The sequence below is a fragment of the Camarhynchus parvulus genome, chromosome 3 (genome assembly GCF_901933205.1).
Source record: "Camarhynchus parvulus chromosome 3, STF_HiC, whole genome shotgun sequence".
NCBI lineage: Eukaryota > Metazoa > Chordata > Aves > Passeriformes > Thraupidae > Camarhynchus > Camarhynchus parvulus.
Window position 1 is genome coordinate 40,196,138 of NC_044573.1, and position 72,089 is coordinate 40,268,226.

Consider the following 72,089-nt stretch of genomic DNA (forward strand, 5'->3'; position numbering starts at 1 on the left):
TGCTCTGCTCTGGAGATGGGAAAACACACCAGTGGAGTCATTAATGGGTTATCACTTTTGTTAGCAAGATAGGAAAAAAAAAATACTAGTTATGAGTGAAATTTGAGCTCTAGGGAAAGTCAAGAAGAGGTTGATGTTAGCTTCAGTGGCAACAAGATTTAACTCTGTGTCTTTATTGCCAAATTGAAAAGGCTTTTTTGGCAAATGTACTAAAAGCATTACAAACATAATTGAAGCACTTCAATCAAAATAATCTCTCATAGGGGTTTCAGACCACTTACTCACAAGTTTCTAAACTATTACTTTAATGGGTGAGAAACCTTAATATCTCTAGTAAAACCTCCATTAGGTGCCAGCCACAAACTGGCAAATCAGCGCCATGCTATTATTTTTCATCTGGAAATATTAGCTGAGGTTTTTATTAGTTCAGGAGGAGTGTCTGTATGTCCTGTTGCTTTACCCATTATAGGGTCCCTAAGAGACATATTTTCAGTGTCATTTAAAATGCAAATACAAACTGGACAAAGACAAGGCCCAGGGTAGTAGTATCCAAGCTGGGAATGTATGGCAAGCAAGTGTATGAGGAGGAGAGATTTTATGATTAAGAGGTGCAAAAGTACACAGGTAAAAGGAAATCAAATCATTATTGGACTGGAGTAGTCATTTAACCTTTGGCAGGCATTGCAGTTCCATGACGGACTTTTGACTATGAAACTCAAATGCAGGGCTGTGGTTAAGTAAATAAAGACCAAACTTCAGTGGCTGGCTTGATAAGACTGGCAGCTGGACCTTTCCTTTCCTTTAATGAGACCTGCTCCAGCCGTACTGCACCACGGTTCATTCATGCTGCCGCCATGTCCCATGTTGTCCGCCAAATGCTAGGACAGGAAGAAGAAGAAGCAAACATATTTATTCTTTGTCTCATAAAAAATTTACAGTGTTTGGTAAAGGTTAAAATCCCTAGCCATATTCTTGTTCAGTGTTTCTTGTAGCTTTGCTTTGTGCTAATAAATATTTTTGTCTATCTTGAAATCAACAAGTGGATTTAAGAGAAGGGAGGAGACAATGACCTAATGTGCCTCATAAGGGATGAACTTCTCATTTCCTTGAGGAAGGAGAAAACACAGTGAAAATATTAAAATGTCTTTCGTTAAAGTACAGAAACTAATCCATGCAGGAAGGAGTCTGCTGGGCCTCAGGAATATGAGTGAATCACAGTATTTAATATTTAGCCCTAACCTAATCACTTTCCTTATGCATGCTGTTAGTACAATGCTTTCTGAAGTGAGATAGTGGTAATCAAACCATTCAGCGTCCAAGCACAGAGTACCAGAATATTCCAGTCAGTAGCTGTCTAACAGCTGCTGTAACTACTCAAAGTCATGTTCTGCTCCTTGCTGGAGCTTAGGTATTACAGTCAGTAGTGGTTTAGTCTATATAACCAAGAAGGCTTTATTCTGATGCCCCCATGCAGGCTTCTGAGGGATATACTCATTGGAAATGTGGATCCAAGGGATCCACACAGGTCTGGCAAATATGATACAGGACCTGTGGAGGATTAATGCCTTCCTGGTGAATAGGTGGAGTGCCTTGGGGTATTAAATCCCCATGTACAAGCAGCTCTATGGATGTTGATGAAGTCTGGAAAGTTACTCTATTAACTATTGCCAAGTATATGCCATAGGGTGAAGTTAATTATTCAATATGAGTTTCATTAATTTTATTGACTGGCCTGTCAGTGAGTGCTCAGACTTTTGTTCATATACAGAACCCTGAATAAAGCTGGAGCTGAATCCCACTCTCACTGAGCATAGCCCAGCATGGTTTACTCAGGTCTTTCTTGACCTTAATCCTGCTGTATTGCAATGGAGACATGTATCTTCTTTCCTACTTAGAGCAAGAGCTCGGTTTTTCAGTTCTATGCTTTTAATCACTTAGGTTTTGACTATCTGAATAATTGTTTTCACCTTAGAATGCCTAAAATTAGAGCTAGCCTTAATTCCAAATGCCATATTCAACCTCTTTACTTGGGAATTTTCAGATCTCTAAACAGCCACATCTGCTTTGAGCCTGCATTCACAAATGGGTCCAGACTCCATGTCGGCATGCCACAGGCTGGATTCCTCTGGCCAGGACATGTACCCAGGCTGGATTCCTCTGGCCAGGACATGTACCCAGGCTGTGTGTGCAAGCTCAGCACTTCCCAGCTGAGAGACCGCTGGCTGCCATGACCAAAGCTCTGCTCCGTTCCCTCTCGCTGTCTGAGCTGTGTCCTGACATCTCCTTGTATGTAATTAACTGTCTCAGCTACAGTGCTATCCAGCTGCAGGATTTTTACCCCATGAGTCATTTACCCCCCTGCCAAAAAGGCTTTGTTTTTTCCTTCTTTGTTTGTTTTGCTTTGCTTTGTTTCTGTGTAAAAGACAGCCAAACACGTTAGCCTTTCTTTAGGGATTCCCATATTCTGGGCAGCTGTACCATAGGCAAATCTTTCTTACAAGGAATTCTCAGGACAAAGCAACCTCAACTACACACGTTTTTACTTACTATGGCTATGAAAGACCAACTTCCCAGCTTCTGGTAGTCCTAATAAAGCTGTTGATCATACAGCTCATTAAAAAATCTTGCACTCCTCTGCCATAGGCAATTTCTGTACCATTGTTTAAAAATCTCCCTAGCATAGACATTGATAATGCAAACAGTTGGAAATCAAAAGCATAGCGTTCAAACAGATGATTCTATTGGCAAAGGTGTGTTAGTAGTCTTGTTTTATTTAGATTTCAGGCTTTGGTTGCCTGGGAGGAACTAATTGTTTCTAAATCCCTGAAAGTGACATGTATGCATGAACAAAGCAGCCTAAGGTACTTCATTTTATTCTAGTTCTTTAAGTGCTGGTAAACACAAGTGAGCAGTCAGACAGGCAGTGACTCGAAGCTTGTGGTGAAAGCAGATCTGAACCATGAGGGATCCATGCCCATTGCCTCATCCATGGCATCTTTCACACAGTACAAAACCTGCAGACAAAATTTGTTGAAAATTTGTTGTCTGACTCCAAACTTGTGAAATGCACAGTTACCTGAAATATAATATATTTCAGGGCAATATATGTGTAGGTATTACACTTACTATAGAAAAACTCAGTAAAAACCTACCCAATACAAGTAACAATTAAAATCACTGGTGGCTTTAGCCATTGTCAGGGATTTGGACACATATTGCAATCCAAGACAAATAGGGAGCTCGGAAAAAGAACTTACAGTGGACATAACCAAATTTTTGCAGCATTGAGAGGACAGAACTTCTATTACAAATAACATTTTTTTAAACCTACAAACCCAAACATTTTAAAAAACCACACTGTGTGTCCTTGAATGCCTCTTGCATAGGAATTGGAAACAGCAAAAGGAACTACACAGCAAAATGTGGTGCAAGTCTGAATGTGGAAAATACTCTTGTGAATCAGAAGCGGGGTAGGTTCAGACACAGACTTCCTTAGTTCTTTCACATGGCTGGAAGTCATGAAACTGTTTTCATGGCCAGTCATTAAACCTTTCTCTATGGCTGAAATAATTAAAAGTTTTTAGCTCTGAGTACTTCACATACGTAAGGAAAGAAGATTTTTCAGAGTTAGTATTGGAGTCTTTTAACTGTTTTTAGGGGCTGATGCAGAGATTCTGAAACAACAGATACATTTCCACTTTAAAAGATTAAACACAGTCTATTCCTTAAAGCCAGATTTTTTTCCCCTACCAAACAAAAGATGACATGCAGGGAACACATAGGCTCAATTACACCTGGATTGTTTAACACAGCACATAAATGAGTGTATAGCTGGGCACTGTGGCACATTTTCTGTTTAAGCAGACTTGACTAGGAAAATATTTTAAAGTTTTCTCTGAATTCATCTTTTATTCTGGAGTAAAGCTATGCAAAATTGGCACCGTTCTACTCAAGGTACCTGGTCTTTCTCTGAATCAACATCTGATCTTCTAGATTCATTGCTTAAAAAATAGTTTCTCTTCTCTATTGCAGGCCACAGTGTACAATCTTTTCAGTAGGATTTGACATGAATTGTGATTCCAGAACCTTTATTGCTAACCCTGGAGCCAGAAAGAGCTCAGACAGACTTTTAGATTTTGAGATTAATTTTTCAGGATTTTTAGTCAATTAAGATACAACCTTCTAGCTGTAATTTGAACAGATTTTTCATGGACCTTCTTAAAGACAATAAATACATCTACAAATTAAAGACCCTCTTAGAGAGAATATTCAAACTATTCTAAATTCCTGCTTGGTAATAAAAATATTAAGCTTTCTGAAAGGACTCTTCTGGTCCTTTACCTTTAATATCCATGCAGAAATTTCGTCAGGACTTAAATTACAATATTTTTTTATCAAATGAATATGAAATAGGCTGAAACCTGCAATGCAGTTATCCTTCTCTTAATGACACTTGCTGTGTTAGGAAGCTACAGAACAGATTTTAATATTCATAGAATTATCTCACTAATGTTGGCAACAGTCCAGAGAGACAGAAAACAGCAAAATGCTCCTCTTTGGAATGTTGTTAGTGTCTGTACAAACCTGGTCATCCAGATTATAGTTTAGTAGAGCTGAAGTAGTAGATGTAAGTATTTCCAAAATGGCTAGTAAGTCTCTATTAAGACCTCTCCAGGCTTGTCTTTCAACCAGTTCTAATGTTCAAGTGCAAAATATTTTAAAGATATTCAAATGCTCTCAGTAAAATCTGATTTTTTTTTTTCCATTCCTTACAAGGCCTCATTTACATGGTTTCCCTGGCACAATTGATAATTCTCCATCTTAATGAAGTGCAGAAGTGCTTCTTATTGAGAAAATATTCTGGTGATAGATCTCTTCCTGATTCTTAGTCCTTTATTTGGAACAACAATAAAGAAAAGCTAGGTCACTTGATTTTTTTTCCTTGAGCATGTCACTTTTTAATATTCCTAAGGTGAAATCAGTCCTGCTAGAAAGGGATATACAGCAAGTCTCCACACTTCTTAGTTATGTTTGAGTACTACTTGTTTTTAGGAACATAAGTGACTCTCTAAGTTTTTGCACATGCCTAGTGCAGCCCACCAGAAGTAAGCAATGGTTGGGGATTGTAGATAATGATCCATGTCCTAATTCAGGCAAAATTTCCCAAAGTACATACTCAGGGATTTTTCCATCTCCTGAAATTCATGGTTCCTCCTTATGTCTGTCCCAAGTACATCACAGTATTTCACACTTCAGACAAGCCCTTTCTCCTTCCTCTCCCTTGCTTCCACCTGGCTTACAGATTGGCCTGACTCCATACAAATGCAATAGGGCATTCAGTGCTAGTAAAATTAATTTGGCTAATAACCTTGAAAACTGAAAGCCTACTTTAACATGAATAGAATTAAAATTTCCTCACAGCTGATCTGATCACAGAGATTGGCAGCACAGACTCTACAACCAAGGTAGAATATATCACTAGAGAATTTTCACTGGGTTGCCCACTTTGAAAATTACCTTTTGTGTGGTCCAGTAAAGGTGTCAATTCTGACCAGGTTTTAAAAAGTGAAAATGACCTAATGTTTTCATGGGCTTGACCTAAGCATAAACAGAAATATTTCTGACAAACAAAATTTAGGAGTACACCAAAAATGTATCATGGGGATGAGGTTCAGTGGAAAACCAGAGCATAAACATACACACTAGAGAAAGAAAAGAGTTAAAAAAACCCTGAATTTGTTGAATACTTACCAGCTGAGCCCTGCTACAGGAGTCGAGGCCAAATGCTTTTGGAGCAATAGGCTAAGGCTAAAATCCATTTTGTTGTTGCTACTGTTTTAGTCATGATTGGGAATTTTTTCTACCAAATCTCCGTATGCACATGAAAGAAGTCATTTGACTCCTTTATTAAATTGCATATTTATAGTGAAATTGATCTACAGACTCATAGAGACTCAGAGATGATGAATGATACATTTTTGTTTGCTTGTTTTTCACGTTTTTAAAAACTTGCCTGGATTGTTTTGGTGTTGCCTTGTATGACTGAGTGAGCTTGTATTTTCCCAAGTAGTTTATGAATTTTACTGTAAAAGAGAAAGACAATGTCACTGCAGTAACCAAGATGGGAGGACAAAAAAATGTAAAATCTTGTCTCCATACAATTCAAACTCTAGAGAGGAACATTTTTTTTAGTCATGTCAGCTCAAATTTCATGTCAGCTTGAATTTTTAACTCTATTCCAGTGATAACTTACTCGCTATTTGAAGTTTATTTAAGCTGTTGTTTTCAGCTTCACCATGCAGCTAAAGCAGAAGGATGTTGAGGGCACTGTTTTATTGCCTCTTCACTCTTCCACATTCCACTACCTTTAAGTATCAAACAGTTATACTATGTTGGTGTGAGGCATGTAAATGTTTTATCCAGTAGTAATTATGAGTAGCAATGGACTCATCTGGGCATTTCTGACCACCTGACTCAAAGCCTGAGGTGCCCAGGAGTTAGCTCACCTCATGAAACCAAAGCAAGACTTGAGTTCAACCCCAGTGGGCCTTCAGAGAAATAACACCTCTGTTCAGAAGGTAAAGGCAAACAAAAATGTGGAAGAAGGATCAACAGATCTGCCATTTTGGGGCGGGACAAATTGCTGCATTTGTTCCAAGGATGGGAGACAGGATGCTCTGATTTTTGGCTATCCTGTGGTCTGAAATCTCATTGGCAGCAGCAGGGCATAGGGAGAACCAGTTCATTGCTTCTGGAGCACATCTGCTGGTTTCACTTTATTCATAGGCACCAGGTTCACGCACTCCAGGATGACTCTGCAGCAAGAAGCACTACGGATAGTGAGAGAGATTAGGAGATTCCCATGAAAAGCATACGCAGCTGAGGTCACCTAAAGCACTAAAGTCAGTCTGAGTTCATTTGCAGGATTTTCACTTACACCTTGGAAACTTCTGCAGATACAGTCAGAAGGGAATAAAGTGATTTTATAAAACAATAGTCCCTCTCTTCTTCACTCACTGAAAGTGTACAGACAAGGATAACAATAGAACTAGGCATTCTTCTACTCTTGCCCTGTAGGGACTTGCACAGTAGAGAGAAAAACTGGACTGAGGTTTTATTCCAGCACTAATTTTCTGAGGCATCTTCAGGAGCTGATATGGTTCTGAAGAGATACTCTCTACCTAATTAACTTTTTCCTTCTGTTCCTTAACAAGCTTACCTATCTGGCCAGACAACATCCATTCACCATCATCACCCACCCTACTTTCACCTGATTCTGCCTTTGCTTTATCTAATTTTTTTTTTCCTTTTATGCCCACCATTGCTCTAGCTCACATTTGACATACTAAGATACAGTAAATAAACTCTAGTCCAATCCACTAGTGGATAAAAACTGGAATGACTAAACAAAAAATAATTTTGAAACAACAGATTTGTATATCATCGTGCGGGTTATGCATTTCTACCCTTTCTGGATCCTGCTATTTCCAATACAGGACCTTTCCAAAGATTCTCTCTTACTTTCTGCTGACAGAATGGGACTTAATGACCACTGGAACCTCCAAGGACCACTGCATAGCAAAAAAAAATAAGCAAAAAATACTGCACAAAAGAGAAGAATGTGTCTAACAGACAGAGGGATTTAGTTCTTCTATCACTATTGCATAAATTTAACCAGACTTGACCAAAATTTTTCATTTGAGTTTTCATTCCCAAGGAAGCTTTTGTAGATCATATTGACCCAGACAAAACAATTACAGAATTGTCTGAACTATAAATATTCCTATTTCTTTCTTTAACCTTGGCTTTAATTTCTTTTTCCTTGACTTAAGCAATACTATTTCATTCTGAAAGGCTCAAGGGAAGTGAATCAAAAAATTAGTAAATAAAACAAATATGAGATAGATAAATAACACAATGCTGCTATGGTTTATCTAACCCTCACTAGCCATGAGAAAAGAGTTCTGGCATCTCACAAAGGTTATAGCCCTCATATAGATTTCCAAAGATTATGACATTTGAGACTATAGACTTAAGATGAATTAGTAAATAGCATTGTACAATTCTCTCACAGTATGACGGTTTTGTGTGTTTATGAAGCAACTTGGGAGGTTAATGAGTAGAAGTGCATACTACAGATTCTCCACATATTTTACTCTGCTTGAGACATGAAGATAATGGAAAAAGCTCTTATCATGTCCTGATAAATAGTAGCAGAGTTTTAAAGGAAGAGACTGTATTTCTACAACATCCCTCAGAAATCCAGACATGCCACTCTTTTTTTACCCAGTGCTGAAAACTGGTTAAGTTATAAGATGTACCTTCAGATGGTAGCTATTCCTCCTCTTCTCACAAAGTTTATTGAAACACTTATGCAGTGCTTGCTCCAGCTGTCAGTTGTCAGGGTGTCTTGTTGCCAAAAACTCTCAATCTATCTAGCTATACAAATCTCATTGTTCTTGGAAGCAAGTCTGATTTCATGACCAAGCTCTCCAAGGACTGACTTCTGCACTAGTGCACAAGAGGATAGCTCAGGTCAAACACTGGAGTCAGCAAGGTAATTTTTCATAAACAAAGGAGACCTAGACTAAAGAGTGTGGTAAATCAGACTAAGGAACTCTGGCAAAGAGAAACATTTTCCTGTCTGCATAGTAGAGAGTGCAGATGAAACTGGGTTTGTGACCTCAAAAGTCACAAAAGAAAAATCTTTTTTTTCTACCATATATGTTGCTGATGTGTTATTACATGCCTTTTTAGAAACCAGATTAACCCATGCAGAATGTAAAACAAACTATACTAATTTCAATAGTTATATATCACAGTATAAGCTACAAAAAAAAAAAATCTGGATGAAATTTATCAGAACAAGCAATAGGTAGTGTCTGAAAGAAATAATCAAGCTGACATGTATGAGATGGAGAGCAACTACTAAAGAATGTGATGTCGGAGTGACAGTAACCAGCTGAATCTGTCAGCATTGTTATACAGATGCAAAAAACCACCAGTCAAACAAACCCAAACAAAGCATGTCTGCATATTTAAATAAGAATCCCGCATGCAAAATAAATGAAGTTGTTCTGCTTTCTGCTGCACTGTGCAGACACTGCTTAACAGAGGGCTATGTAAAGGGTAGGGCTCTGTATTTCAAGAAAGATGTAAACTAACTGGAGACAGCTGAAAAACTGATCACCTGTCTGGAAAATCTGAGTTAAAAGGAAAGATTAAAAAAAATGAGATTGACAGAAAACTGGGGAAGACATAAAAGTTCTAAATTGCTACTCAGAATTTATTTTAAAAAAGTCTTTTAGCTAATGATAAATATCTATGAAACAATCAAGGTTAGTTCTGTCTTGTGTTTGACAACACCTATTTTCCTACTCAAACATGGATTAGACATAACCACTTAATTCTTGTTCATTACTCAAGTATGATTTATGTGCCTATACAATAATGAAAAAATCTATTTAATGTTTCATCCTAATTGTAAATTCTTATGTCCCTTTGTTTGTTTTCCAATATCTGAACTTCAATCCATATTACATTCATTTCAATAAAATAAAATTGCACTAATTGTGTGTGACATTTTCTATGATAATATGGGCACAACCTGTCATGTCAAGTTCACAAATGCGCGAAACACCTGCAAAGTCATCCATCGACCTGAAAAAGAAAATCATATGTGGTCATGCATCCATGTCTTTTGCAAATATGTATAGTTAATTCTACTTTCCATTCAAGCTACTTCCATTTAAAAAAATAAAAATCAATGCCCTGTGTCTGCACTTTTGGTTTTGCATATCTAATAAAATATGTAAAATGTTTCCTGGTTACTATTATCCACTTATATGTAAACATCAAACAGCAGGTATTCAATGACACTTTTCACACAGGTTTCCCTATTACCAGATTCTTCAGTCCCTGAAACCCCAATCCCACCCCTGCCTCCAGATTATGAGCCTCTTTGGTTACAGCCTGAGGCCAGGCTATTTATCAGCTGGTGCTTGTATTAAGCACTTTTCTTGCCACATACAAACTATAAATGATGCTGAAACACCTTGTTAAACCTTACGTTTTATTGATAGGCAGAACCATCTCACTGAAATTAGGCACGGCAGAACTGTCCCAAGCCACAAGTTCATAGAATCATATATTTAATATGTATTGATTTAATGGTATAAATACATGTCTATAAAGTTAACTTTTTGCACTCCTCAGAACAGAGTGAAACCACTGATCTGCACCTGTACCTGGTTGCTGTGGAATCCTTAGTGCATACACAACATTTTCACAACCCTTTCAACAGATGTGATGTTGAATTCATCCATCCATCCAAACAGAACAGCAGGGCTGAGGTTTCATTTCTGAGAGTGTACCAGTAAGAGTAGAGGTGACTATCATGAAAATGGGGAAACAATTTTTATGACATTTAAAAAAATCCCAACAACTTATGTTTCTCCATTACAGAATTTCTTGAAATAAAAGGATGAAGCCTCTACCAGCACAGCCTGTGTCAATATCATAACTTGTCTGAGAAAGCCAAAGGTCAGCAAATCTGAAGCTGCATTGCAACACAGCGTGTCCTATTTAATTCCCTAATGAAGAAGCAGCAGAAATTCATGCAGTTGGATGGCTGTTGTCCTGCTGGAAAGCAAAGCTTCGTATTGAAAAAGCACAGCAGGGAAAATAGCTCTAAGGAGCAGATAAAAATTCTGGCTCCAGTTCCTATGTGGAATTACACATTTGATTTTCTGGTTTCTGAAAAAGTGAGCATGAATACAACTGTAACTCGTCTGTATGGGTGGCAGAAACCTTTCACACAGTCTTTGCATCTCTGAACCACCTGGTATGGCAGGCCTGCTCCTGTGCTTCACTAAAAGACCACCAAACCTGGTATGAATCACAAATAACCTCAAGTTTTGCAAAAGAGTCAACCCTGCCAAGTCTTTCAGACCAGAGAAGTTCAGAATACATTTGAGTGCATCTGAATAAAAATTATTCAGGGCCCTGTGTGGCCTGCCTCCTTCCTTCCCTCCCTCGTTTCTTCCTAGGGATTTAGCTGGAGGGAGGCTGGGCTGTTGTACCCTTTAAAATCACCACACTGTCAGAAAGACAGTAGTCAAAGATTTGGACCACAAGCATTAGGACTACAAGATAATAATGAATTTAGTAATATGGAACTTAGCTTTTAAAGAGGCTCGCTTTTCTGAATAAATCTAGCCTAACAGATTTTGAGGAGAGTAGCATTAAAAAAACCATATCCTTTCTATCTTCCAGTAAAAATGAAAATAATGTACTGTACACACAGTCATTTGTTATGGGATTTAAAATACTGATAGTAGTCCCATTATCGTAGTCCTGGCATCAGTAAACATTTGTTGAGTATTAGAAAGAATCCAAAACAGCTAATGCCAATATACATTCAGAAAGAACAACCACCTCAAAGAATTCTTGTAGGCAAAATTCCTTTTTTTTTTAACAAATTTCAGCGCTAGAATATCTGTAGCTGTAGCTGTTTTTTAGTCTGCTTTGTGAGTGAGAAGACATCCCATCCTTCCTGCAGAGCTTCGCTGTTTTTCAAGTCTTCATCATCCAAGACCTACAAGCATAAGCTTGTGCAGAATGGAGCTGTTTAATTGGGGCAATAGGTGGTCTAATGAAATATTACAGTACCATTTCTTCAAGGGCTCCTTTGGCTTCTTGCGTCATTTATCATTCTCAGGATCACAGTGTTTACTTTGGACCCTTTTTCTGGAATTGCTCCTTGGTGCCTGATTGATTTGATGAATCACTGGGCTGGCGCTGCCCCTTGACCCTGTTCAAGAACAGGAATGTTTCTCCAAGGCTGGCAGCCCGTGCTCACTCCAGGCGCTGCTCCATGTCTCCGAGCAGGAGCATCTCTTTCATGACACATAGTCTGCTGGAGGAGTCCTGTTGACATCACCAGAATTGGCTTCCCTTGCACTCAGGTTGTCGGAGATGTGATTCAAGGAGATGTGAAAGGCACAGGAGGATGGGGGAAAGAATGGTCTTCTTCCAGTCACAGGTCAGATGTATTTTTTTCTTCACCAGAGCCAGAAACAGATTGCTTCAAAGTGACACTAGCGATTTGAGGCTGTTGGCCTGAGTGCAGCTGGGACTCCAGCTGAGCTGCTGTTGTTTGTTTAGGAACAACAATTGTTCTCAGTCACAGCTTCAGAAAACAGCATGTGTTTGGAGAGGCAGGATGATGCTGCAGTTGCTGTGAAGTACCGAGCGTCCTCATGTCCCCACTCTGACTGCAGTGAGAGCTGAGAGCTCTCAGCACTTTGTTGGCAGTGATCATCACCTCATGATTAGGTCTACGGACAATTAAGGCTTTCAGATATTCCCACACAGAAGTGATGAAGAGTTGCAAACATGAGGTTCTGATTCTCACTACTGTTAAGAAGTGTGACTGCTGAAACATTAATTTCCACTTTGAATATTTGTCCATATGTGTGCTCCTCTACTGGTATGCACACACATATGGGGTTGCAATTTGACATCTATGGCCAGCAGGATCTGCTGGGGACATTCCTATGTCCACCTGCTGTGATGCCAAACTGTAAGGGGTAGTTCATGTATAATAGCCCAGTTTCTTCTCAGCATTCATCTTCTCCCAGGATAATCTTTGGTACTATAGTCAATAAATGCAGAAGTGTTAATTTAACAGTTTTAATTAGGTAGCTGTTCCCTGAAAGTTCTTTAATCAGATTTAGTTTGTAGACAGAAATCAAATGAGATTCCTTCTTTGGGATAAGCTGTTCCACACTGGGATTGCTGGATTGAAAATATGCCCATCTTTTAAGACAAAATTGCTTCTTGCTTAAAGAAAGTACCTTTTTACCAAGAAGGACCTCAGAAACTAAAGAGACCTAGTCAGCATCTGTAGCCATGTCTTTACCTAATTATCCATATGGAGACTGGAATAACTGCTAAGCTTTTTTTACAGAGAGCAGAGGCTTTTTAAAGTTCAATAATAGAAAAGAAATCAACATTATATACTTTGCTTCTTTACCTTATGTCCATGCTGGTTCAGAAAGGAACTCAGAGCACTGAGTAGAATCACAGCAACAAAGGACACCCAGATCTTAAAAGAACAAATCAGTCCTGCTCTCAAAGGGGGCAACCATTTCTCCAGTACACCCATAGGAGGAGACAACTGATATAGGTAAGTGGAAAAGCAACCAACTGTCCAAACAGAAAGTAGGTTGCACAGAATTTGGGCAGTACTGCACATGCGAGGTGACCACAAAATAAACTGAAAAAATTAAACTTCATACTGGATATTTATAAACTGGAGAGTGGTTTTGCAAGACAGGATGCAATCCTTCTGTTCTGCTTCTAATCAGATTTGGGGCATTTTTTAATAAGCACATTAAAAAACCAGGACACCTGAAAATACTACAGTGGAAAACAAGAAAGGTGTTTTTGGCCTACAGTGTGTTACTTATGAGAATAAATTGATACTGGAATGCATGGGAGGAAGTGATATATAAAAAAATAGGTATTCAAATATGTAAAAGGTTACCACAGAGTTTGGCACTGAAGTATTGTCTGTGTTCACTGTGGATAGGATAAGAAGTCATTGATTCAAAGAAAGACCAGCTAAAAATACTTCATGATTTAGGGAAGTTCTTCTGTCTGTAGCTGTGGTTTAACATAAAATCCAGGGCAGTTGTGAAATTCCTTCTCTGAAGAACAGACAAAGAAAATCACCTCTCAGGAATGGGTTAGATAGAGGCTGTCTTGTCGTGAGGAGGAAACATGGATCTGGATCATGGATCTTTCCTATTCTACAGCAATGATTTGATATAGAATAAAACTATTTTTCATTGAAATAAAAGCAGCAGACCCTTGAATGACATGATTTTTTTTCTCCTAAGTATTTTCCTACTTTCCCCCCTGAATGCATACTTTTTACTTTTATCTGCATTACCATAGACCATTTCAGTGTCCAATACCATGAAGGAAGATAATTAGTCTAAAAGATCTTACCTGCTAGAGGACAAACTAAACTCATTCCTCTCAGCTTTTCAAATCCTGCCTAAGACTTCTCATGAGATACTAATGAGAAAAAGATAAACCTGGCATTTGGGAAAATTGTGCTCTGTTCCTCCTTCACCTTCTGTGAAAATCTGGGGAAATCCCCTTGACCTGCCTATTACACAATTCTCCATCTGCCCTTCTCTTCTCTCATGACTTCCACACATGAACATGTGTGTTTGAACATGTGTACCTTTAGTCTATCTTAGGCACTTAACAGATTTTCCAGGACAGCAAAATGCACCTCAAACTGTGCTTGTGCAGTACCTAGCAAGTTACCTATGAGGCTTGACTAGTACTAATACTAGTACAGAGAAAGTGCAACTTGGTTTTGTTTATTTGCTTTAGTTCGACATGAATAGACCACTCATAAGGGTTCTGAAGTATTTCCAGGGACACATGCAACTCCGTGGGCACTGGAACTAATGACTGGCTTCCAATCACTCTTTTAGCTGAATTTTCATTCTTCAGGAGCTTTATAAGACATCAAAGAGAAAGAGATTAGAGATCTGCTAATTATGATGAAAGATTTCAGTCTTTTTGTAACTTACTAGTAAGAAAGAAAGAATCCACATGGAAGAGAAAACTTAATCAATCCTATTGGCGCGAAAATCATATGTACTTTATAACCTTCAAAATGCCTGTCAAATTCAGCTCTGTCAACACAATTTAAAAAACTTTCCAATGAGCTTAAAACTTCTGCTAGTAAGTAATTTACTAGCAGATGATAGACAGATGGAGAATGTGGTTGTGCCAGCTTAATTTCTTTGAGAAACTAGGATTTGTAAGAACTCTACTCCAGTTGCTAGTTAATTTTTCACAGTAAGATGGATACAAAGCATGTTCTGTATCCTTAATAGTTTACTTCTTTTGACTGTGTTTATTTTTTTCTGCTTTTAACTTTTCTTATTTCGACTGCTCTCAAAACAAATAATTTTCAGTCAGAGAAATAAAGAGATGGAAGCCTTTGCAAAGGTGCATCATCACAATTCTCTCCAAGTGTCTAATTTTGTGATGGAAAGGAGGTATCTTGGGACTACTCAGGCAGTTCTGTTAGTGCTTAAAGCCAGTTCCAGCTCTAGACATCTACTGGTCTAAGTAGGACTGTACTCACTTCCTACATCTGTGTGATAGAGGAGTCAGGATCCTGTCTTCCTTCCAGATCTGTGTAATTTGATAGTCTGCATGTGGTACTAAATACAGGTTAAATAGATGATAACTGTATGGTCTTGCACACATCACTGTCTTAAACTCAGATTTAAGTTCACCACTGATTACAGATTTTCCTGCTCAGTCTAATTTGCTGTCAAAGCTTTGCCATTAACAATGAAGCACCTGAATCCAGTGCTTCTAGCAGTCTGTGTAAGTGCTCCTTTATTTTTCCATCATTTTCTATAGGGTCACAGAGCGGCTGAAGTGGGAATGGACTGCTGGAAAATGTCTAGCCCAACCCCCCCGCTCTAAGCAGAGCCAGCTGGAACAGTTACTCAAAACTGATTTTTACTTTAGTGATGAGGTTTCTTATATCCAAGCAATGGCCTATATATCACATCAGCATTGCTAAATTTTTAGGAGATGGCTTGTATCTATTCCAATATTGTTAATAACTCTAAAATTAGCAATGTCAGGTGAATGCAGCTGTCAGGATCCAGAATCACAAGCATTTGGGTCCTTCTGTCTGATCAGAGATTTTTGCTTAAGCTCAGAAAAAAAGTCATTAATGAGTCATTCTATTCAAATACCTTAGTGCAGGGATGTGAGTCAAACACAAGGTCAGCTTGGATGAAGTCACTCCAGTGAACGCAGGCAGTGAATCCTCCTGAATCCACATAGTCAAAAAAACACCTGCTCTCATCTGCCTGGATAAAATTAAGTGCACCTTGAAAATAATGATTTTATTTATATCCCACTAGGAGTTTGTAAGATAAATTTTCTCACTTAAAGGCTGTACCAGAAAGATATGGAATAATTACGATTTTATATTCACTTTTGAGTAGATCACAATGGGAATGGTGTTTTCCCTTTGCATCCAAAAGAACAGTTTTTAAAGTCTTCTTTTAAGTCTCATTTTGGCTTGGACTTGAGCTTTTCAGCTTTACTTGTCCTATCTTATACATCTAAATTAAAAAACAAAGAAAATGTTCCAAGAAAAGACTGTTTTCCTACCCTAACTTAAAAGAATGTATAAAAAGTTAAGCCAGGTGTAGGTGTCTACTCAGATGGTTAAACGCCATTTCTGGTAGGGTTTGGTAGTTGGTTTTCTTGCCTTCTACCCTTTCCCTCCATCTCCCTCTGCCCCCCTCCCCCCGCCCCCCCATTTTTTTACCATAACATCTGTCTCACACATCTGGAAATAAATCTTTACTTACAGCTATATCTGCAAATGGGCTGTTGTGTTACACAGACCCAGACCAAATGGAAGGGCCAATCCTTTATGACCTGCATTCCTTTAGGAAACAGCAGTTGCCCTCAGCTCAACATTAACAATCTCCAATAATTTCTGTTTTCATCTCTAAGAACCCTCAGTATTTCCTAGCTAGGAACATGAATCAGTGGCCTTCATACTGTACTGAAAGTATTAAGAAAATAGAAAAAAATCTCCCAAGCAAAAGGAATATAAGTTAAGTGAAGATTGCCATCTCTGTAAACTCACTCTGAGGAAGATAACTTCTGTATTTTATGCATACATCAAACTCTTCATCCTGCTTTTGCACAAGGGAAGCAAGAATTTAGCTTTCTGGTTTTATAGTTATTTAATAAAAAATGCACAGCAACAAAGCCTAGCAGCTGGCTGCTGATGCACACAGCACAGCAGCTCCCCAGGTATCCTGCAAGGCATCTTAGGTGGTTCAGATACTGGCTGATAGTCTCTACAGACTAGACATACATTTCTGCAAGTACTGAGTATGACCTGGGCAGAGTATTTTTCTACCTCTGCCCACCTCTTTTGTGTGGTTTGTCAGTTGCTATAAAATTTCATGCAATTTTATTGCTGTAGATTTTCCTGTACTCATTCCTCTAAGCCACATCTGGAATGTTACGTGTCTGCATCTGACAGATTTCTGCTGGCTTTTCAATAGGTTTAGCAAAGTGATATTGGCATAAATACTATAAAAACGTGGAGGCCCCTTTGCAGTACAAATCACCACAATATGTCTCCATCTGCCACTAAGTCTGAAAGTTTAGTACTGGTATTTTTTGTCTATGACTATTTTAAGTCAGCAGCTATGCTGTTGTTAACAGGAATTGTGCTGTAAGTACATTTTCCATTGTGAATTGCATGCTAAGCCCTGTGCACGTGAGCATTTACTTTGAATATGTCTAAAAGCAGTTTTGTCTGTTTGTACAGACATTGTCACAAGTGCTTTTTGACTGACTCATGGGGTGAATAAAGTGAGTAAAGTTAGTATCCTTGACTCAGTAATCAACATAAAACCTATATTAATAGACTTTATTAACAGTTTCCCAAGGTTTTGTGCCTCACAGTGAAACCTCATAAATTCAGATGCACCCCCCTGCTCCTCACCGTGCATTATCTTAGTCTCACCACAAGGGTCAGACTTTTCCCTTCCTCCATGGCAGCATCTCTGGCACTCGTGAAGACCCTTAACACTTTCTAAATAAGCAAAAAAGCTCTCTCTGACAGTTAAACAATTCTCTTTAGTACACAAAATGTGTACAACACAAATGTGTAAACACTAATGTGTTTCATTTAGTAGGAAAATAAGGAGGATTTTAATTTTTTTTGTGATTTACTCCTTGAAGCAAAATATCATCAATAGAACAGGAATGAGAAAGAACTTTAGATAGATAAGGTTATATAGGTTGCATAACAGATACACTGGCGTTCACAGTTCTGTATTAGACAAGTTTTACAAAAAATCCCCTTGGCTTAATATACTTCAGGAAATTAAACTGAAAAAAATTTAGAAATCCCTAAAATCTCCCATCAGGAACTGCTATTTGATGCTGTTGGACCTGGTAAGTAGCAGTAGCAATTCCTACCATCAGCCTTTTTGTCTTAATTTGTCTTTATTTTCCTTCTCAGAACCTGATGATCTGTAATGCTGAGTGACTCCCACCACCTTGGCATTGCTATGCACTTCTGAGATTTGTGGCAGGTAAAAGGGGAGGATTTTCTACCTTTCCTATGGGTTGCCCTAAGAGAAATGGAACAACTTCTCATGGGGATGTTAGAGACATCCCTTCTAATAGGGATGTTAGAGACATAAATCTGTGTCACAGCCCCAGATGATGAGATAGAAAATTATGGTTATGGCAGGAAATTAAAATGCTCTGAGATTGTTTCCTGTTGAATTAATAACTTTTTCACAGTTTCTGTTTTATTTTACATTTCAAATGCAAAACATTTGCAACATAAGTGTCAAGCTTTTTGCTAAAAAATGATGTATGTATCTCAAAATTTTGAACATGTCAATGGAAAACTGGCAGTCATGATAAGGCAAATTGCCAACACTGGCTTATTCCACAAGGACACATCTATGCAGAATATTGAATGAACAGCAGAAGAGGTAAAGATACTTCAATTTAATACCTTATTAATCACAGTGAAATGTTTACAGTTTCTTGCAAAAATTAATCTTTATTCTTGAGAAATACCAGTTCTGTGTCTTGAATTGTTTACATGTCACACCCCAAAGGTTTTCCAAGGCATTCTCCAGTGTTAAAACCTTAATAGAATATTGCAGGAAGGGGCACAAAAATGTGCATTGATAATGTCTTTTCCATATCCATATGGAAATGCAGCATCAAAATTGGACAGAAAAGTGAACTTCCTCTTTATAAGAAGGCCATATGTGCCAACACACACATTAATTTCTTTTGAAACTATAGAAATTAATGCAACAGTTTTAGAAAAAATCTTTTATTTCTGAAAGTACTACATAAAACAGTGGCTGCAGTCTGTTTTGGGAATTGTGCATGACCTAAGAGGTTGATATGAAATAATAGCTGATATGAAATAGGTTGTGATTTACCAACTGCATTGGTAAATCACAATATTAAATGCTTTGTCTGGAGAAAGAACAGAGGGAAGAAAGTATGTATATAATTAAAGAGCTAAACAATGCACACTTTTTGGGAAATAGGACCCACTACATTATGAACTTGTCCTGGACAGGAATGACAATGCACAAGCAATGATCCTTCTAGTATTATAACACTACAGTGGTTTGCACTGGAGTTTGTCTAAGAACTCTTTCAAGTCCTTCCATGCTCTGGGACATACAGGAGCACTATGAAACCCCAGCTCGCAGAAGGAAAAAAAGCAGTGCTGGCGCAAATGTTCCAGAAATAAGCAAGTAAGACTGTTTAATTTTAGTCTGTATGCATCATTAAGAAAAGAAATAAATCTTAAGTGCAGTATTCAGGTGCTAAATCTCGAACTAGATTGTACACAGATGCATTGGCATAAGGCATGGGGAATGTATTTTTAGTACAGGCAACACAGAAGCCATGGAGCTGATCTGCAAACCTCAGTGGCTGAAGTAACTCTCCATGGCCTTGGCACAGATTCCCCCCTTCTCTGCAGAAGACTGTACCTGGGACAGCTGTAAGCAAGACTCTTACCTTGAGTATTTCTTTGGCAGTCATGGCAGGTTAAGTGGATTTGTGCCACGGATGCCAGGCTCTGATTTCAGTAACTCTGTCGTACTGTACCTTTTGCAGAAGGCTGTTGGTGCCTTCTGGAAGAGAACTGGAAGAGAACAGTTCTTCCCCTCCACAGAAGAGGCAAATGGTTCTGGTTAGAACATTCCTGCCCAGGGCATGTGATTTCAGTAAAAACCAGACTTCATATCTGTAGTTAAGAATGGTTGCTAATAACAAAAATCATCTCCTCATTTTTATGTTACTGTAGATGGAAACAGAAAAAAAAAACAACCCTAAGAACTGAAAAGATTACATGAAAGACCCTTCAATCAATGCAAAAAAGTGGATATTATCCACACATTTTCAAATATAATATAGTAAATATTTCACCCCCACTTTGAAAATATACCATAGATATTATTTGTCTTAATAATAAACTCAGATAATATATTGAATACCAGGGTAATTTTTTTTAATTAGGCATTAGCTCCAGAACATTTTTCTGTACTGAAAACTGCAGATATGTTTGAAAGTCTGGACCTTACGGTGTATTGGTCTCAACCTGCCAAATATAACAAGTTAGCAGGAAAGAGTTCTTTTCATCTATGCCTCCAGCATAGTGCCCCATGGTTGATTGAGTAACTTGAAGGTAAGTTAAGATTGCCTGTCTTCATTTCTCTTAAAGGGATGTCAATTCATTTTTAGAGGAAATTCTGTACAGGAAATAGCAGGAGCTTAATTTTTTTTCCATATTGTTGTCATAATGAATTGTGCCTTCATGTTTTAAGACAGATGGTCTTGTGATAAAGTCATTGCCCTAATGTTCAGAATCCCCCTGATTCATTTCTGTTCAGCTACAGCTTCCCTTTTCTTTATGTTTAGGAGCATAGGAGGATATTATCTCCTCACAACACAGCAATGGCTGATGCTAGCCGTGAAGAGCAACAGGTTTCTTCAATGTCCAGTGATGGACAATACAGTTTCTATGCAGAGTTGAGAAATCTTCCTATCTATAACCATGAATGGCTTAATTTCATTCCATGTTATGAATAATACTGATTTAAGGTGTATTTCAAGTTCGGACACCAGTCTTTGGTGGAGACATCAAATAAACTGACCCAAAAAGATAATTTATCATTGTTGACCATTTTAATAGTGTTCAATAAACAAAGAAAACTATAAAGTCTTCAACAAAAAGCAATTAATTAAATCCTATGGAGGAATTTGGAACTGTAGAAAAAAATAATTGTCTCAGTGTCCTCTGTGTAAAACTGAGTTTGCTTCCTTCTCAAGTAGGTGGGAGCTTTACATTGATAGATAAATCTGAAAGAGAAGAGACTCTTTATATCTGTCTTTAAAAAAATACTTAAAAGGAAGAATTTCCAAGAAGAAAAAAACAACAAAAAAAAGTAATCTATTGCCATTTTACTACTCGTATATGTTCCATTTCTTTGAAAATCGTGCAGATCTTAATCTGAGCATTTAACAATGTTCTGGTTTCCTTCCCTCTCCTTTACGAGCATTGGAACTTTTAAAATGGAGAACTGTTGTTCTCTAGAGCAGTGATTGACAATATCTTTGGAACTTAATCTCGCTTGAGAAGGCAATTGATCTTCCAGTTGTCACTAGTTTCAGCTCAAAACACTGTCCCTATTTCTCCAGCATCCAGGGTGAGCTACTGCATACAGTTAAACCCACTGGATTACATCCACATCCAGATGGGTGGTCCTTTGCTTCTGGCTGCAAAAACTAGACATTGAGCTGAATCTTTGAAAACTAGGACAGATTATTTTCTTGGGCTGCAGCTCTGAAATGCTGTAAACTCAAAAGTACTCCAGTCTCCCCAGCAAGGAGTGCTTTAACAATGTCTTTCTAGTGGAGGTTATTGCTATTTGCAAGAAGGCAGAAGCAGAAGTTCCAGGAAGTACACTGAATTGAATGATCAGTCAAAGACTGCCTTGCATGAAACTGAAACCATTAGGTTTCTTTTTCTTCACTCATATGAAGAAAAAGCATTGACCAAAAATGATCCTTTTCAGCTGCTAACAGTGCCTGCAGCTTGTTATCCTTTCCTTAGTTTTCTTTTTCATCAACATTATTTAAAGAGAAAAAATCAGCTCATAAAGGGGGTGTCAAGACTATCTGCCAGAAGTTAGTGAATGACTTTTAGTCATTTTTGTCTCAATGACTAAAATAATTTTCCAAATTAAAAGTTACCTTATTACAGCTGCTGCTAAGATTTGAAGCGTGGTTTGTAATGCAACCCTCCAGCTTCCAGAGGCTGGTGCATTTAACAGAGCTGAAAAGAATTCAGAAATGACAGCAGTGTCTAAAAAGGAATTCACTTGCTTCTAAAGGAGAACCAAACACTTCTAGCTCTAAATATATCAAGAAGAACAGGTAATGATCAGTGATAATTCACAACAAGAAAGGTTGTAAGAGATCTGTCCATCTCATTTGCCTGATTCCAACTGTGGCCAGTAGTAGCTGGCTAGGGAAGGCATTAAGAACAAGCTAAGCACAGAATGATACTCAACCTTTGCAAAATATGTAGATTTTTCTCTCTGTGTATGCATGTGCGCATATATAACATATCTGCACAAGCGCTAAAATGATAGATTTGGAGAAGGCCATAAAGATGGGGAGCATCCTGTACCTACAACAAAATATCAATAACACAACAGCCAATTTTTCAGCAAGCAGAGGAAATTCTTCTACCTTTGATGTACCACATGAACCCATTACAGATACTTGCACAAAGCCATAAAACAAAGTAGGATATTGTTTTTCTTACACACAGCTTTATGAAGAAATATATACTATTAATTCCTTCCCAAAGTCTGGGAGAAATCAAGCCTGTCAATGAAATTAAACAGCAACAGACCTGAAATTGGTAAAAAGGAAATTTATACCGTACAGAATGCATAATCAATCTCCAGAGCTCTCAATAGGAGAAGAATTGGGATTAAAAATCTGGGATATTTTTATGAATAACAATAATATTTGCAGTTATGTTAGTGCAAAATAAACCATACAGGCACAAAGGCAGACCCACTCATTTTCTGCCTGGGGCTAAGAATTATGTTTTCCTTCTAGGAATGCTAATGTATGGTTTTTAATGATAAATACTTGACACCTTCTTCTAGTGAATTTGATACAGGCAGCTTTCAAGAAGTAGGATAATAGATTAGAAGAACCTTTGGTTTAATCAGCACCAGGTTTCTTTTCCTTCAAAGCCCCCCTTCCTCATCTACAAGGGTGGTCTTCTCCACAATGGAAACAATGCTGTGCCAAGTTATTACATAGTTATATTATTTTTTTTTCAAATGACTTTAGAGAGCAGATGTTCCCATGCAAGCATTAGAGCTCTTGCTCTGTTGATGTCTGCAGCACAAACCAAAGACCGAATCTCATCCAGCTATCACTCAAGCAAAACTCCCACTGAGCTGACCAAGATGAGGGTTTGGCCCTCTGACCATGACAGTCTGTGCAGCTCCTGTCCCATCGTGTGGCTAGCAGGGAGTACACACGTATGCTAGTATTCATGATATATTATTTGGGCTGCCTGAGTGCAAAATCACAGGTAGAATCCTTGGGTGGAATTATTTCCTTTCTTTCTGGAGGAAACCATGGCAAATCTGCTTCTCTTATAATGGACAAATCCTTAAATACTGTGAGCTCATCTTAACTTTTCAGAATTCAGAGGCTTATCCAAAGTGTACCCAAAACCCCCACATTTTAGAAGGGGTCAAGAATTCTCATCAGAACTTAATTTTAGAAGGGTTTCAGGATTTCATGATTTCCTGTTTTTCTGGCTGGCCCAAAACCAGTTAGATACACACAAGATGTAACAAGTATTTTAAAGGTGAGGAAATGTATCACTAAATTTTAGTAGGTGGGGACATGATGCCCAGGGAAGTGAAAAAAATTCTGCCTAGTATTATTCATACATTAGTGGCAGAATCCTCAACTGCTCTACTCAGCTTCCCCTTGAGAGAAAAAACAGCCTGTCCACAGGAATTTCAGACCTTCTTCCATACCCAACTGTTTCTGGGAACCAAATATGCAGACACTGTATAATTTTTAAATATATATTTTTACCAGATTATGCAAATACTGCCGAGTACATTCAAAAGCCTTAAAAAAGGTGGTTAGAGCAATGGACACAGGTCAGAGGATACCACCACTTTAGGTGAACCTGCTCATTCCCAGAAATTTTGCAATTTTGGTCCTTCCCTTCTGTTTTTCTGAGAGACCCTGTATCAGTGCTAAAGTCTGCTGTTATGTTTTCACACATTTCCAGTCATTGTATTTCCCTGTCTTTAGTTTTGTGGGTGGTTTTTTGGTGCCATGAAGAGATTTTTTCCCCATAGAGCCATAAATAAGTGCTCATGTTCAAAACTCTCATGAAGATCCATACCAAAAATCTTCCAAAACTCTTGAGAAAGTGGAGAATAATTTCTTGATCACACTCGATTAACTGAATAATGTCAATCACTGATGTCCTTGCAGATGTCTACAAGACTGAACATTTGTATTGTTTTAAAGGACTCACAAAGAAATGTACTGAAGGCTACATGGCTTTCTTGTGCAATGTTTCAAGTACTCTCGTGGGAATCAAAAGCCAAGGAAACCAAATAGTTGAGATATTTGTAAGGCCAAGAAAAGTTAGAACTCGTGTTCACAGTTCAAAACTGGCATTTGACATGCGCGGCATTCTTATTTTTCCTAATGCAATTCAAATTCCCCTCCCTGTGAGTTGTTTATATTCATAAGAAAGATGGCTCATGCTAAGATTTATTTTCTTGTATTTTATTCTCTTTGGTTTGTGATGATTCATTGGTTCCTGAAATTCTCCAGCAGGAAGGCAATCCCCACTGACACCAATGAATCCCAATGACTCAGATGGGACTCAGAGAAGCAGCAGTTGCAAAATAAGATATATTTCTTCAAACACATGGGCCAAGACACAATACAGAGAAGCAGGACCAAAATTTCTCATTCACAATGCTATAAATAAAATCTGTGATTGTTTGCCAGATAAAGACTTCATGGGGAATGATGTCTTGTCAGAGACACTAGGAAACCTGCTGTTTACAAACTTAGAAGACAGTCAGTGATTTTTTAGCAAAGCAACAGATTTCTTGGTTTGCTTGAAATGAACTGGTTTCCAGCAAGGGAAGAGGCTTAGCTAACAGCTTAGCAGAATGGAATATTTTCTTTAAAGAAAAACTGTAACTATAAAAAAGGTGAAGAGATTTTGGATTATAAAACCTTTTTACAGTTTATTTCCTATTATTAATTTCTTTAAAAATTATATATATATAAATGAGGATCTGACTAAATGAATCAGGACACCAATTGATAAATGTCTGTCCTTGTAAACAAATAAATAATTATTTACAATCTTTGGCAAAACAAAATGAAATTTCATCAGTCTCACTCTCTCACACACACTTGCAAGGAAAAAAAAAGAAAAAGAAATTTAAAAACCCATCATAAATAATTTACATAGAATAGGAAAATTATGATACAGTCCAAATATTAACATCTTCATCCCTAAACTGATGTCTCTCTCTGACAAAACAAAAACCCCTACAGAGCCATTATTCATTATATTTAATGAAGTCATCCTCCCTTCCACTTGGAAACTGGGGATGCCATTTGAAACACCAAAAGAAACTGAAATATTTAAAATCCCATGAAGAGGATTTGTGAAAACAACAAAAAATCCCAAACAAAAGAAAAACCAGCAACAAAACAAACTGAAATAAAATAAAAAAATATTTGATAATATGAATACTATAAAATGTGCAATAAAGCCAGCAACTGTTGATTCCTTTCTAATGAATATAGCCACAAAATCTATTTCAAAGGAGAAAAAGTTGATTCAACATTTAGCTCACTGTGCCCTAGAAGAAGGCAGAGGTACTGTATTCTTCCATCAGGTATCACATCTATGAATAAAATTACACCAGCCTGTGTTCTTTTTGTGAACAAAGCTCATACATCTTAAACAAAACAAAAAATGTTAAATATGTCTATACTATTGTTTATCTGAGTAACTGTTGTATCTGTTTAGAATAAACACTGGTACCCCTTCAGCATTATTTAAGAAGTTCTATATACAGCAGACATAGGTAACAATACAAAAATATTAAAATTAGGGTAACTGGATATATATTAAGGTTCCATTTGTAAATTCCCTATTATTATTATTCATTTAAATTTAAAGTATACATTACTATAATCCATGGAACTATACTTAAGTGTAGGCCATGCTTTGACAATATCTACGTACTGTGATATGCTTTCAAAAATAGCTTTAAAATACCATTATTTGTGAATGTATTATTGATGGATTATATGCTTTAAAATCAATTATCAGAGAAGGTAGTTTGGTGTGATAATCACAATAAATAGTAACAAAATATTTATAAATGGAACCTTAAATTCATATGTTACCAAATTAAGTAATGGTAGCGCTGCCACCTTTTCAAAAACCCACATCAGGATTCAGGATGTCAAAGTGCTTTTTGCATCAGAGGTGGAAAAGTGGTTCAGGTTCATTTTGCTCCACATAGTCATGGTATATTCTTTATTACACAGCAATGCAGAATATGATGCAAACAGGGCAACTGGAAATAATTTTTTGAAAGTCAGACACAATAGTGATAGTTTCAGATGTTTAAATGAATCACTCTTTCCTTTCTCCCACATGAGAGTTTCTAGTTCAATTCTGTTTGGCCTAAATAAAGCCCCTACTAAAGAATGCTTTAGGTTGGAAATTTGACAGTTCTACCAATAATAATTTTAAAGAGTGTTACTAAGAGCATCCTTATCAACTAAGCACCTTTTTGAATCAAGAAATGTTTATAATTGATCTTTAATAGCCAAAGTAATTTTCACTGTTGGTGTGGCCCTCCACTGCTCTGCTAAATTAGACCCAGAAGCTCTGTATTACTGAAGTCCAGTCTTGATCAGAGCTAGGAAGTGTCAACCATGCACCCAAAAAATTAAGACACATTTTTCCTCACTTAAACATAACAACTGACAATCATCATCCCCCCTCTTTTTCTCCATATATATAAATACATTAAGTAATTACATTTTTATATGTAAATGTCATTCTTTAAAAAAGACAAGTAAACAAACAAACACGTTTTGCTAAGTTTTCACTCTACAAAAGTGTTGTAATGTATCAATCTGCTTTTGCTTCAGTGGTGGGTCCGACGTTCACACTTAGGTTTCATTAGTCCTGGCTGTGAGAAGGCACTTGGGTGGAAGGGTGGCTGAAGCACTCCTGGCAGCTGGGAGGTTCCTGGAGAGTGGAGCATGAGGAGAGAGGATAGGAGGTACACGAAAATAGAAACTGGGAGTACCAGGGTGTACTGAGGTGTCTGGGTTGCATAGCATCTACAGTACTTTGCTGGTAATGCAGCAACCACTGCTCAAGCATCTGAAAGAAATGAGAGAAAAATATATTAATTGTGATTGGAGTTTTTTTGGTTAGGAAGTCAATCAAAAAAGAACTCCACCATGATACACTTAAGAGATGCAGCACAACACTTTCTCTTCTTCATTTTCCTACAAATGGGAGGACATTTATATAAAACCACATGTGCCTACACAGAGAAAGAGACAAGCATGTGTATGTGCAGCTATGTATCTAGCTGCACAAAATCATATACAATAAAACCTGGAAAAGCATTATCTGTATTTCAAAACATTTCAGACAAGGCATTACAGACAGACATGCTCATTAAAGATATCTGCTCTCTTTTCCATGCCTCTTGAAAGAGGGGTGATCCAGAAGTATCTCTCTGCCTGCAGGTCATATTGAAATAGCCTACAGAGGACAGTGGATATATAGAGAGAATTATAAGCAAGTCTTTCTCAGAAATTTCTACCTCATTTTTTCCAGGTGGATAGTATTAAACATCTGGGGTTTATTATTCAAATTGAGATTATTCTAGGGGCAAGGGGCATTCATGGCATTTCACCAAAGGTCTCTGCCACGCTATGATATTATAGATTGCTTTTCATTTACAGGATACTTTTCATTTAGACACTCTGTGCTTGTTCCACAAGTTAAGAAAGACTTAAGCGTCTTCCAGACATTTTTTGTAACTAACCTCTACATTCATATTTGAGGTCAGAGAAATAGACCATCTCTTGAGAGAAGACAAAAAGACCTAATCGTCCACCAGCAAAAGTTGTATCATAGATTGGTCCAGAATCCACCATGACTTGTTTCCCTTCATAAACCAGAACTCTGTAAAGAAGAACATAAATTAAACAAAGAGGATAATACAGTATCCAGTGTAAAAGCTGGTAACAGTCTGTAAAACCTGGAACAGAAATAATTTTAACAAGGCACCAGAAAACCCAACCTCACTGTAGGGATCACTTCTCATCTCTATCTCACACCCACGTGGCTGGCAGCCATAATACATTAATCAGAAGCAGTGGGACTGCTCCTTTAGTGTTTTCATGCACACCATCTGCAAAAGATTTCCCAGTTCTTTATTGAGAACAGTCATGTCTCCTGGAATGAACTATGTCATGTACTAGCATTCACTGATAAGCCCCTGTCCCAGTGAACTCGGGGGTTAGCACACGGCCTTGTCACATCACTGAACAAAGCTGTCTTTGCAGCTGTGTGAACAGCTGATTTATTTATCTTTAGGTGCAAGGGCCAGCATCAGAAATTGGAAGAACCATCCCTTTAGATTCAAACAAAGCATTAAATGGAGACATGCTGAAACTCAATTTCAAGCATTTTAAGAGCTTAATGAAAGCTGGAAGGATTTGGACACAAAAAGCTAGACTAATAATAAATTGGAAAAGGAGAACTTGTTTTTTTTGGTTCTTGGAGGTCTTTTTTAGTGTTTCAGGCATGGACCCTGGAGACAAAAGACTTTGAAAGTTAGCACTTAATTTTCTTCTTTATCAGAGAGACTGCATTTCCACAAACTTGGATCCTCTGCTTCTCCTGGGAGACCTTGAGAGAGTCTAGATTTTTAGGCTCTCAGTCTCCTAGGCCAAATGAGAAATTACTCTATAGTTTAATAATTAGACTAGCTTTTGGAGTCAGGGATTACTGTCCTGCTTCAATTGACAATACATTAGTTATACACAGCAAGATGGCTTCACGTGAGGATGGCAAATGGCAACACTTGAGCAGCTTCCTAGAACTCAGCAGTTAGGTAGGGGCAGATTTCTGTTTAGACAGAAATACATGTCCAGCACTTGTAATAAAGTGTTGTTTTCCCTGAAAAGTGCACAAAGACAATTATGAAACTGCTCCCTAAGATCAGTATTTAATGGATGGTGAAAAGAACAGTAAAAAATGACAGATTTTCATGTTCACGTAATCCAATTTAATAAAATTCTCAAAATATCAAGAACCCAAAACATATGGAAAGAGTTTAATAGTTCATTCAACCCATCAAAAAAATTACATAGCTCTTACCATGTTCATATGGAATTGATATTTCTGTACAAATAAATTGTATCATGACTTCATTAGGGAAAAAAATTATTATTTCATTTTCTATCAGAACACCCTAAAGTATGAAGGAATTTAATGCCCCAAGCCACAGAATTTGCCATTATAGATTAATCTAATGTGACACCAGTGGTAACATCTTTTATCTGACAGTACGTAAATTCTTTAAAGAAAATTACAGGTAACAGCAACACGAATTTAAAAAATGAAGTTTCTTTTTGATGTTTATCAGTCAATGCTTTGCACTGCAATACACTGAAGCATAAAGAAACTTCTCTTTTCACAAAAAACAGGTAAATTAGTCTATCCTAATTTGTCTACACTTTGTCTTTCACAGACAAATGAAAAGCTCCTGCACATAAGCACAAGCAGGATCTTTGGAGGTAAGGTCTGACTCTACCTCATGAAAAATATCCTTTACAGTTCCAGTAGTTAGTAGAAGATAAAACTGACATGGGCAGTTAATGCTCAGTCTTTGGAACATCAGCTAAACAGCTGGGCTCTACAGAAAGCCATTTGCCACAGCTCCCTGTGTGCATTACAGATGCGCTCATGGCCACTTCAGCAGTGTCTTGTGTAAGCCACTATGGGAGACAGGATGCTGAAGTAGACAGGCCCTTGGCCTACTTCCCTGAGGCAATGCTCATGTTTATAATTATTTTAATTCACTGAAATTCCACAGGCTGGGGAGCAATCTCATGTTCTAATCTTGCCATGAGTTTTGCTCAGGAATTTTTGGTCTCCTTACAGAAAAGCTATTGAGAAAGAGGCCTATTTTTTTTTCTTTAATTTAAGGGTATTTAGCTGATGTAAATATTGAACCATCCAGACTAAATCAAATACATCTGAAAAGGAAAATAAATTATTCTGAAGATAATAAAATGTTCCCAAAATATTGGACAAACTGTCACACAAGTAACAATTATCAGAAACAACAATGAAACCGATAACATAGCTTTTGAATCAACAGAGACAAAAGCATTGCTACTAGAAAATGTAGAGGTACATAAATATTTCTTACTTTATTAATCCTGTTTTAGGCCTATGAATCAAGTGCCACCTGTAAGCAGTATAATCTTTCCAGCCAATGTTCTTGGGATCATGCCACAAAGTACGCACCTACAGTAGGAATACAAATGCTTTATTAGAAACACACCGTGCCCCCGTAACTCCACATCCACCACACTATCTGCCAAAGCTTGTTTTCTGCAGAGTATGAAACTGAAAATAGTTTAACATTTGACTGTATCATCAAAAGATTTTTTTATGGGGTGAAAGTAATGGAAATTTCTGTCTTAAAGTGTTGATCACCTGCAGCTTCATAAGTAGAGTCACTGAAGACTGTTATGGCATTGAACCTTTACTTCCCTTATGACATCCCAGAATCAGCCAAATTGGAAGAGACCCACAAGGATCATCAAATCCAACTCCTGGCCATGCAAAGGACCACCCCCAAGAGCCACATCATGTGTCCAAGAGTATCGTCCAAATGCTTTTTGAACTCTTTGGGTTTGCACATACACAAAATCACTCATTCAGAGTTGATGCTGAATGAGTACCTCTAGTGAGGGAGAGGAAGTGCAGCTTGCACAGACGTTACTGCATGTGGCTGCTACTTGAAAACTTCCACTCACTGACAGTCCTGTGAATTCCTATCCACAAGTGAAGCCCTACTAACCTAATTTCCAAAATGCACAAGTTTCTTCCATGCTTGGACCCTATTTGGAAGAGCAGCAGTTTTTCTCTTTTTTTCAATGTCTTTTCTCTTTTTCTGTCACTGTACTCCAAACCATGTATAATTCAAACAAGCTGGAACACCAAAGAAGCAAGTGCCAATACAGAAGTAACAAAGGATTTGTGCACAACTGAGACATCTCTCTTATTTTCCTTTTGATCACACCTCATCTTCCCTTTTATGTGATTGTCTTTGAAATACAGTGCATGTGTTACAATTGACACTACTAATAAGGGAATTGAAGAAAAACTGATAAACATCCGCAGAAATTGAGGCGTGAAAGGGAATTCTTTTTGAAACATGTTCCTTATTTTTAAAATATTAGAAATATTAGTCATGCACTGTTGCCCTAAAGTTTTAAATATCTCACCTGTCCAGGGGTGTTTCCTGTGTGCCAGAGAGCATTTCGTAAGTGCTCACCAGTACCAGTTGTTGAATTCACTACTTTGAGTGACACACCAGAATAGCCATAAGCCCTGGTGGGTTTGTCCTCCCAATAGGTCTGAGTGACCTGCTTCCACATCAGAACGTAAAACCGACTGCTGGACTGGTAGCCAAACACAAAGCCAGCATAGTCATCATCACGGTCTGTGTTAACGTAGAACGTCCCACTGAAGTCAACAGAGCTGAACTCATCGTAGCCTGGAGGAGGACAAGAGAGACAAACCACTGAGTTATAATGCTGGGTTCAGTTACACACACCCAAGAGTCTCAGCTACATCCTGAATTTTGGCAGGAGACATAAGTGTTATTTCCCAGTTTCCTCACCTGTAGAAGAGGAGGTAATTACACTTGCCTGCACGGAGACCTCTGGAGAGAAATAAGTAGCTTACAAGGGGTGTTGAAGACAGCAGGCACTATACCTACATAATTTTTTCAATTGGGTATTTTAATGTATGTTACAGTCAATGATGAGATGAATGGACAAAAAAAGCAGAGAGCATTGAGCTGTTTATACTTTGGGCATATACACTGCCTCCATCATTAGTCCAATGTTTCCAGCACCAAAAAGGGTACATAAATGCACCTTTTTCCTACCTTTTCTATAATTTTATCTACTTTTTTTTTCCCCTTTCCTTATCACAGAATTACTTGTTACTTTTCCAAAGATGATCACATCTGATACTCACCTACAGCTATTCCAGGATCAGAGTTAGCAGTCTGCACCAGTTCCTTGCCTTGGTGGCGAATAACCCAGTTGGGATCAATCTGAGCTGTTCCCTTGGGGTCCAGAGGGACCATCTGGAACTTCCTGAAATCAGTTTCACTGATGGCATTGTTTTCAGGGCACACATCATAGATATCTGGAACATTGTCATTGTCAAAGTCATCTTTGCAAATATCACCTCTGCCATCACCTGTAAGCAATGTGAATAAGCAGAGGCAATTGTTAGCAATTTATCTGGCCCCAGTTTATACACCACTTTGGAATAAGGGTGGGAAAAGTTGGAAGTTTGCTGTGTCGATGTAATTCGCTAATGCTTCCATTACATTTTCAGTTTGATTTGTTCCAGATGTGGATACAACACCACATTTTAATAAGTGCTGCACAAATTCAAAGAATAGCATTAAAATCTTAATCTTCTACACATCACTAAATATTATACATTACTAAATATTGATATATTCTTGATCATATTAAACTATTTTTCAGACTCTTATCGCTGTCTTAAGATTCTTTCTGCAACAATCCATCTAAGATGCCACAGATTGCAGATGTGTCACCTCTATGCCAAAAGAAAGGTGGGAGAGTGTTGCAGTAAAATATGCATACATGCTTAGCCACTGTCTCACCTGTAAGTAGAACAATTTGGCTTATAAATAACACAGTGCTTCAGAAAAATGCATGAGAAAAGAAGGCAGCAGTGCATTCAACAGGACTAGCCTCAGAAGAATGAAAAAATTAATTTTTGTTATATGGACTGCAGGAAGTTTTTTAGAGAACAAAAAAGTACAGCTCATCTTTACCTGTGCTTCTGCTCAACACTTTTGCTACACTAAATATTTTAGAAAAACTAAAAATTATTTCCTTTCTTAGTTTACCTATAATATTAATGGACACCAGGAGACATGACTTGCCTCAAATAGCAAGAAGTGAAAGGAGGCATCTATTAAAAAAACTCATGCCAATGACTCCATTATTCCGTGGCATACAATAGCAAAAAGACCTGAAAATAATGCAGAAAAGCTTGACTAGACAAGTATAGAAAAAAATTCCCAAATGGCTCCAACTTTTACAACAGAAACCACTGGATATTACATTGGGTACTAATGCAAAACCAGTGCTGCCAACTAATTTGTTTCTATCCTCACACAGCAGAGCATATGTTTTTTGGGAGTTTTTTCCCCCCAGTGCCTTAAGAACATGGGAATTAACGCAGTGGGAAACAGCAACGACCCAACTCATTCAATACTGACCTACTACTAGATGTTTCACAACAAAATGGAAAGCTATGTTACCATGACCGACCAACACAGCACTACCCAAGTATAGAGCTTTCAGACAGAAAGCAGAATGAGTTTTAGGCAACAGCCAAAAAGAAAAGAGTAACTAGAGAAAATTGAAACATCTAGTGTCTCAGGACTCTCTGCAGCTCAGATATGTGGTAAAATGGTCCCATTTTCTACCCAGGATATCTGCCATAGACAACTCCAAATCCTGACCAGCTGTGTGTTCCTCCACCTGTTTGTCTTTGCACTCATTGGAGAAAAGGGAATTAATTTCCTATTTCGTTTCCTTTGCCAAATCAAAGAGATAATTCACAGAAGAATCTAATTATTCACTAGAAGTCCAGCTGATGTTCATTTGGTAGTGAGTTGCTGCTGACAACATTCATTGCCTGTCAAGGAAAGTTAGAAAGTGTTTGTTTATCCAGTCACATCCAACAGCTCTCTCCAGGGCCTCATCTTTATGTGCTAAAATTCACATCTTCAAGAGCATGGGAGTAATTTTTGGCTTTATTTACCCCTTCTCCAAGATTTCTGTTGGACCTGCTGCTAACTATAGTGATGAGCTGGCTAAACTGATTAAATATATGCTTCTTCTGAATCATTAATCCATACATCAATGTAGTTTCCTTTACAAGAACCAGGTAATGGATAATTTAAACTACCTCAGCTTGGGGTCATCCTTATTCTGGATTTATGAAATTAAGGGGCTATTCCAGGCACTGGCAAATACAAAGATATTCTGGACACATATTATAGGACTGAAAGGTTATATAAATTAAGAGCTACTACTGACTACCAACCAGAAACTTCCTACTGACAGCAGTTGTCTTAGCAGGAAATCAGACAAGGCTCAGCATTTTATCTTTCTAAATGTACAAAAAATCATTGTGTAGGTAATAAATTCTGCTTTCAATTTCTACAGCACAGCCATGAAATGGCTCCAGCAAGTTGTATAACTTGGAACAGAAATTGCTTACCTGCATTGATTGCAAGGGTCATTATTGTAAACATATTTGGTAGTTTTTAAAGGATCATAAACATTTTCAAAATTAAAATTGTAATTGTGAAACTATCTCTATTTCATTATTTAAATAATGCCAACCACAGAGAAGTACTGTCTGAGGTGACCAACAACATTTTACCAAACAAAAAGGAGAAAAGGGCAATTACATATCCATTTTTTAAACTGTGACATGTATATCATCAAAATATATTTAAAGCAGTCTGAAAAGAAAATTTGAGAAAAGCTGCTCAGGAGTCAATTTAAAAAAATAATTGACTTTAAAAATCCTGAAGAAATAGTCTGTTTTTCAAAATGAAACAGAGTAGTAAACCATTTTTATTTCCATTTTAATTCTCAGATGGAAAGTGAAACAGCTCACTTTTCATTTATTAGGACATTTATAATTCAAGCTATTTGAAATATTTTCTGACACTTTTAATATTTCAATTAAATGTGAAAATATTAACAAGAACATGGACTTTTTTTTTTTCAAAAAATCAATTAAAGGCTTTCTCCTAAAATTAAGTACATGCATATACTAGCTCCTGTCAAAGATGTTTCCTAATGCTCTAACCCTTGACCAAACTGGGCAGCTCAGTTCCATCTAATTCCTGGTGTCTCAAATGTCTAAAGCAGCTCGGTTTGATGTGAAGTCTCTCTTCACCAGATGTTAATAGTCCAAGATCAACATCAGATAGTAAGAAGAACTAAATGAAATTCATATGACCTTGCTCTTACCATCTGAGTCCTCCTGCTCAGGGTTGTATCTGAGGCGACAGTTGTCCCTGTCATCTGGGACACCATCATTGTCATCATCAGGATCACAGGCATCTCCTTTACCATCCTGATCGTGGTCAGCTTGGTTAGCATTGGGGATGTAAGGGCAGTTATCCTGGTTGTTCTGGTGGCCATCTTCATCTATGTCCTCATTATTGTCACATTGGTCACCAACAAGGTCATTATCTGCATCAGTCTACCCCAAAAAAGAATTGTACAGATTAATTTTATTATTTTTACTCAATACAGAAGTACAGCATGGTACTTAACTGCTCAACACTTCTCTTCAAGGGCTTCTGTAGAGACAAATATCACAATGACAACTGTGCTAAAAGCACAAGCATAACTTCAAGCTAGTACGGCAACTTGCACTTCTATCAGTGGGTAAAGATCTGGTCCCCAGGATACGTGCAGGACAGGGCTTTACTTGCAGATGGATTAAAGCAATCATCACTGTACTTCCCCTTTCATCTGATACAAGGGGATCTCACAATATGAGATGTGAGCAATATGGATCCACCTTTTCAGCTGTTCAGTACAGGGACTGATAGCAATTCCCGTGGTCTTTTCTCTGCCCTTGTTTTGATGTTACTATTAAGGAAAATGAATTCATTTACCTGGTCTGGATTATGCATCAATGGACAATTATCACACTGATCACCAACTCCATCACCATCTGTATCACTCTGGTCTGTGTTGTAGACGTAAGGGCAATTATCTCGTTCATTAAAAATGTCTATGGGGGAAAAAAACACAACAAGATATTGACAAAATCAAAATGATACAACATACAACAACACAGACAGCCATAGACTGGAATCACCAGTGAAGAAGCAAGGCTCTTAAGTGGCTCATAAGCTTTCTGAATGCTACAACATCATTGCTACACATAGTTAAAACTAATATTAGAAAAAAAAATTATGGTACCAATTCCATTTTCTTATTACAACAAAGTTTTCTGTATGTTTGGAAGAATGAGGGCTTTTCCTATGGAAGAATAAGGGCTGATTATGTCTTAAGAATTTAGGTTTTTTTCATTGAATAACAGGTAAAGGGGTGGGGTATTTTTTTTTTAATAACTTGTTTTGGATTTTATTCCCCTACTCTGAGAAATGGCATAGAATGCATAGCTACATCAGGTTCAAAATTCTGAACTTTTGTACAGAAACAACTGTATTAATATTCAGCTGCCTCACCATTGAATAACTTAATTTTACCAGAACATATGCATCATTAATTGTATAGTGTGCCAAATTTTCAAAAGAAACTCTTCCTCCTTAGGAAACTTCATTATAAAACCAACAATCTACTTCAAAATTATAAGATGAAAAGAAACAAACACATGTTGGCATACCTTTCTGGGAAAGATACAAGAATCCTTCCCTCACATGGTCCCTGTATATTTGCATAATCTTTCAGCCAATTATATATGATTCGATTTTTCTTCAAATGCAGAACTACCACGAGCACTAGTATGAACCTGATGATCAGGAGGATAAGAGATCCTCCAAATGTTCAGAACCTAAAGTCAGATAAGCATCCAACTCTTTAAAACATTATTGAGGAAAACCCAAAGCTAGATTTCAACTTTTAGTATTTCTGTATCCTCACACATTTGAAATGCCACAGAGATATGATTTTTGAACAACATTTAAGTGTTTTTTTTCCTATCTTAATTCTGATCAAAGTGGGGTTATAGAGGAATATACTGGTGGAAGAAATAAGCACAATATTTTAAAAAATGTGTATTTGGATTACTGTGAGTTTGGCATACTTATACATTCATAGCAAAGCAGAATACTTTACTATGGATATTGTCTTAACTGTGTGAATGTTCTGATGTTCTTTTCCCCACCTAGAAGGAAAAGTCAACAGACGTGTCATATTAGACCCTGATTACTTTGGAACACAAAGGAAAGAAAGATTTTTTTTTTTTAAGATTACACTGATAAAGATGTGCTGTGATTTCTTCTTTAGCAATATTAATTGTAGTCATTTAGGGACTGTATGGCCAACCATACTACACACAGCAGATGAATCTCAGCCTTTTCTGTCTTGTCCAACATTTTTGAGCTGCTAGACCCAATTTTATTCCACATATAAAAGCAAGTAGCCAATCTCACTGGCCATAAAGCAAAGTGCACTTGTTGAATAGCACGTAATTCTCAAAAGTGAAATCATACCATCTCCATCAATGTCCACAGCACATGAGTCACCCTCCCCATTGTTGTCTGTGTCAATCTGAGCAGGGTTATGCACGTAGGGACAATTGTCACAGCGGTCACCAACTTCATCCTTATCATAATCAAACTGGCGAGGGTTGAACAGAAGAGGGCAATTGTCCTAGTAAGAAAAAAAAAATAGATTTCACAATATAAATCACAATTCATGAGAGCATACTATGAAGTGGTAACTCCTGTTCATCTCGGACAGAATTCAAAAACCAAGTATTAATCCACTATTTTTTCAATGGACAAGTTGTACCTATACTGAAGGTCTTGGTGATAACAGCATGGCACCTGGACAGCCTGTACAAAACTGTCTGTTTTGTACAAAACATGTGAATTGTTCTCCCTATCTCACAGGGAGAGCAACAGGCATTTGAACTGGATCTGTACTCAGACATTTAAATAAAGATGTATCACTGGTACATGGTACTTAAAAAAACACAGCATGTTGCAAAATCAGGTCAACTTCAACTGCATTTTATAACTTTCAAAAAACAAAAAAGAAACAACTAGAATTATTACTCTGACTTTTTTGGAACAACCTACTGTTGGTATTTTCAAGTTCAGATCACATATTTTGATTTTTCAATTTAAATAAGTATTGACTTTTTATTGTTTGTGTTCTATTGAACAAGATAATAAAATGTAAAAAGTTTTTAAAAATGTTAAATGAAATATTCTCATTTGCCAAAAATCTTTTTACCTAAGACCTTTAAATGGAATTTTGAAAATTTCCAATAATTTTAATTGAAACATCTGCCAGAAGAATAATTCTTATATTTCACACATTCCCAAATTGCTCATGGACTTTTTCACATGCACAAGAAAGTACTCAGTGTGAAATGCAAAGAAGAAAGAAAACCAAAACAGTGGAAGTGAGGGCTACATCAGTGGCATGGAATCTGAACGGAAGTCATAAGGAAATAAATATTTAAACTTCTTTTTTTCTTGCTAAATAGAAAAAAACCACATTTAATAGAAAATAATCTTTTAGCACAATAATACTTTAAATTCCCCAGAAAAACATTTCATATAACCAAGGGCACCATATAGAGGCAAGTCAAAATCTTATGCTGTTCATAAAATAATTTCTAGCTTCAAAAAATACAAATACTAAATAATATTTCTTTATCAAATGATTTTTTTGTTGTTTTTTTTTTGGTTTTTTAAGTTTTCCAAAGAGAGACCAAATGAACACAGCTCTTACTCAACTTTAACCATCTGAAGCTCTAGAGCATCTAGGTTGCCTCTGAAGGGAACAAAGAGGAACTGTAAAATTCTAATACCAATTCACTCATGCTAAACATGTTCTGAAAAGCCAGAGTGATGCAAACTCTCAAACCGCCTCTATCTTTTTGTTGATTGTACAAGGCAACAGTTTTAGACTAAGTGGCTATCTTTTAGGCTCTGTGGGTAAATGAATTTGTCTTCTGGGCAGATCTGAAGGAAAGTATGAACCACGCTAGGTATTTTCCTCCCATCATTTTCCTTTGATACTGATTGTGTTTATAGTTGTTTCAGAAAAAAAGTTACAATGAATAAAAATAACATCATATATATAATATTTACCAGCTTTTCAAATACAGTAGACTTGTTATTCTCCCATTACAATATAAAAAATCCAAAACTGCTTTCCATTAAACTGTTTTCACGTACATTACTGAACTCAAAACTGATACAGAGAACATAGTTCCTGGGATTGCCCAGGCTGCTTTGTTCTGCACAGTACTATTCTCCTTTGATTGAACACAGCTTTACTCTGCACTAGCCATCATTCAGGGAAGGAAGAGCAGAATAACTCAGTTGAAGCTCTGAACAATAAAGTTCACATCTATTGTAATGGTTTTCTTTAAAATCAGATGTTTAGGTCAAACATACTGCAGACAGATAGACAGCTTACTTTATCATCTTCGACACCATCATTGTCATCATCCTCATCACAGGCATCTCCTTTGCCATCTTTATCAAAGTCTTCTTGGCCAGAGTTAGGCAGAAGAGGGCAGTTATCCTGGCCAGAAGAAACAGTCAATACATTATGCTTACATTATGTCAGGATAACTTGCCTGGGGCAGAAGAGCAGATATGGTACACCAGAGGCTATAAAACAAGAGCAATCAGCAAAGTACTTTTGAAAGTACCTGGTTTTTTGTTGCCAACTCATTTGCTCCTTTCATATTGTAAAGTAAGTGAAATGCAGCTGCAAATCATTTTATTTCCCAGCTGCTATTAGTGTGACATTTCTAGTAAATTTTAGAGGGAACTAGCAAAGAACAAACACACCACACGCACAGACATGCACTCTTACACCAACTTTTTGTAGACAATTCATGAGATATGTTTGAAGATTACAGAAAAAAATCATCACGTTTTGTTGTCAGAAAAATGAAAAACTAAGCCAAGAGAAGGTCTTCAGAAACAGCTGTTCATATGGAAAGTTACTACACAGCAATGGAAAGTACTACACATCAATGAAGGGGAACACTCTAAGAAAGGATTTTGAAAAAAAGTGTCTTTATACTGTTCTGCAAAACAGTACCTTTGCACTCCCATGGCTTTAAAAATAAAAGTCAAACAGATCGCTTTGTTTTGTAACAGCTTCATAAAGAATGATTATTTTATATAAACAATTCTTAAGTTACACTGAAAAATAAGTAAAATAGCTTGCCAAACTTTTAATATGCATTTTTTAAAAATACTAAAATCAGCTAAAATGGATTTCAATTCTACCACTTGCTATGAAGAAATACATCTATGAAAACACACTCGGTTATTCTCATTTTTACTCACATTCCAGATCTACCTCACTCAAAACTGAATCTGTCAAAAGAGTGCACAAATATCTCCTTTGTAACACACTATAATGAATATTATAGTAAGGTGTTTTCAATCTCAGTGGTTCTAATGGTGCAGACAATTTAGGCAAAAGAGTATTGGAAATTTTGTCATAAATATACAATCCCCAAAATTTTTATCAAATACCTGTGAAGAGTCTTGACTGTCCACCTCAACACTGGCTACCAGTAATACAAAAAAATCTTTGAAATAATGAAAGAAAATTGTCACAAGAATAAGTTAATTTTCAATCATTATCAGCTCAAGGAAAGAAGTTTTTTTAAATCAAATTACTCAACTAGGATATGTTGTAAAGAATACAAAGGCCTGAAAATTTGAGGTATTATTAAGGGGTTTTTTTTTGGCAGGTGGAGAGGTCCTCTTAAATGAAGTACTTGTGTCTATTAGATCAACACATATTACACAAAGCATTAAACAATCTTTGGAAACGGGGTTTTTTCTGAATGGGTTCAGCATGTTGTGTTTACCCAAAACTAATGCTTTGTGTTACATCAAGAGTGAACATGTGCAAATTCTGATGACAGGAACTGGAAGAAATATATATGAAGTGCAACAGCTAAGTTGGCTGAATCTACAATGAACAGACGTCAACTATAGTGAGGAAGACCAACATTTGAGGCCCAAATTTCCATCCACATCTGAAACTCTTCATCTGATAGAGCCCAGATTCACACAAGTGACTTATCCTCTCAAACAGCCTGATTTCAAACTTTCCTAATCTCTTGGTCTGTATCTGTTTTAACCACTATAGTAGTCTAGAGCTCAGTCATTTTTGCATTTCTTTCCTCTTTTTTTTTAAGCAGAAGTTTTTGTGCTATAACTTCAAGAAGATTGAAGTTCAGGCAGATCCCTTTAACACTGAGAAGGAGAAGCAAAAATATTTCAGGTCTGGGAAAAGAAACCCTCGAAAACCTCAGAGAAAATCTTGCCCTTACAGCCATGACTGATAAGCAAAATGCTTGAGCATCTGCCTAGCAATCATATACAGATAAGCCAGTGTTGTCAGTGGCCCCACAAGTAGGTGTTTAAAACTGAACACCTGCGCATGCCTTCTGCTCTGACAAAACTCCTCCATCCCAGTTGCTTAATTTGTTGCTGCAAATAGTGTATGCCCCTCTGCATTGTGCCTTTCATTCAGCCATCAGCAAGGCCACCACTCAGAACTAGGATCCAGGGAACTGCCTGTCAGGGGGTGCCTGCACCCCTCAGCTATTTGAGCCATTGTTAAACTGGTGGATCAACTTTCAGCCTGGTTTCCTACAGCATCAGGACAAGAGCTACAAGGAGGCTGCTCACCATTTTTGAGCAATTCCCACTGGAAGGAACCTCAGGCCATGAAACCAAGAAGGACTTGGTGTGCTTCAGATGAGCACAGAACCAGGTCCCAGGGAACATATCTGGCAGACACAATCTACTAAACCTATATGCCACCATTTTTTGGCTCCCTGATGCTGATTTGTCTCATTGGTGTAGTAACGTTTCATTGTTCACTACAACAGCACAGCAAGATTGAATAGGTACCATTTGCCAGGTGTAGAGCCAATGGGGGCAGGCAGGTCAGGTCATTCCCCTTGAGAGGGTGAGAGCTGGGATTTCACATCTCTGAAGGGCAAGAGAGGCTGAATGTCTCATCCTGCTCCTGTGAGCCTTTGCAATAAGAAGAATGCCTCTAATTAGTCACATTCATTCCTCTCTTTGGCTCCTATTGTTAAAAATTATCTCAGGCTCTGAATCCAGTTGTCACAGTGTGTGGTCTGCTTAACTCTTTAAAAGGAAGGGTAGTTCAAGACAGCATTTTGAACTCTAGCCCTTACACGGCTGTCAGTGTTTTTTTACAAGCCCTACAGGTAGGATTTGACACTGGCCTGGTCCCTGAGATCCCTGTTTGGTTCTCACTAGCTCTGTGCTTCACACCCATGCTTTAGGCAACTCCTGCTCAGTGTGCTAACTCCATTCACAAGCATCCCAATTGTCCATGTGTTCTGAGTAGGAAGAAATCCAAGGCAGAGGACTCTGGATTTAATTTTGAGAATCCCTTACTGTATCTTACCAGATTAAGTGAATACACATTTCACAAACTCCTAGAAAACGAGCATGCTGTAACAGTCAAAGTTTACTGAAAGCAAGCACCAGCTTCATGAATTAAAAGGGTTACTCACAACTATTTAGGAAAAAGTGAAAGTGTTGTTAACACATAGAATTTTTATCAACCTTTTTCACCTACCTTCACACAGTGGTATGTTGCATTAGCAGCACAGATCAAGTTGTTATTAGGCCAGCCATCCAAATCTGAATCCTCACCACAGATGCGGCCATCACCAGCATAACCTGTCCTACATTCACATTTGTACATTGGATCACTGAAATGGCCCAGATAGATGCACTCTGCAGACTTGTGGCAGCTGTGTGTCTTGTCCTTGCACGGATTCTCAGGTTCACAGACCTATAAATGATGGAGTATATTCAATGAAACCTGATAATCACAGCCAGCTGTAGGTGCCTCAGCTTTGTCAAAATCAGACCAGTTATTTAGAGCTCTGAAGACAGGAACTTTGTTTTGATTGTGGTTAGTAAATCATACTGCTCTCTCAGTTCACAACTCCAACAAATATGTACAATGAAAATAATTAAAACAAACCACCAGAAAAACTGGACATTATTAAAAAAGCAATGAAAGTGGTTAACCAATTTCAGAACTGTATCTGCCTTCTTCCAGATGTCATTAAACCCCAGAAATTAACTGCAACAGAAAGGAGATTGCACTTACCTCTTTTCTTCAGTGTTTTGCCTGACAGTATGAAAGGACTATTTTATTTTCTTAAATCAGAGACCCTGAGTAATTCTTGTGTTCACCTCACATAGGTTTTTATTACCTCTTCCTTATCACTATATTTTTCATTGACAGTATTTGAGAATCTTACACAGATGATTCACATGTAGAATTCACAAGCTGAGCTAACCACAGATTGATTCAACAGCAACAAAGAGAAGGCAAACCATGACTTCTACTTTAGCATTTTTTGTCTTTTCTAGAAAACTGTCTTCAACCTCACTTCTACTTCCTGCTGTCCTTCACCACTGATAAGCTTTGGCCCAATGGAATTTAGGGAGTGAGAACACCAGACATGCGTCTGATAACACTGAAATTAACAATGTCATACTTATGAAAAAAACAATCCTAATTCTTCAGTTTCCATTCTCGAGAACAGGTATGTTAACCTCAGAGATAGGAATGCAAAGCAGGGAAATGTTTGCTCCTGGAATTTTAGGCTCATTTGGTACAACTGTGCAGATGCCTACAAAAACAAAATCAAACTCTTAAAAAGCCAATCCCAAAATCAGTGTTTTGTTACTCAAAACAAAAATACTCGGAAACAACAGTCAGTTATTTCAAGCCATTTTTGCCCGAGTTTATCTTATGCCATCATTCAAAGATATTTCAGATGAGAATTACTCAAAGCCATCAAATTCCCTTCAATATCACTTACTTGCTTCTCTGTCTTGGCAACTTCAAGCCCTACTCCATAGGGCTGACTTCCTTTATAGCGTGGTGGACACGGCAAGCAGTGGAAGCCTGGATTTGTGTTCACACAGCGATGGACCTGATTCACTTTAAAGCAAACATCTGACACAGCTATACACTGCAGGTAAAGAAAGAAAAAAAGGAGAAACCAATTAGATGGCTGTGTAATTCCCAAATAATTTTTCATGGTGATTTCCTGATGCTAATGGTAACAAAGCCAATACCTCATCAAGATCCTCACAGAAGGTACCATTGCCAAGGTATCCTGCTGGGCATGCCCCACATGACCAAGACCCATCTGGGTAACTGTTGCATTCTGCTCCAGGAAAGCAAGGATTTGACAAGCACCCATCTGGCAAAGACACAAAACTGAAAATTAAGTAAGGAGCATAAAAGGCACATAACACTTCATTTAACAAACAAGGATTCTCTGATCATTAGCTTAAATCACATTTGATGCAATGGACTCTTATGAAATGCCTAAAGTTAGGGGATTTAAGTGCATTTAAGACTAACTACTATTGATTTAATAAGAAAAAATTACAGATTGCTACATCTAGTATACATTACAGCATATTCAATCCCTATTTAAGAGAGGCTTACTTGTTCAAGAAAGTTGGTATTGCGAATATATATAAAATCCCACTAAACAGCACTCAAAATAGCTCAATGTCCTCTACTGAAACAAAGGTATAATTAGCAGATTCCTGTAGTGTCACTTCATAATTACCCATTAAAAAGATAACAGCAATAATAGCTACTCAGACTGAGTAAATAATGAACACCAACCAATTGGGCAATCCTTCTTATTGCACATATCATGTTGCTTGGTATCTCCCACACAGGGCTTTCCTCCATACTGTGGCTCTGGACTGTTACAGAGGCGAGACCTCTCACGAATTCCTCCTCCACAGGTGACAGTGCAGGCAGACCACGGGGACCAAGGACCCCACTGGCCATTCACTAAGATATGTAAAAGAGCAGAGAAACGCAGGCAATAAAGTGGGGACATCTGGTTGCCAATGACAACAATCCTTCATCAGATCCCTGACTAGAGACAGTTCCTCACTATGCACGTAGAAAAATGATGGCAGATGTTTGCACTGAGATAGCAATATTTCAGAAACAAACCAATGAAAAATACCCAACTGCTTCATAGGCATTTTTTGGCCAATAATTCAAAACAGCCTGCCATGCCCACTAGATATGTAAAGAGAAAAAATGGAGGAAAAATTATATGAAAGAAAAGTGAAAGTGTATGGAACTAAAGGTCTATAGAAAAGGTTTGAAAGTGTAGAAGAATAAGAGAATTATTATAGCAATTAATTGTGTTCAATGTGTAAAAAACGTATACACAAATATCAAAGAAACCTGACTTTTGGGGGATTCTATATCTATTCCTAACAAGTAGAGAGACAGCTTCCTTTTAGAAAGGAAGGGTTTATTTTTGATATGCAGAGACATATCAGTAAAATGGAAATTTCTCAAACTCTAATTTTTAAAGCCAAATTATAACATGGAAGGTTTACAAAACCTCTGACTGCATTGTTGCCTTCATTTTCAAAACACCCTTGTGTATTATTTCACTAATAAAAAAATTGTATTTTCCATCATAGAAATCCACTGTCATTTAGATCTGAACAAAGAGAAGGAATTCAGCTGGAATATTACTGTGTTACTTTTGATTCAAGATCACAGACATACCTGGACATGGAACTTTCTCACACTTCTCTGTTTCACGCCCATTTCCCACACAGTTTTTCCCACCCATCTGGGGAATAGGAGAATTGCAGAGGCGGATGCGCGTGATGTTTCCCACTCCACAGGTAACTGAACAGGAAGACCAGGGAGACCAGTGACTCCAACCACCATCTTGACGTACTGCCAGAGAAAAGAGCAAAACTCAAGCAAACAGCCACCTGTAGCAGTAGTACAAGCTCAGTTGTGAGGTTAGCCTTCTAATGAGCCTCTCACCACATCTGATGAACATCCTATCTCTTTCCCACCATTTCCCTTACAAAGCCCAGCATGCCAGCTCAGGTACTCAACAGCTTTCTCAGGAATTTCAGTAACCAACACATGACTAACAATTATGGCAGATATTTTACTTAAAAATAAACATTTACAATGAAACAAACACTTGTTCAAAATGCACATTTGGACATCTAGCAGTCTCAGCTGCCATATATTGCCTTAGGTACTATATTAGCCTGGATATCACAGGCAACTTGCAATAGCATTAACTAAACTTCTGGAATACCATCCTTATAAGTGCCTTAAATATAAAAGCAGTTTGATATTTTCAGAAATCTTCCATGATTACCATATTCCTAAACACAGCTAAGTTAATGGAATGGCCCAAAAATCACTGAATGGCAGACGTAAACAGCCTTGAATATCACGTTTACAAACTAAGTGTTATCTCCAAACTGAGTTCAAACAAAAGATACTAATTCATAATGTTAAAGAAAGGATCACTCACCATCTTTTTTTTTTTAATATAGCTAAGCCCAGAATGTACACACCTACTAAATTGTCAGGAAAGCGACATTTGACATATTTGAAAGGGGAAAATTGGCAAAGAATCTAATGACAGCTACTTTAATTGTGCATATAGGATTTCTCAAATACATACTCTCCTGACTAAACTTGGTCTTGCTTTGAGATGTCCAAAGAAGCTTTTAAAACAGAACAAATTTATTACTTACTGCGATGGTCACATTTCTTAAAGCTGCACATCCTTGTTTGGATGTGCGGACCTGTGCAAGCACTCCTGGTGACATCACACGACCTTCCTCGCATCTGTGTCCCAGAGCCACAGGTAACTGAGCACTTTGTCCAGTCTGACCATGGTGACCAGCCCTCCTCACTGTCATCAGCTGCAGAGCAAAAGGTAAAAAGAAGTGCTCAGCTTTGAAAGTTGCTCTATTATCCTATTTAGAGGATATTCTCTTCTCTTTTTCTGCAGAATATGTACTTTAACATTTAGATCTCTCCTTTTCTAATTTTGCTTTCCCAAGCTGCAACTGTTGTTACAGAATAATGGTGTAATATTATACAGAGGTTAGTTCAGATAAGAATCCTGGATCTTCACGAACTTGTGTGCAGTGTGTTTGCACACTGATCTTTGAAGCAAGAAGCGCTGATCTTTGAAGGAAAACCATCTCATCTCTAGAACGGACCAAGTCAAAACCTGAGTCCAAACTGCCTTTGGCTTCAGAATATAGGTCAGTGTGATATGTGGCCCCACCTTTGAAAGCTGCATAATGGTGAGCATGATCAAGAGCACATTGTAAGTATACACCCTATGCTCTGAATGGGAAAAAATGTAAAACATGATTGGGAAGTCATGGAAACATGACTTTTAACATTTTATGTCCAAAGTAGCTAAGCAGGTTATCACCTTAATTCTAAGTAACCAATATAATCAATGAAGAGAGACCAAATCCTTCTGAGGGTAACTTCAAGCACCCAAGTTATTTTGTATGATCTTTGTATACACACAAGTTCTATATTTGATCTTACCTGCCTTGACATCTTACTTGTTTTGAACTTTCAAAAACACTAGTAGTGATTTTAAATAATGCCAAAGACTATCTTTCTCCTCAGCTAAATACTCACAGTGAGAGCAGACTGGACAGCATTCACCTTCAACAAAAACTGGATCGGCACAGGAAACTGCTGGGCAGGTGATTTGATTGCACACAATTTTGGAATCCTAAAGGCAAAGAAATCAATTTACTGATTTATGCTCACAGAGAGGTAAATGAAGGTGGACATCTGGGGAAGTTTCATGTGGAAATGTTTTGATTTATTCTATCATGGACATGGAGACTTTATAAACATCATTAAGACCAGCCAAGCTCTAAGTAAATATGATCTGACATGGACAGTTGAGCTGGAACTCCATTTCTGCAGAGAGTATTTCCAAAACCTTACCTGGCAAATGCACTTGGTGCAGCTATCCACAATCCAGCTTTCATTATCTGCAAAGACACGGCCATCCTGCCAGCAAACTGGTTGGTTCTTCGTTGTTTTGTTAGGCCCAATCAGTTCCCACATAATTTGGTTCTCTTCAGACTAGAAGATGAATTTAATGAAAACAAACTGTGTATTTCATAAGCAAACTATTTTAAATAGACAAAACTCAGATACGACCGGATTAAATTCTTCCATCAAAAATTTTGTTTTTATGTCCATAAGGAAGATGGTCTTAAGTATTGCAGTCCTGCACAGCAATTCTTCTAGGAATGGTACAAACACAACACTAACGGAAATCTGCTCTTAGCCATTTTGCTTTATTCTAACACAGTTCATCTTTAGTTGAGAAGATTTTAGTCCTGACACATATGGCATACTAAGAAAATTTCTTCAGAAATAATTAGATGATTCAGAATAAGAAGAGGGGCAGACTTCAGCAAAACATCACCATCATACTACAACTATAAAAATCCTATACATTTACTTGCAGTTTAGGTACCCCATGCAGCCACTTACTGAGGTAGTCATAAATGGTGTAAACATGGTAAAATGACTAAGAGTACACAAGCAAGGTTGGGATTGCTAGCTTTCAATTTCTAAACCTTTAGAAGGATTTCCCCTGTGTATGAGCACATGTGTGTGTGTGTGCTCTTTTAAACCCAGTCTGTGAAAACCAAGCCTTGATTAAAGGGTTATACTCAAGGACTACCAAACTAGTCTCAATGGAAAGAGGACATCTTGACATTACATAAATATACTAACAGGTGTTCATATGCAATATAGAAATCTCTATTAAATACCCCAGCATAAAATAAGGAAGGAAAGAGCACTGCACAGCAGACCTCCATCAGCCTTCCTGATTTGCAGGTACCTACCACTTTCTGGAGGTTGTCAGCCAAGTTGTTCACCACGATGCGCAGGCCGGTGAGCTCTGTGAACATCGACCCCAGCTCCTCACAGGAGCGGTCACAGAACTCGGCCTTCCCTGGTTTCTCACCCACGTACTCCGTTGTCACAGCAGGGCTCAAGTGAAGGATTTCAGTGCTCTCGTTGATAGTGTTCACTTCAGCTGGTAGCAAGAGAATGAAAGAGAAGAGCAGCATATACAAAGCTCTTCCACAGATTACAGATTCCTGCTGAAATCACAGACTGGCACCCATAGGTAGGGTTTAAACACATCTATTTTGGCACAGCTTCATGCTTATTATACCCATGAATAAAAGAGGGGTTAGATGTCAGCTGGTTCCAATTACAGGCTTTCCCTTTTCAAAATTAAGAGCCAAGCTGTGTCTTACATGGCCTTCACTTTAAAATTGTTGGCACTGCAACACATTCATTTATGAAGAAGGCTAACAAAAGGATGCAGTATCAAACAAAGCAAACCCACTTTATCCACTCAGACATAAAAAGTTTAAGATTTTTTCATCACCTATCACATTTCCTTATGGCAGAGAAAAAGGCAGGAGAAAGAGTTTCCTTGCAGAAAGTCAATGTCCTTGTTCTTCCATTAATTCCATTGTTGGATCAAATTTGACCATTATGCAATGTATACCAGACTGGGCTGCTCTATATTGCACTGCCCAGTGTTAAGCTCAGAGGAGCTGTTATAAAAAACAGTTTCATTCTGAAGTGAAATGGAGGTCAAGCTAAGATCAGACAGATTATTTAATTTGCCACTCCAAACACTCCTCCAAAAGGCATATTGTAATTAAAACAGAATTTTGCATGCATTAGACAGGGAGAACTGGACATGTTCTAATATAATTTTGAAAGACTTCCCTGTCTACAGTAAATTCCATAAAAACAACATAACAGAATGCATGGTTTTAATTAATAAAAAAGCACAAAGCACTTAGATAACTAAATAAAATAGTCTGTGTTCTGTTAAGCATTTGAATCTCCATCAGGTAAATATCCTATGGATTCCATGGACACTTTCTCTAAGGACTCCATGAGAAACTCAAAGTTGGTATCAGCTATACAGCAATCCATACTTCCCTATTTCTTAATAAAGACTTCTTTACCAGATTTAGCGACATTGGAATAGCTCAAGGTTACCAAAGAGAAGACAAGCAAAGGATATAGCAATTTAAAAAGAAAAAATCAGCACAGGAACATGTGCCATAAAACATATGGGTCAAAACCACAATACCATTCAGTGTTGACAAATCACCAAAGATGGCAAATCTTCAGAAATGTTAAGGGCTTGATTTGATACTTTACCATACAATGTAAAGTGTTATATATAAATATAAAAGGAAATGAAAACAGGAGCAAAGTATTCTTCATTCATTTGGAAGGCTAAAAATAAAACAACAAAGAACCAACCCACAATATGACATTACGTGATTACTTCTCAACCAAATTTAAAATTATTGGCTTGATGTGCTTTTAAATTAGCTATGAAACATCTGCCACTAGCCAAGGTGTACAAAAAATTGTTCTCAGTTTTCCAAAGTTGAAGGAATTGTCCAGCTTTATTTACGGTATGGGAGAAAGCCACATAGCAGATCAGAACTCTGTGTCATAACAGCTTATTTCAGCTGCTTTTTGATTCCCTGGAAAGAATGCAATTTTCCTACCACATTGGAACACTAGATTTCTCAGATCCCCCCACAGCACTTCTCAGATCATTAATTTCATATTTTTCAAGCCAACATGGAGTATGCCTTGACCGGAACATTCTGAGGACATTAATAAAGTTGCAATCTCAGCAGGAAACATAAACCAAAACTATGTTAAAAGAACTAAATCCTCACTTCCTACTGGTACTTGGCAGTGACTGAAAGAAGATGCCTGGGGATCACTGGGAAATCAGTTCTCTGCTGCTGGCTTCCTGCTAATTTCCTAAGGACCAGATGATTAAAATGAGAAACCAGAAAAGTAAAATGTGCATCCTCTCACATATGCAAATATCATTCTGTTGATATAACTCAAGAAGGGGTTTGATTGATGTTCCTATTTAGGTGTGTTTTTGTCATCTTTCCTATCCAGTGCAGTGTATAAATCCTGCCTAAAGGATCAGCAGTCACCCCACTACAGACATACTGTCCTACTCTCAACCAAACAGCAATCCCAAGCCACCATTTCACCACATGTCACATTCCTATATTAGGCTTAAAGATACATTGGGAAAACAGTCCTGTCTCCTTTTGCATCCTTAGGGCTGAGGGAACTTCATTGGTAACATCAGCCTTGCTGTCATGGGATATCAACACATAAATATGTAACCTTAATGCCTGAATTTCAGCTCAACGAGTCTGCCATCAAAATGGGAAAATATCTTGTGGTCACTAACATCATTCATGGCTTTTCAACTGTGGTAATTGTCATTAGCAGTATCCCCCAAGTTTCAATACTGGGCCCAGTCTTGTTCAACTTATCCACCAATGACTTGGATGAAGGAACAGATGCCTCCTCAGCAAGTTCACAGATGACACAAATCTGGGAGGAATGACCAATACCCCAGAGGGCTGTGCTGAAGGACCTCAACAGGCTGGAGAGATGGGCAGAGAAGAACCATTCTGCCCCTCTCCTCATCCTCAGCTATATCTGGAGCGCTGTGTCCACTTCTAGGCTCAGTACAAGAAAGATATGGAGCTCCTGGACTGGGTCCAACCATAGACTACAAAGTTAATTAAGGGATTGGAGCCTCCCTCTTATGAGGAAAAGCTGAGAGAGTTGGGCCTGTTCAGCCTCAAGGAAGAGCCAACTGAAAGGGGACCTCATCAAGGTGTATCAATATCTAAAGGGGATGGAGCCCGGCTGTGTTCAGTGGTGCCAAGCAATAGAACAAGAGGCATTGGGCAGATACTGATGCACACAAAGTTCCACCTGGATATAAGGAAGAACTTCTTTACTGTGTGGGAGACCAAGAACTGGAACAGCTGCCCACAGAGATTGTGGAGACTCCCTCACTGGAGATATTCAAGAATCATCTGGACAACACCCTGCGCCATGTGCTCTTGGATGACCCTCCTTGAGCAGGGAGGTTACACTGATGATGCCCTCCTGTTCAACCTGACCCATTCCCTGAGTATGTAATTAAGCTGGATAGGCAATGTCAGACTCTGACGTGCACATAAAAACCTCTCAAGTAATTTTAATGGTCTCACTGTGCTATTAGTTCTTTTCTGTTACTGCACAAGAAATTTCCATATTGTATTATTCTCTTGGTGTTGCAAAGTAAAAGGAGAAACACTGTGATTTGAATTATTTGCTAAATAATTCCCAGTAAGGATAAAACAAAAACCCCAAACCTGTATAATTAATAGAATTGAAAATCTGGCAATTGACAGAGGTGATACATTAAGAAAAATACATTAAAAAATATTATCTGTTGGTTATCAGCAGCTTACAGCTGTACAAGAATTCCTCCTAAGGTATGCATTAGCATGAAGAATTCAATTAATCCTTTAGGATCCCATTGGTTTCTTCCTCATAGTAGAGGTATAGTAACATTCCATTTCTACTTGGTGATATTTCAAAACATTTAGTACTACTTTGAAGAAGTCAAGATCTGCTATCGTTTAATTTTTTCCTTGTTTGTGCAAAACCCAGACATTAAGTTCAACCTGCTTAACTGATTTTCTATATACCACATATTTGAGCAAATTAACAGAAATAATGGCATTTCAGGTGGCAGGAGTTTCAAACAAAACTCTGAAGTCCCGTCTTGTGCACCCACGACATTCCTCTGACAGATTGAGCTGGCTCTGATTCTTGACTGAGCTCTTGTTAGCTGCAAGCACTGGGAAGTAAAACAGTCAGCACCTCCAATAAACTTGAGTACAAAACCTTAGCACATATCTGACAAATAATCCTAATTCTTTTATGGGGAATCCACTACACACCCACACACAGAGTGCTCCCCTCCTGGCAGGGTAAGCATGAACTGGACTAACAAGAACACGTGTCAGCCCATAAGATACATGCCTTCCATCTCTCTTCCTTTGATTTCTTATTTTCCTGAGGCTGTTTTGATTGACAATACTTTCGGAGTCAAATCCAAAGCCTCTTTCAGTTGAAGGTATTGCCAAGGAATTCAATGTCTTTAATAATGGCAAACTAGTTTGTGGGCCCATTGACAGTCAGCAACAGAATTCAGAAGCAACACCTCCTGTCTTGTGTGCAAAGAATTGCAGAAAACTCATGTAAGAAAATACGTATTTTCCTACATGTGCCTTTTTCCCTTTCATTTCTACTAATTTATTGCTCAACACTTTTTTTTCCCAGCTTAAAAACAGAGGTTCAGAGTTACAAACCTAAGTAACTGAACTAAAATAATAGGCTAGAGAGTAGAAATGGCATAATATAAACATATAAATTCCCATTACCACCAAAAAGCAACTTAGTCTCCTTTTCATTTCAAAGCGATCTGTTGCCTGGTTTTAGGATAATATTTCACAACTGACATTTCTAATTTTCAGATTCAACTGAACAGTACTAACAAGATAACAAAAGCCTTACTTGACTGGCTTCTCTGGCATCCTTTCTTACGCAGAACATCCTCTATTGAAGTATCAAAGATTAACTGAATATTTTGCAAAAGACCCTGTAATAATAATTTTAAAAAGCAATTAAAAGCAGTAATATCAATTTTGGAATAAATAAAACTGATCTGTCTCAATTCCATGCTACTGACTGGATTTGACATAAGCAAATACATAAAAAGCAATCTACAAGGCATTAAACCTGACACACAGGGGAAAAAAAAGTGCTTATAGCTTTGTTATATACAATTTCAGTATTATAAGCCACAAAGATAGGTATGTTCTGAAACATGCAATAATACAAGATTTTTGCTACAAGCTCAGATCTCCATTTTCATAGTGAATTTTAGATTTGTCATAGGGTCAAGGCCAACTTTCCAGCACCATCACACTTCTATCCTCAGCCAGTCATTCCCATGCACCACAACTCACTGCCTCCTCAATTGTGCTGATCCTACTCTAAGACAACACTCTAAATCCAGACAGGTCACTATTTCATTTGGGAAAAAAGCCCTCAAAGAAAAAAAAATTAAAAACCAGATTGTTTCAGTGAGCCACTAAACAGTACAGCTTCAGAACCAGTTGTCTGAGCACTACTGGTGGAGTAACATAGTTATAGAGGCAGGAATGGAGTGGCTGTGGGCAAGAACTTCTGAAGTCCCTGCCAAGACTGGTCATCCCATGGAGCCAAACTCCAGCATGTCAGGCTCTGGCTGAAAACTAGATGACACAACATGATGAGAAAGAAAGGGCTTTTTAAAATTTTTGGAGCCATGAGTTCAAGCCTGACTTCAGCTATAACTGAAAAGAAGCCATCCTTAAAGCAGTTGGGCCAGATCACACCACCAAATTATGAGGCAGAAGGTCACTTTCATTTGATAGGAAAACCAAAAAGCTTGTAATTGCTTCATCTCAAATGTTTTCCACAAAAAAGAAAAATAATTTCATTTACAGGACTGATCAAAACTTTTTGTTGTATTTCTTTTCTCAAATTTTTCCTCTTTTTAAAATTTAAATTGAAAAGAAACAGTCAAAATGGCAAAACAGGATGTTCTGGACCAACACCACATGCTTCAGCTTCATTAAAAATTCTTATTTTTCTTCTTCTTTCAAATACAAAAATAAAAATATCATATTCTCATGATTTGAATAGATTAATTCAATGTAAAAACAGTTCAAGAAATTTGCAAAAAAATTCTACAAATCACTGCAAAAACTCAACATCTCTAGAAGTCTTACATCTGGAAAAGGGATGGAATGCCAAAATTTGGTTTTGCACACTTTATCTGGATTTAGACTGACTTTGCTTTGTCCTTGCTTTCAGGAGCCCCAAAGCCACACAATACAGACCCAGCAATTAATAAAAGCACACTCTGAAGAAAGTCTGCTTGGGAACACCTGTGACCCCGTCAAATCCAAGAGGCACTGAGACAACAAAACTGTTCCCACTGCATCTTCCCAAACTACTTGCCGTTACCTTCTTATCACAGCAGAGACCCAAGCTTCTGCAGGTCACCTACCCTGAAATGATTCTCCCGAGTGGACCCTTTCGCCACGTACAGCCTGCTGCTCTCTGCTTTCAGCTGCTCATAGAAAGGCTCCTCCAGGATGAAGCTGTCAATAAGGTCACAGCCAACATAGAGGTTGTAGTTCTCCCCCGTTATCTGCACGGTGAGGTTCTTCCACTGGGAGTCAGCAAGGTCCACATCTTCCAGGGAAATCACGTTCTGGAAGCCATCCACCCAATAGATAAGGTCCAGGGTGTTGGCCCGGCCATTGGAAATGATCTCAAACTGCCTCTCACTGATGCCAGGACCCTCTAAAGCAAGGATAGTGCCTCTAGATTGCCTGTCCTGCCTCAGGGTGGCTGAGAGGATAAAACCCTCATTCTGCCGTATTAGTTTTAGGATCTTTTTTAGTTTCTCGGGCTTACATGGAGGTATATGGTCAAACCGAATGAACCGGTAGGCTGGCACAGTGGGGTCTGGGCCCCGGAACACCTTTGCTCCAATTGTCTTTCGGTTTATGTTACTGACTTGAAGTAAATCAAAGGTGGTCTCCTCTTCCTTGTCATCATCTGAAAAAGTTAACAGCATGTGACAATGTGTCTACAAAAAGTCTTGCAAGAAACAGCATAGTACACTTAGTAACTGCAATTGTATGACAGGCATTAAGAACCAGCAGAGTAAACCCAGCACTTTCTGGCCTCCACAAGTGGAACAGTTCCTACAAGAAGGCAAGCGAATTGTATTTTCTACCTGACATTTTCATTTACATGAAAATTCTTTTTCTTGTGTACAAACACTTTTCATTACACATTTACATATCTGGCTTCATATTTTATAGCACTATATGGTACATACTTTTACATATAAATATATTCTGTAGGCCATGTATGTATATGCCTACACATGGATGCATGCAGCAATTCATTCATTAAATATTTTTTTATATATGATCAGATAAAGAACTTGAGGTAATTTCTACATTTTGATTACCAGATAATGGAAAACCAAATTATGAGAGTCCATGTGCCTATACAAGGACCAAAAAAAAAAAAAGATATTTGCCTTTTAAAGACTGCTGGAACCAAGAATCAAAATGTAAATGAGGGTCTGGCACTGTGCCAATTTGTATTCTACTTATATTTGGTCTGTAGATGTCTACTTCTCTACTTTTATCTTTTTAAAATGTTGATCCCACTCAGTGATTCTGTTTATGTTACTTTCACCATACATTTCCACCACACAGAAAAGTGTAATATCAATTATTTATGGGATTATATACATTTTAAGCAATAATTTCTAAAGAAAGCAATTTTGAGATCTATTGAGAAATCTTAATTTAGCACTGACAAGGTATAGCTACCAAAAATATCCCAGGCACTTCTAAAAACGTCCTTTATGATTACTTTGCCCAGTGTAGTTCAGGTAAGCCAACTCTTTACAACTTTTAACTTTGGGAGTTAGTATGTATCCAGCCAGTTAAGAAGCATCTGAACTTACCCTGAGCATTTGAGGAAACCCACAGGGTTATCAAGATAGCAAGCCACAACAACCCTCTCCTCTTCAGCATAACTCCTATGAATAAACCAAAAAGTAGTAAATATTAGGGAAATTATATTTATCAGCTATAAATAATGCAATTTTCCTCATGAAATGCCATAAACAGCAACTATATATATAAAATCAGAATTTTTATTTTGCCTGATTCTTGTAACTCTTATTCTGGGTCTGTTCTTGATGGCAGAAGTAAAATGTGACATCAGATGAAGGGAAGAGGAATTACAAAAGTTAAAGATCCTTTTTATGGAAATGTCTTTAATAAAAAGGAAAGGCATAAAGAAAATATACATTATTATTGTCCTAATGAAATTTCAGTAGCTGGCATAGAGACCATATGACACTACAGGAGATACAGCTTACTGCTAGCACATCCTTACTTTCGAGCACAATATTCAGCCAAAAATCCTTGGAGGACAATGGGATCTAAACTGGATGACAGTTCTGAGTAACAGGGGTAGCTTTTCAGTACCTTTTTCAGTGCTATGATACAAACACTCTCTTCCATATATATAAAAGTATGTACAATTCTCTGTACCCAACCACAGCTGGATAAAGTGACTCTTAACGTGATGCCGGGCTTGCCCTGTAGCACTGTGCAGTTATAAACCGCATAATTGCATCTCCATATGTGCCTCAGCTCACAATGAATGGAGCAGAAGCATTCCCCGGAATGCGCAGAAATCCAGTTCTCTGGGTACAGCCAAATAACTTCAGCACTGCCAACTCCGCACATTATTGCAAGGACTCAGGGATGCGGCCAGCGCTTCCTGTCTACATTTTCTTTGTTCTACACGGAGCTCTCTCTACCTGGCATCTCCAGGGTACCACCGCTACCGGCGGCCGCCAGGATGCCTCTCTCACCTCTAGAACCCGGGGGCTCCCGGCGGGACAGCCCCTGCCTGGGCGGCGGGCGCGGCGGCGGCAGGGCTGCTGCGGGCAGGTGCCTGCACACACCGCCTGCCCCGCGGCTGCTCCCCGCACCCCGAGTTCCCGCGGCGTGGGCAGCGGGGCGAGTGCCCACGGCGAGCTCCGAGCGGGCTGACAACCTCCTCCGCCCGCCGAGCAGGCTCCGCGGCGGGCACGGCACCTCCCCGCCCTGCGCCTCACCTGGCATCGGGGAGCCGACGGCGCGCTGGGCTCTGCGGGGCGAGGCCGGCCGGGTACGCAGCTGGATGGGACGCGCGGCTGCCGACGCCGCCACAAGTGCCTGCGCGGCCCCGCGCCCCGCGCCTTTATGGGCTGCGGGCCGGGCCCCGCTGTCAATCAGCGGCGCCGGGGCGCGCCCCCGGCTCGCCCCTCCGCGGCGGCGACATAAACCCGGCCGCCCCCTCCCCACCTCGCCTACCTGCGGGGCCATCGCCGGCCCGGGCCCGCCCCCGGCGGGCGGTGCAGGGGCGGTGCGGGGGGCGGTGCGGGGGGCGGCCTCGGCGGTGGCGGCCTCCCCAGGAGCGGAGGGGCGGGCAGGGGAACGGAGCCCGCGGTCGGTGTGGCGGGGGCCGAGCGCGGCAGAGCCCCCGGGAGGCGGCGCCAGGGTCCGCGGCGGGGCAGGAGCGCGGCCCGGACCCGCCGTCGGGGCGAGCCGAGCCCGGTTCCCGCGGGCGAGAAGCGCGTCCGCAGCCCCTCCGGCCGGCCCGGCTCTCCCGGGGACACTTGTCGCTTGAAAGCTCGGTGCTCCTGCCGCCACCGCGGCAAAATCCAGCCTTCTCCAGGGCTCTGTTATCTCATTTTTATCCTTTTTATTTTTAATTTTTGTACAAAATTGTACAACAGCCCAAAGGCGAGACTTGCCGTCCCACGGTCAGTTGGCAGAGTGCTCTCTGGATGTCAGCCAGCGGCTCCTCAAGTGAGCCCAAGCACCTCAGTCCCGCTGTTCTGCGCGAGAAGAACCATCCCCTTTTCATTCCATGGAGGGCGATGCGGGCTTGAGGCGTGCTCCTTGAGGCGGGAGCCTTGGCTCAGGGCTAGTGAAAGAAACCTCACTCTTAGGCTGATCCTAGACATGTTAGGAGAACTGGAACTATCTCCACAAGCAAGGACTCAAATCAAAACCATTGAATTTTAAAGGTCAGTGTCCTGAGGAGCAGCCAGCAGAGCTTCCGGCATCACACTCCACAGAGGGCAGGAGGATGGATCCCTGTAGTAGGTCTACACACAGAAGCTGCCATGACACGTGGATACATTTCGGAAGTCAAAGGAGAAGACCATGATCCCAGCTGCTGAGTCCTGAACTGGGATTGCAGAATATCTGTGAAAGAATCCTGCAGCTGGTGTGAAGAGGCATGATTTGGCTCATTTGCTTGCAGAATCCAAGAAATGTAGCCCTGTCAAATGCATAGGTGGACAAACTTCACAAATCTTGATGCACAAAAAAACAAAATTCAAACAAAACCAAAACATTCCCCCCACACAAGCAAAAAACCCCACAAAAACCAAAAAACAGAGCCTGGGAAGTCATTAACTTTGCCCATCACAATTTGAAATTCCAATAGAAAAAGGTGTTGATATTTCAGAGCTCAGAAGACTTCAAAAGGCTCAATCTGTCACTACAGCAGAAAATGCCAATGCAAGCACTGCTCCCTTTCCGTTTGCCATGGAAGCTCCTTCCAACTTGGCTGGCCTTGGCCTTGCAGGGTAGCAGGAGCCAAGGAGCCTTCCCCTTTCTCACAGGGTCCAGGGGACTGAGCCAAGATAGGAGGGAGAGGGCTTTTTTGTCTTCCTAAGACATTTGGTTTTCAGTTTTGCAAAACCTCAAGAATTTAAAAAAATAGTTAATGATGTTCACAAAACCTCAAATTCTAGTGGGTTTACTCATTCCCCCTGCTATATTAAGACTTAGTCTTTATATCTATATATGTAGCTGTGTGGTGTGTTTTCCACTAGATTGAACGGTGCTGGGATAACTCTCATCAGGAAGCTGCTCTGGGATTACAGCTGGAGAAGAGAATGCAGCAAAGTGTTTAAGAGACCAAGAAGAAACTATCTTTGAGATAGTTTCATGAATTATTTTACATTTATATGGAAAGCCTTTTTACAATAGAAATTTTTAAGTCAATAAAATAACAATAGACAAATTTTATTGTATCAGCTTCTAACCAGCTGCCTCATAGCAAATCTTTCAGTCTTTGTGAGTGTTATAGGAGTGAAGGATCAATAGCATATTGTTTTGAGCTGAATGGTTTATATATAGGATGATGACCTTTGAGGAGACAGTTTGATTGTAGTCTTTCTACAACCATAAAAATGCTTGCTTGCTCACTTTCCCCCGGCCACCTTGGAAGAGGTAAACATCTTCTTTCCAAGATTCCTGATGGAAAGTCTCAAAGAAACAAATACACACTCTGCTTTGTGCAGTGAGCCAATGTACACATGCAAACATTGGAATAACATTCACGTGTCTCAATTTACCTGATTTTTCAGTGCAAAGGGAAAGTGAACAATGGTAATTAGAGAGATTGTAAAGTTAGATTTGCTAACATACAAGAACACAACCGAGGTAACAGAAGATCTCATACTGATGTTTTTCTGTATTATTTTACCTTTCACTGCTTCATACTGGCATATCAGACATGGGCACAGGTCCTTAACTTCTCATCTCTTTATGTACCTCCCTTTGCCTTTTTCAGGTTTCTGTTTTCCTTTTGTACTAGCCTTTGGGACTTCCCATTTTGGATCATGTAAACATTGTACAAGGTACACTTGTACATTGAAAATCACTGGGGAATGCCAAGATTCTGGTGTGGCACTGTCTCAGAAAGAACTGTGATTTGATGGATGTTCATCAAATACTCCATGATTTTGCCTAGGACTTTTTCACTGACTTTCTGACTTAACTTGACTTTGTGGAAGGCTTGAACTCTCCTACATTAGAAAGAGTCCTAATAAAGTGGAATATGCTTTACATGCTTTTTTTTTTTAACTGCTTTTCTGATAAAATTGAAACTTTGTGCTTTTGGCATGATCCAAAAGACAAATTCTGTGACTTTTTCTGGGTGAAATTCTGATCTTTTTTTTTTCTTTTTCTGACAAAAGCTTCCCCACTAGCTGAAATAGATCTAGTTTCATGATCATGATAAGATCCTTCAGGTTTTATCCTGCAGTCCTGGATTTCACCTGATAATCATTCTCACAGAAAAGCTGTCAAAAAGCTATGGAGAATTTTTCTTTTTTTCTTCCTGTGGTTGAATTTGATTTTCATAATTCACAGTATTGAGGTTTCCAAAACTGAAACAGGTAACTTCAGATTAGTGTGTGATGCCGTCACTGAGTTTTTTGAATGAGCTAGTAGGGAAAGGGAGAGAGACCTGAGTGCTTCCTCTGATAACTTGTCTTAAGTACTTCAGCTAAATGCATATTTTGAGTCCTGGAATGGAATACACAAGGGAGAGTGAATTCATTTATGATGAGGGAGAGAGTTAGTTTTGACATAGCTTTATGTATGCTCTAGTTTAAGTTCTGGTGCCAGATAAAAATGGGTACCTAATCAGGTACTTAGTCTTCTGCTCTTTGTTTCAGAGGAAGAAGTGTTTTGGGCTTATTTTAAACCTTCCTTAAGTAATTTCCAGGTATAAAATATATCCAGATACAAATGCTAATGCATTCTGTCAGAACAAATGGCCATTGACTGCACAAGCACCAATTGGTATGCTGTTACAATAAACATGTCAAAGAGGGAAATACTGCTACCACCCATTTGCAAACTTCTTCTTTAGTTTAAAAAGGGCTATACGCAAAAACTTGTGCACTGTTTCAGCAGGAAGACTCTGAGTTTGAAGCTAAATCCATGTCTGAGTGTTTTGCTACATTGGTTCCTACATGATTTAACTGGTATCACACAGTAAGTTATGGAAAGAGCCATATGTAAGTGGAACCCAAGACTCTTAACTCATGGTCAGAAACTTGGATCTGTAAACCCTTTTTATTCCCTGTTCTTGCAGTACATATGACAAAACAAATATCCATCTACAAACAGTTAACTGTGTCCTTAACCATGTTACAGAATTTTTGTACTCTCTCCCCACGTGAGCTGCTGAACATATTAAGAGTGCCAAGTATTTTCAGCCTCCAAAAAGGAACATTCCTCTACCAAGTGCAGTGCAAATGAGCACTGAAAGTGCTCTGTAAATCCCAAGTTGCTGCTCTGCGTTTAAAAAACCCCAAACCTTTTACCAGATTCAGGACAGATTTATTACCCAAAGACCTTTTTTATTCTACTTTGTTACACAGTTTCACATTCTATCATGGAAGTATTGATGTTTTCAGTTACAACAGGAAAAAGTCACTAAAGCACTGAATTTTAAACAACTAAGATTATCCTTACAGGCTGTAATATTATAATTTTTATTATATTTCCAATACCGTGCTTTCTGTATGTGGAATGGGATTTGGTCTGTTGTATCTACATATGTTCAAAGCCAACCCAATCTCCAAGCTTTTAAATTATTTGGATTAAATCCATATTTAGAAGTAAAACATGCTGAAGTTGACAGTAGCTTTAGTTGAGGGGTAAGTGAATACAACTAAAATTACGACTTCAGTGGTCCAGCTGGATTTTAAAAGTTGTTTGGGGGAACAGATGCCATTCGTTTCAGGAGGATGTAGTGCCTAACTACTTTTGAAGGCTTGGACCTACTTTCTTTTCATTTAGCTAGGTGAAACAAAATGCCAAATGCTTACTGAGAGCTCAATGAGCTATAACAAATGTTTGAATGATCTTCGTCTAAAAAGAATTTTTTATTGCAACTAGACCCACACTTTTGTTTCATCAGAATTATGATGGGTCTTTGCCTTACCTGCACAACCACCCTGTGAAATGTGGATTATTCCCACTGCTGCATGTACTGACTGTTGGGAGCCCATCCTGAGGGGACTTAAGGTGCAAACACAGGAGAGGACCCCTTTTCTTGGCAGACATGCAGTCCCTTGACCAAGGGTGCTGCCTCTGCTATGCTTTCTCTCTCCTTCCAGCAAGGGCCTGGGTGTCTGAACTCTTCTCCTGGGCCCCATTTTTCTATAGGCACAGCAGGTTGGCTGGTTGGCAGCAAAATATGGCCTCACCAGGTACAGTGTGTCCCTGAAACATGGGATTCCCACAGTCTGGAGAGACTGGGAAATATAACTGCGTAGAGAAACTGAATGGAAGAAAGCTCCAACAGGCCAAGAAAAAAAAAAGAAAACTGTACTGAAAAGAGTTGAAATTGATTGCAAAAACTTTGAAAGGCCACAGAGAACAGTCTGGGGGTTTGATATCTCTCCATATGTTCAGAACTCCCACAGATGGAGTCATGAGTCCCATGAGTCCCACAGGATGAAGTGAAGAGATGAAAGAAGGCAATTCATGAAACTGCTACTGCTGGCTGTGTCTCTAACTGGGAGAAAGAACATCATTAAGCTGTGGCCTGATAATGATTATGAAGATTAAAGCTGAACAAATAATTCCCATATTATTTTTTTTTACTCTAATATGTTTTTGCCTCTTTTTCCCCTCCTAAGAACATCCACACTCAGACCACATTTTCCCCTAGCACATTAATAATCTGGGTGTGGTCATATAGCTGTTACTTGCATTGTTGATAACTATTTAAAATCCAACTCATCTTGCTTTGCTGTAAATGGTTAGAGGAGTCAGATGGCAGCATTCATGCTCCCCAGTTAGCACACCATCACTTCCCAAACAAATACTTGGCTATACATGTTAAAAGCAGGACCTTTTATGGTACTTATGCTTACAAACATCCATTTTGCTCTGAAATATCTCTGAAAGACATCATCCACATAGAATTAAATAACTTCAACCATTCTCTGAAAGAGTTTAAAGGTGAAGAAAGTAAGTTTTGCTGTTACGTTCTGTGTTCCACTGTAGTTATCTCTGTTCTTGAAGAGGGAACAGGGAGAAATTTGCTCTGATGATAACCATAGGCTACTCAATTTGGTTTAATCATATGGAATGCTGAAAAAGTATTCCTTCCAACATACACCAGGAACAAATCCATGTACCTTCACACATATTCATTGCAGATTTGCCACTTCTTGCAAGTTACTAGCTTTTAATTTATTTATTTATTTGTGATTAGCTTTGTGTTTTGCTCTATTTAAGGACTAATTGCCTTCACATTAGTGATAAACTACAAGGAAACTGCAATTTGTTCCCCTGGCTATGAAACATGCTCTTGCTATTTCTATACTTGTTCTCTGACAATAAGAAAATGATAAGCTAAGCAGCAGAGATGTAATTCAACCTATACATGGCTTACTGATACTAATATTTTTACTTGTTTACTTACTGCACAGAAATTAACTGCATTTTTCCCAAGTGATACTGCTTTCTTAGCATTGCTTCACTTTCCTTTCCATGAATGCTTATAACGAGGTGTTGGACATGGGGGCACAGCAATGGAATGCTGCTTGGTCAGATGAAGAGGCAAGTTAGTATTTATTATTGTCTTGCATTTTAGTTAGTTATTTTATGATTCTCAAGGTTCACTTCTATGAAGCCCCAAGAAAAAAAGCTGGCTCTACTTCAAGAAAAGCTCTGTTGAGCATAAAGCTTCTAATTTTTCTTTCAGCTAACCACATAATGCATCTCAAATGTGGATGGCAATTTGCATGGTTCACAGCAATAAGGGAAAGAGAAGTAGGGTTGATGATTGTGGCACTTTTGCAATTGGATGAATGATTTGCAGATGTTGGGGTGATCCTGTGTTGCATGTCGCTGGTGGTGGAATCCTGCATGTTGTTGAGGTTTGTGTGGGGTTCTGTTATTGCATTTGTGTGAGCACAAGTGTGTAACTGTCCAAAGATGTATCCATTGCATAAACCTGGTAACTTCCCTGTGTTACACTATGTTGAAGATGCTGAATTTCAGACTCAGCTTGGGTGCAAATATGTAGCTTTACTTCTTTTTGTTTTGGTTAAATATATACTGCATGTTAATCCTGTCATCAGACACCCCTTGTTCAAATACAGCAGAATGCCTTTCATATGCTTTTAATTTGAATTTAATTCTTTTTTTTCCTCAAAAATGAAATAGAAAACAAGCAACTATTCACTTAATTTTAATTGTTTGTACTGTTATTCCTCATTTTTCTATGCCCACTTAAAGGTCTAATCCTTTTCATGTTTATAAAACTCTACCCAAAAACCATCAGCTCAATAACAGCCACCAGAAAAAGTTGTGCCTGAGGCAGTTTCCTAGCTATTTATCTGCCAGCCTGGATGACTCTTCATTCAAAATTCCAACTCTTGTAGCAGTCTTTATTTCCTGCAATTTAACCGATAATTCTTCATTTGCCATTGGGCCTTAATGTTTTGCTAACAACTGCAGAATTAGATGTTTTGCATTTTCCTTCTCTACAAGGTCTGTGTTAGCATAAAAGCCACAATTTTTCTTTGGTAAATAGATCTTGCTTTTACCCAGTTTTTCCCCCTATCTTCATTTGCTCCTGGTTTCAGTATTTTAAAATTCATTGTGCTTTACTGAGATCTGATTTGCTCTCCTCCTTTATTTTTTAATTTTACCCATTTCCTGTGAGGCTTTCCTAGATAAGACAGATTCAAATTACATACTTCTGGATTTGGAACCTCTGGTGCCAGTTCCTTCAAAGTCCTGGTGCAGAAATATTTTGGTGACGTAAATTTTGGGAATATCTGACTCAGGGAGTTTAGCCTTTTCTTCCACCTCAGATTTCAATACCCTTTATTAATTTATTTTTTCCCTTTTTTTCACCCTTTTCTTTTTCCTTCTTGTATTCAAAATTCATGTATATTTTTGAAATATGAACTCCAGAAGCAGATATAGCTTTCCAGTGAAATATGTGATAAAAATATTTTCCCTTTTCTACTTGGTATTTGCCTATGTATGTGTGTCCAAGATGTAAGTGCTTTTTCATAATCCTGTTGTAGTTCTTGATGGATTGTTCAATTAACTATTGCAGTATGTCCCTTTACAAAGATTAGAGTCACCATTTCCTATATTCTCATATTTTATTGGATTAAATTGTGTGTTCTCAAGGGACACCACGTCAAATATTTATGTAATCTGAAGACCTCAGCAGTTTTGGTATTTTGTTTCAGGTATATGCAACTAGTGAACATGGCTGCAGTGAGAAGAACCCCTTGTAGGACCTCTCTGCAATACTCTCTTCAGCCATCCACAGTGAAGATCTTTCTCTTATAACTGTTACTGCAATCAAAAGAGTTACTATGCTCTATTTACTACTGCATTTAATCTATGATGGATCTATGGTGAAAAGATTCTTGAGACAATAAGTGACAAACTCTTAATATAAATGTCAGCAGAAGAATTTAAATTTTGCTCAGAAAAGCCTTTAATTATTTTCTTGATCCTGCTCTCAAAGAAAACTAAGTTTCTGTCTGAGAGAACATATTTTTGTACTAGCTTTCCTACTAAATTTCTTAACAAGTGCTCTCTTAGAACTGAGATAGAATAAGTCAACCATATTTTTCTTCCAAATTAAATAATGTAATTTTGATCAATTATTTTGTTAAATTATGCAAATGCTCTCTCCTTCCTTTGGGCCCTAGAATTACCGTGGCACTTTAATGTACTCGAGGGTGGCACAGGGAGGTACCCAACTACCACTGTCTGCATCCTAGAAGTATTGAAGTGTTTTTTACTTAAAGCTGGTTATATTTCTTTATTTATTATTTCAGACACTCAAAATCATACTTTGGCTCACACATTCAAATAAACAAGTGACTGAGTCTGTTTTTTAAACAACTGAACACACCTTCAGAGTCTGTAGTTCCTATAGTTTAAGTCTATGGAAATGTAATTCTATAATTCATTCAAAACAGGCTTTTATGAGGGGTTATTTTTATTTTTTTTTTATAAAACTCTGCAGAGAAAGTGATATTTTTGCAACTGAATTTTGGATACTAAGTGAAAAACAACATGGTTGTTTGGAGTACCTCCTCTTAAGGACTTTAAGACTTTGCTTAACATTTCAGTTTTCTCTGTGCCTGGCAACATATGACTTGTGTTAAGATGTTACTAGATAGTCTATAGTCCTGTTCATTTTGATCTTGAAGAAACATTCCTGGACAACTGTTTATGCATTTCTCTTCACACAAAAAGTAAGTGCTAAGGCATATTCCCTGCATCAACCTTTCACTAAAAACTGTAGCTACAACTTTCAATAACTAATACCTGTGTTAGTCCCCTTGAGACCACATTCTTACATGTTAAGAGAAGCCATTTCCAATGTAATAAAATTTATGATTTTAAATTCTGTGGCAGTTTATAAGATATTTAAAAGTTGATTACTTTTTACATCATCAGAGATGGTTAACTAAGTCCTGTTTTGTGTCCTTTCTTAATTTCTCAGTACTCTTGTGATTTTCTCAGATTCATTTCCAGTATAAGTAAGTTAGTGGAATATTAGTTGTGTCTAGATATTTTAATCCAAAATTAGATTAAGGTTCTCTCTTTGCTGGAAATCAAGTTGTTAGTAATTAATAAAAATCTAGCTGCTTGACCTTTGTTTAGAATCAGTAATTTAGCCTCTTGGGTTGAAAAGTAAAACTAGACACCACCTCTAAAAGAATGCATTTCACTCTGTAAATGGAAGTGGTGCAATCTCTTTATCCAGCCTGGGATTCCTTATATGGAGTAGGATATATTCAGCCAAATACTGCTTCCAGTCTCTTAAACCATCTTCTGAAGGGAGCTGATGGATGACACATAACCAGAGGATGAGGTTATTTGCACCACGTGTCCTAAGTGGCTTTCACAGAGTTGCTTTTTTATGCTGAAGTGTAAACTTCTCTTTCCACCCTCCTTTCTCCTCAGAGGCATGCAGCACTCCAGTGTAAATAGGATGTAAATTTGAGTTATGTCTCTATTGTTATGTGTTGCTTAGAAGACTGCCGTGATACGATCTGTAAACTGACAGCTTCAACACATCACAGAGAGACAAAAACAGTTAAACTTAAAAGTTTTTAGTTCAAACAAGCTTGAAAGACATCTGGCTAATTTTGTGAGTAGTGTAGCCATAGGTGTATAAGTTGCTCATTGACCATTGCTACTGTCTCAGTTAAGAGGGTTTCTATTATCTTTTAAGCATACAATACTGTTTTCTTCTCCTGGTAAGACACAGTCTGACTTTGGCTTATAAATCTACAATGATTAGTTTTAACCAAAAAAAATCAGTAGCTTCTAACTGCCTTATATATACATATAGTCTCCAAAAGTCAAATCTATGGAAGAACGCAAAAGAAAATTATCTCAATTTATGTTGAAAAAAAGACAATGAAAGCTGTTTTCTGAGGCTTGACTGGTTAGAATGCTGATTTTATTAGAAATTCAGTCCCAGATATAATTAAAATGTCATCAGACTTCTGCATCACTGAGGTCTGTGTTAGGTTGAACACACAGCCAAAAGGAAATGTGTTTTAGAATTTTCATATCAGAAGGCCAGCCCGAGATCTTCTTTGATCTTTACTGGATTGCTTTATAGGCAACCTATTTCACAACTGCATTTAGTCATCTGTCTTCATGATAAAAAGCACATTTGGTGTACGTCTGTGCATTGTAAAAGTGGTAAGCAGGTCATGGCACAGCACCATGGAAGAAGAATTTTAAAACTAATGAGACTATGCTTGCTGAGAAAGAAAAAATGTCAAATAGGAAACTGAGATTTTGGAAAATTCCAATTGTGATGTATTGAGAGCTGCTCTAACTATAAAAATATTTTTTTTCTTAGTTAACTCAGAAGCTGGTTATACAACACTTAGCTGTACAACTTCTAGTCTTTCTGTGGTCAACAGAGAGACACAGGCATTTCCAGAGGATGACTCTCCCCCTCTTAAAAGCTAGTCTGAAATGAACAAGATCCAAAATGCTTACCAAAAACCAAAATTAACAAAACATGACTTTAGAAGTTGCAGTGACGGTAAATGACTGAATTGTCAGGGTGCACACATTGTTCTGATAAGCCTGAACACAATTTTTTCCTTCGTGTTGCTGTGTATCCAACATTTTGAAGGCCCTTTGGGTCTTTCCTGCTTAATCTCTGAGTTAATAATTTGTTCTTTGACTACCAAGTTGTACCTCCTCTCACAATTCAACATGTAGCCAAAAGAACAAATGTGAAAAATGCAGATAATGAAATTTAACAGTGAAGAACAAAGAAGCAATGTCTAAAATCCCCAAGTGAATGAATGACGACACTAAGTCCATAACACAGAAGCAGAGAATGTTCTAAATTCAGGTATAGATTTGGGTGTTTAAGTCAATGCTGGACTCAGATTCTGAAGGGGAGTTAATTTCCTTCATTAAAGGAAATTGACCTTCTAAGTTCTATTAGAGCAAGATGAACCAAGACAGACAGGCTGGAAGGGTAAAAAGTGCAAATTATTCCAGCTCTTGTACCACACCTCATTATTTAGAGGTTCTAAAAGTAATACATGACCCAATGAAAACACCCAGGAATTGCTTCATGTCAAAAATTTGCCCACAGGTTGGGTCATCAGTACAGACTTCTGACAAAAATTGCAGATACCAAAGAGTGGGAAAAGCAGTGGCTGAGTAATGATGTAGGCTTTGGACAAGGATAACCCTTGTCCAACCCTTTCCTGCAGGTTTCGCACAAATATCTCTTGGGAGTCATGAATTCAAATTCCTAAAAGCTCAATTCTGCAGTGAGGGTGCTAAAACTATCTATAAGAATTCTCTATCAAGTCAGTATCTCTCTTGGACATCATTTCTTATTCTCTTGCTACTATACTCCAATGTCTTTCTCTTAAAGAAATGCCATTATCTGTCCCCCATATGTGACACCAATCACATGATGTCCTTCCTGCCTTCATTTCTTGTGTAGTACCCAAATGTCTTTCTATCTCCTCACCAGCACTACTTTCCCTGACTCCTGACTACTCTGATCTGATCTTCAAAGCAATTCCCAAACTACTTTCTCAGCATTTCCAAGTAAAACTGCTTCTTGCTCTTTTAATTTAATTTTGATACTTTATTCCAAAAATTGGCATGCAAAGTTGCTTCTAAATGATGGTTTTTATATGAGTTGAGGATATCAGATGTAAGATGTGCTCATTCCAACCTTATAAACAACTTTCTCAAGTTTTTTCCCTCAATATTTCTAAAAAAATATCTCTGGGGCAGCCTCAAAACCAGAAAATTAATTGAGAGTATTAGCTTAGGAAAAACTTAAAAGCTAACAGAGAATCAAATTGCCGCAATGCTGAAATGTTGATATCTACACTGCCTGTGACATTTCTATCACATATATAGCAGTTGTTACTGGACCCTTGGGATAATCCACAAGCATCAGTTTATCTACACTACCAAATATTAACCAAACAGGAGAGATTTATGACAGCAGGAAATAGAAGTTGACCCTCACTGTGTAGGAATGTTCCTAGGAAGGGAGGATCAAGGAATTTTTCCTAGGCAGACCATTTCCTAGGCAGACCAGAGTGATTATTCTAATAAGAAATTTATGTCTAAATCTTTGCCTAGTCCAAAAGGTTGAAGTTAAGAATGGCTGGGGGAAAAAAAACCTGACAAAACCAACCCAAAAACTGACAAAAACATCCTTGAATTCTGTACTGATTAAAAAACTAATTTGGACTTATTTTAGACGCAAACTGCACTGGCATCAATACAAATCTTAAAGCTTGAAAGAAAATCCACAGTAAATACCCATTCCATATTTCAAGCAGGCAACATGAAGAGAAAAAGTGATCCTCATTGTATAAACCTCCAGAAGTAGAAGGAGTCTTGCAGGAAAACTTAGATATCCCAGAAAAGCGCTTGCACGTTTCACAAAGTTATAGAAAACTGCTTACAAAGTGAAGCTGATCCTTCATATTGTTCAGGAACATTTTGCATGCCTGACATTTTTTTCTTGTCAGTTCTATGTATTCAGCTTACATAAAAATGCTCGGCTACAAGTAAAGTCTACAGGTGAAATGTCTGATGTTTCTTGCACCACAAACATAGGAGATTTCGTTTTGTTGGTTCTTTCACCCATGAGACTTGGGAAGTCTCAAATGGTCGCTACTAAATTGTATCCTAGAGACCAACATGAAAAGAACTTCTCAACTTAAATGGACAGCCATAAGTAACTCCTCATTACAGCTGCTTTTGGCAGGGAGTGGGAGGAGGTCACTAAGCTCTACATCAAACTGGGAAGTCATGCCAGGAAAACATGCATTTCTGTAGTTGACACAGCAGTGTGCACTGTCTCAGCATTATGGTGTATGGAACAAATTCTGATGTCCCTACTCAGTTTTAATCATTCTTTAGTCAAAAATGTCACAGAATGAAACAGGAACAGTGCCAGAATAAAGACTGAGTTAGAGTTGGGATTGACAGTGGTTTACTGTTTCAAAGATGACTATTCCAAGGACTCCAAAATTCACATATAACACTGGCTGTTTGGAAAATTGTTGGACTCCTGAGGCTGAAGGTAGGGTTTGTGTCCCAGGTCCAAGGTTATTTAAGCAATTGATTCCAAAGTGCCCCCCTCCCGTACCCATGGAACAGCACACAAAGCCACTTGATCCTTCATTTTCTATGTACAACTAAGCCTCAAACCTTGGCTCAACCTTTTTCAAAAATGAACGAAGACCTTTTGGATATGTGTCAAGCACATAATAGCCATGGCCTTTTAGGCAAAGAGGTGGTGGGAAGGAGTTCACATAAAAACTTTCTCAAGGTTTAAGTTGGAAGTTCAAAGCCAGCCAGGAAAATGAGCTGAAAGAAGAAACACATTCATGTTGAGGCTTTGTATGTCTTGAGTAGCAAAGGAGCTTCACACATGGACTGACTCAGTGTCTGTGAGGCTCAAAGAGACAGGTAACCTAACTTCAGGTTTGGTGCCTTTGGAGAGCCTGCAGGATTCCTGCCACCTGCCAATGGGTGTGTTGTGGGAAGTTTCCCATGGTCACATACAACTGTACGGAATGTGCGTGCATCTGTACACTGAGCCATGGGCTGTCCAGTCCAGGCAATGACAGAAATGAGTTATGCCTACTTTCTGGCCTGCAGGCTGGATTTCTTTTCCAAGAAAATGAAAAAATGAGAATACATGAGGTCATAAGGAAGGGCCTAGAATTTGCATGGATGCTGTTTGAAGCATGAATTACATTAAATCATATCATATTTTGAGTCTGAAGGGGTCCACTCAGATCATCAAAGTTCAACTCCTGGCCCTGCACAGGACAGCCCCAAGAATCACTCCATATCCTTGAGAGCACTGCCCAAACAATTCATGAGCTCTGTCAAGCTGGTGCTGTGACCCCTTCCCTGGGGAGCTGTTCCCATGCCCAACCACCCTCTGGGTGAAGAACATTTTCCTAACAGCCATCCTAAACCTTCCCTGAAACAACTTCAGGCCATTCCTTTGGGTCCTGTTGCTGGTCACCACAGAGAAAAGATCAGTGTCTGCCCTTCCTCTTCCCCTCGCAAGGAAGTTCTGCAGTGAGGTCTCCCCTCAGTCTCCTCTTCTCCAGGCTGAACAGACCAAGTGACATCAGCGACTCCTCATAGAGCTGCTCCTCAAGGCCCTCCGCCATCTTCATTGCCCTCTTTGAGACCCTGTAATAGTTTAATGTCTTTCTTACATTGTGGTGCCCAAAACTGCACAAAATATTCAAGGTGAGGCTGCCCCAGTGCAGAGCAGAGCAGGACAATCCCCTCCCTTGCCCAGCTGGTGATGCTGTGCCTGATGCCCCCCAGGACAGGGTTGGCCCTCCTGGCTGCCAGGGCACTGCTGACTCTTGTTCAACTTGCCACTGACCAGGACCACCAGGCTCCTGC

General features: G+C 38.5%; 1 protein-coding gene across 1 annotated transcript; it reads right to left on the reverse strand.

Moving 5' to 3' along the window:
• Positions 1-24,596: 24,596 nt before the first annotated feature.
• On the reverse strand, positions 24,597-57,593 carry THBS2 (thrombospondin 2). Its single transcript, XM_030944998.1, has 22 exons — positions 57,401-57,593; positions 56,234-56,308; positions 54,749-55,305; positions 53,206-53,290; positions 48,612-48,805; positions 47,695-47,835; positions 47,377-47,473; positions 46,464-46,634; positions 45,460-45,636; positions 44,545-44,718; positions 43,980-44,107; positions 43,721-43,873; positions 42,457-42,675; positions 39,280-39,387; positions 37,335-37,494; positions 35,769-35,887; positions 35,113-35,347; positions 32,051-32,278; positions 31,291-31,562; positions 30,207-30,304; positions 27,810-27,949; positions 24,597-27,133 (listed from the first exon to the last, which is right to left on the reverse strand). Exons 1-22 carry the CDS (start codon positions 57,405-57,407, stop codon positions 27,126-27,128), a joined length of 3,546 nt encoding a protein of 1,181 aa, XP_030800858.1. The 5' UTR covers positions 57,408-57,593; the 3' UTR covers positions 24,597-27,125.
• Positions 57,594-72,089: the final 14,496 nt, after the last annotated feature.

What these genes read in the sequence shown, in the direction of transcription:
- THBS2 (XM_030944998.1), bottom strand. An exon ending in CTCGGGAGAATCATTTCAGG is followed by an intron (nt 53,291 to 54,748) that starts GTAGGTGACCTG and finishes TTATTATTACAG; the next exon opens with GGTCTTTTGCAAAATATTCA. An exon ending in GCACCAAGTGCATTTGCCAG is followed by an intron (nt 47,474 to 47,694) that starts GTAAGGTTTTGG and finishes CTTTGCCTTTAG; the next exon opens with GATTCCAAAATTGTGTGCAA.